The sequence below is a fragment of the Mixophyes fleayi genome, chromosome 11 (assembly GCF_038048845.1).
Source record: "Mixophyes fleayi isolate aMixFle1 chromosome 11, aMixFle1.hap1, whole genome shotgun sequence".
Taxonomy (NCBI): domain Eukaryota; kingdom Metazoa; phylum Chordata; class Amphibia; order Anura; family Limnodynastidae; genus Mixophyes; species Mixophyes fleayi.
The window spans coordinates 64384259-64456347 of NC_134412.1; the positions used below are offsets into that span (position 1 = coordinate 64384259).

Below are 72089 nucleotides of genomic sequence, written 5' to 3' on the forward strand. Positions count from 1 at the left end.
ACACACAAAACAGTGAGTGCAAAACTTGAGTAATGGACACTGTATGTATATGAAATCATTATAGACATTTCACTTGAGGTCAGGTAAGGTAATACAGTTCTACTATTTGCAGTAATTATATATTAACCTGCCACAAAGCATGGCGAAGTGTGAGTTTGGGAATGTTTCATGAGAATATTATCTGATACAAGTTTAAATCGTGCATTTGTCACAAACATAGTTTTGAAATATTGTAAGTCCCATTTAATTATCTTGAGGTATTTTGGATGTTCAAACCAGTACAAAGTATTCAGTAGAAAATCATACAAAGCAAACTTAGTCCATATAGCTTTAATAACTTAAGTGCATATATAACAAACTGTAATAAGAACAATGGATCATATTGAAGGAATTCAGGTCTCAAATGAATAAGGTGTATTAGTAGTGACTTTCATTTAATACGTAACAATTGAGGTTGACCTCCTCCACAGTGTAATCTATACACCTGCTGTTAGAAAAAGGTAGCCACTGGTATGTAAGTAGTATTACCTTTGTTTTAATATAATTTTTGTCATTCTCCCTTTGTTGATTTTGAGAAAATATAAAGTTTTAAAAATTATACAGTGTTTTATTCATCTTCATTGTGCGCATCAGTTTACATGGTTTGTTAGATTGGAATCCATTTGCGCCTAAAATTTTCGCTACAAGCTATATTTTGCAGAATGTGGAAAAGTGAATTATTGTAGAAATAGTGCAAAAATTACAACTGTAAAAGGTGTAATTGCAGTGTAGGTGTATATGCGATACAGTCTGCTTTACGTTGCAATTCTTTCCTTCCCCCCATCCCGTGACGACTCTTCCGGTGATCCTTGAGATTCATGATGGTAAGATTCTTCTAATTATAAAAAATAAGTAGATACAAATGCATATCTTTATTTCAAGAGTGCACATTATAAGTAGAGATGTTCACTGACCCCCGTGTTTTAGTTTTGGTTTTGGAACTGGATTGACTTTGTATTTTGGTTTTGGTTTTGGATCTGTATTTTTTAGAAAAAATAGCTTACATATGCTAAAATCACATAAGTTTGCTCTTTTTTTGTTCCTACATTATTATTAACCTCAAAAACACTAATTTCCAGTCATTTTCAGTCAATTTTGAACACCTCACAGGTCACAATATTATTTTCATCCACTTTCGGCCAAAGACTGCAGCGAGCTGGCTGGATGCTAAGCGAAAGAGCAATGACACAAACACACCGCAATCATAGCACATCTAGGAAACAATAGCACATCTAGGAAACATTTCCACACAGTAGTGGCAGAAAAGAAAAGTGGTGCAAGATGGAATTGTCCTTGGGCCCTTCCACCCACCCTTATGTAAGATATTGAAAAAGACATGTACAGTTTAACAAACCAAGTGCTCCAGTGACAAGAAGTGCAATTTTTATGGCCAAAGGACTTGGTTCATTAGGGACCCACAAAACAAACTAACAATAGGCTTAAGGCACCTACGCAAATAGTGCTGTTAATGAACTCTAATGTGGAAAGTCATGCACCAGTGGAAGCAGTTCTTGCCAGTGATAAGAAGGCCATTGTCATGCCTGGGCATAGATCAAAAAATCCACCTCTTATGTGTGGAATTATTTTTACACAAATCCTAACAATTGTCTAGCCATTTGTAGCATTGTAAAGCTACAGTCAGTAGAGGTAGGGACCTTAACCATCTAGGAATCTCATCCATGTTACAGTATTTGAAGTGAGTTCATGGAAAGCTTTTGTGAAAATCAAAAACTTATGCTAAAAAATAACAACAAGCAGTGCAGCATCAGCTACCTCCCTTCTCTCAGCTAGATCCCAGTACCTGCAATCTACACCCCCAACACCTTCCTCATCAATATCCTCACAAGTGATCAGAGATAGTCCTGCATCCAAGTTGCTAAGGCGAGATGACTCCTCCCTTATCCAGAACTCCTCAGAAGAATCCTTGAGCGTTAGGCCCACTGCTGCTGCTCCTGCTGCTGGGGGTGGATCTTCAATCCAGAAGCAGACCAAGAAGAAGACTACTAGCAGTTTACAACAATTGACTGTTAAATCAGAGGCAGGCTACTCTGTGTATCATCTGCTTCACCAAGAGGCATATTATTATTATTATTATTATTATTATTATTATTATTTTTATCCTAGATTTGTAATTCGCCACAGTGCTCCACAGCGCCATACAGTAGGGAAGACAGGACATACATAAAACAGGGCATATGTAAAACAAGAACAGACAAGGCAGACAAAATGAATGGAGACATGAAAACAAAGGGTATGGAGGACCCTGCTCATTAGAGAGTTAACATTTTAAAGGAAAGAGGGCACAGCTGGAACAAGAGGAGCGAGTGTGGCTCAGAGTGGAGATTGGGATACTTGTGAGGGTGCATTAGTGTGAATAGTGTTAATGAGGATAAGGTCACCTCTAAAAAAGAGATGGGTTTTCAAAAAGCATCTAAAGATTTGAAGGCTGTGGGAAAGTCTAATTGAGCGTAGTAGGGAATTCCATAAGTGGGGAGCAACATGGGAGAGGTAGTTATCAGAGACGAGACAAGGCACAGGTCAGAGGTAATACCGCTGACAATCTGTTTGAAAAACTAAGGGAGGTCATTGCAACACGGCTTATCCTGCTTGGACTATCCTGAGGATATGTGATTTCTGATAACACCACCAATATTGTTAGAGCATTACAGCTAGTGCGGTGGAATTCCATCACATTCCCAGTTATGCTCACACAATCAACTTGGTGGTACAGAACTTTTTAAAAAATGACAATGACATGCAGGAGATGCTGTCTGTGTCCCGAAATATTTAGGGTCATTTTCGGGATTCTGCAACAGCATGTAGGAGAATGCAGCAGCTGCAAGAAGAATAGAATATAGGAGGAATTTACTTTAGTCCAGCGCAGTGGTTTCAGTACCTTGTTGTGCAAGGTACTGAAACCACTCAAAATAGTCACCTGTGAAAAGAGTGCAGACACTGTTAGCTTGACTCAAGTGACTCCCCTAATTAGACTTTTTGAAAAGCAGCTAGAGAAATTGAAGGAGAAAATGAAACAAAGAAATTCCACTAATTATGTTGGACTTGTAGATTAAGTGCTTTAGTCGCTTCACCAGGATACAAGAGTTATCAACATCTTGAAATCGGATCATTACATTTTGGCAACTGTGCTTGATCCTAGGTTTAAGAGCCATGTCTTCTCTTTCTTTCCAACTGACCCAGATTTCAAGAGGTGCAATGAGATCCTGATCAGGAAGCTGACAGCTCAAGTGGTACATGACACAATGACGTATCCTCCTTCAGTTTCTCTGGAAATTGCTGCTAGGAAAAAACTTACCTTTCCCAAGACACCCAGTGGTGATGCAGATGAGTCTGAACAACATTTTGACGTTTGGTCTGGTCTAAAAGAAATGCCCAAAAATCGTGACAGCTCTTCCTTAAAATGAACTACAAATTTCATGAGGAAGATGTCACGAATCACCCTACAAGTGTCACATGCCGGTTCCATAAACAGTTACCAGCACTGTGACTTTCCTCTTGTGAGCGGTGATTGATCTACTACTTGATTCTGAGACATCACTTTTACACATGTGCTCCTTGTTACCTTGTTTTGGACCTCCTCCCTATTTCTTATTGGTTCTGGACTATTATTTAAACCTCCCATGGTCCTCTATTCATTGCCTGTTCTTCGTGTTACTTACTCAGCACTAGGATTTGGCTTCCATAGGTTTGATCTTCCTATATCCATTGCTGTCTGGATTTAGCTGTCTCTTCACTGCTGCTGCTAACCTGCATGCTGAACTATCTTTGTGAACTGCTTGCTGCACCTGTGGCTATTACTACAGCTCAAGTTTCTCATCTCTACCCGGCTGGCTCAACACTGCTGTAGCTTTACTATTGGATCTACTGCTGAGTTACCTGTCACCTGTAGTTCCACGCTTGACTCAGCTGAAACTTCACTCCGCTGCTAAACTGCATGCTGAACTATTATTGTGAACTGCTTGCTGCACCTGTGGCTATTATTACACCTCAAGTTTCTCATCTCTACCCCGCTGGCTCAACACTGCTGTTGCTTTACTAATGAATCTACTGCTGATTTACCTGTCACCTGTAGTTCCACGCACGGCTCAGCTGAAACTTCACTCCGCTGCTAACCTGCATGCTGAACTATTATTGTGAACTGCTTGCTGCACCTGTGGCTATTATTACAGCTCAAGTTTCTCATCTCTACCCGGCTGGCTCAACACTGCTGTTGCTTTACTAATGGATCTACTGCTGAGCTACCTATCACCTGTAGTTCCACGCACGGCTCAGATATACTTTGCGCCTCCGCTACTTCTAGGTAACAAACTGTGTGATGTACTTGTGTTCATCTATGTCACTTGGGATTGTTATCTGTAGAATCAACAAGTTCAACGCCTTTGCTTTTCTACAATGAGAATTACCACTATATCAGTAACTCACCTGCAATGTTGAATCATCTTCGTTTACGGATCAGCTAGTTTTATATTATTATTCTGTTTGGACTGTTGCTGTATCAGTGATTCACATTCCTCTGCCGTGTGTTACTTTATTGGATTTAGCATTCTCCATTCATCATCCTCAGCGTTGAACTATTGCTCTACTCATCCCCTGCAGTTGTCAAGGGTTACCAACTATGAAGTAGCGTGTTGTGTTTCGTCTCGTCATCCTGACCAACCTGCCGTGCGTTCAGTCTCTGCCGTTATATATATATCTTCTCATTCCAATTATACCAACAGACAATATATTACTTTGCAGCACATCCCAGCTTACAGCTACTATCCTCCAGTGTTATTATTATCGGTGAGGCTTGTGAGCCATGAACTTTTAACTTGTGTATTTCATCATTCATTTATCCATTGTGTCCTATCCTCCACTACCCTCTGCCAGTACTTGTCTGGGAGAAAGCGACCTGCGGGACAGGAGAAGCGGAGTCCATATCCCCTTGCAGGGACACCAGGTGAAAACCTCCTACCCGTTAGACTCCGCACTCCTGGGCAAGTTCCATCTCGCCAGAGGCAAGGGATCTACAAAACATTCGTGACAATGAGTTGAGTTATCAGAACCTGTTGTTGACGAGAGCTTCACCTATAGCAACCCCCTTACCCAGAGAACCAGAAATGTTCGCCGGTACTCAGTTGTCCCCAGGACTTATTCTCGAGTAGTGATAACTCAACTCCGGTAGGTACGCACAACAGAGGACTTGACAGTGGGATGCTGAGCAGAGATACTGCTGGACCAGATAAAGCAGGAACACTGAGTAGTAACAGGATGCAGTGCCAACCTCCACCAGTATTTTACAGATTGGCAGTGTGGAGTAGAGGATGGTGTAGTACCAGCTGTGGCCTGTGTGAGGTGGAGCCGGAGAGCAGAACAGTGTCAGGGAAAATGCTGGTGCAAGATTGAGCAGTAAATCTGTAATGCAAAACACTGCAGACACAGGTGAGTCTGATGGAGCTAATAGCTGGCACCACGATCCTGCGGATGGGAGGAGATCTCTCAGATGAAAAGGCACAGTCCAAATCCAAGTAAGGTCAGTATTAAGGCAGAAGTCAGGGTCATGAGCAAACAAGCAAGGTCAGTATCCAGGCAGAGATCACAACAGGTATCATTCAGGAAACTGGCAGACTAATCACAAACCAGGAGCACGGAGAAGCAAGCATGTGAACGCTATAACCGGCAAAGGCAGAATGAAGCTGAAGCTGACAAGTATTTAAACCAGTAGTAGCCAATCAGGGCAGGCAGATAGAGCTGCAGGTGAAAGGAGTTCAGGTGATAACACTCAGGCTGAAAACAACACTGCAGCAGCGAAAAAGAAAACAGCAGTTACCTGCTATTCCTAACAGAAGGCCATTACTGGCAATTACATCAAAGTACACAGACTTCTGTGATGGTGGATTCCAGCGGGGATGAATTAGTATTGTTTGAGGATGATGTACACACTGATAAGGGTGAATATGATGACAGCGTAGATTGCAGGTGCTGAGATTTAGCTGAAAGAAGGTTGCTAGCTGATGCTGGTATGCTTGTTAATATTTTGGGTACAAAACCAGAAAAATGTACTCGCACAAGGAATTGAATTTTCCTCGTTAATTTGAAATATAAATGAAGATAAGAGTAATCAATATTACTTTTAATACATCTCATTATCTAATGAGGGGATGCACCTCCAACAAATCAATTAGAAATATGTCAAAAAGACCAGAGTTGGAATTCAAAACACCCATGGGGCACTCCAGTCCACTAAAATATTGGATCTAAAATCCCCTGTGTGTGAATATATCTGGGCCAAAGTTTTTATTTAGAGAAAATGGGCGAAATAATAAAATAAAGAAAGTGAAAAGAATTGGAAAACTGTGTGATAAAATGAATTGGACCCTTCAGTAACAGTTGCACTGAACACAGGCACTATGAACTATGGATCAAAGTGGACCTCCGGATACCTATTAGAAAGGAACCTGTTATCCTATATACAAACAGGATTCCTAAATAGCTACTCCCTCCATTGAAGTAATGTAAGCCACACTCATTAATTATTATGAAATGGGAGAGTCAATCCTGAACTCTGGTGATTGTAACCACCATGCATTATATTATTATCTTCAGTTAGCATCCACTATTTCTACATTCTCATTGTCATTTTCCTCCATGAATAAGTAAATGTGTGTTACACACAAGGATGACTGTATTTCCATGAATACACCACCACTTGTAATTACAGCCCTTGCATGTCCACATGGTTTGTCCACGTGTAGATTTGCTCCTTTAGTTGTGCTTGTTTCTAACTTTAAATGCGGCCCAAAGTGTCTGAACTCATTAGATTTGCTTGGAGCTGAAAATAGTAAATCCTCCAGATGTGATTAACAAGGTTAGTAAGAATGCGGTTGTTGGACATAATGGATTCCATTTTCAGGCGTGTTTGGTGTATTAAGTCAGTGTGAAAGACACCATAGTGGGTTGCTGCATTCCTGAGGAAAAGGTGACAACCTTGAGAGCTGAACAGGCACATGGTTGAAATATACTGTAGGCAGATTTAATAGGTGGTACTATCCCTTCATTTTGATTGCAGCATTATTCTGACAGGTCGAATTTTTGTCGGATATTGCAGAGGGCAATGGTCGGTGTGAAATGTGCCACTTCTTTCCCTGCACTTAGGCTTATTAGGCATTCAGTTTTGCGCTGCTTCAAACATGACATTGGATTTGGGGGTGACTTGGCTGACACGCTTTCGTTTTGACTGTGTGACATTCGGGGAACTTACTCCTTGTGCTGATCCTAATAGTGCCCCGTGTGGAGTCCGCTGCTCGCTGCGGTGGGGGTGGGGGGGTTGTACCGATTACGAAGCCTTTTCATCGAGAGAAAAGTTTTTTTGCTGGCATGTTGGAGTCCTTAGAGTTGGCAGACTAGTATATGCATCTACACTCTCCCCCGCTTCAGGGTTATTGTCTAAGGATGTTATTTTCAGAGAGGCATCCATGATTTGCAAGTTGCACAAAATTAAAGCAGATCAATTTTGTGCGGAGCGTGGAGTCACTCTGGAGGGACACTCTGTTCCTGCCTTCTGCACAGTAGCACTGGCTATGGCTTATTTGTTGGTTAGGCCTATTGGCAGGCAAGTTTGGCTCCTCTACCTTGACTCTACACCTCTTGCAACTTTCACTTCGGTTTTATCTTTAAGAAATGTTTTAAAATTATATGGCTGGACACAGTTGATTATGACACCTATACATTTAGAATGGATGTGGCAACCTCCACGGTAGTAGCAGGGTCCTCTGTGGAGACCATTAAACAATTGGGTGGTTGGTAATCCTCCACCTTAGATTAATTAGACTTGCTCAATTAATACCGTGCTCCTTGTTGACAACCCAGGATTTGTTATTTTTATCACCTTTGGAGGGCAGAGCATGAAGGTATTTACCTAATTTTTCTGCAGATGGAGGGCCTTATAGCACCTGCTAGGTATTTTTATGGTTTTTACCTATATATGGGTGGCCTTTTCCACACCCGCCTCCCACCCCTTCCAGTGATCACATGCTGATCAATGCTGCTTTGCCTACCCGGATGCATCTTAATTTTTATTCATGTTTTTGTGATTTGCAAATCTTTTTCATGGTTTTTAATTTATTACTTTGGGTGATCTGTGACTATCATGGAGTTGAATTTGCCAGCATGCCAATAACTGACCCTCGGGACTTACTCTGAATTACAGATCATTTCCCGAAGCCCTTCAATTTTAAATGGTTGGCCACTCATTCATCTTCTGGCCTGCTAGTCATTCCTTGACCCAGGATTTGTCCAATTTTCCTAGCCTGGTAAATATACAGTGGTTGGGAAGGGGGGTGGCTGGCCCAGTTTCAAAAAGTTGGTGCTCAATGTGACCACCAGAGATCGAGCTCCAGAACTTTTAGTGATTAACCTAGGGTGCAACAACTTGGGTAAAGGTAAATCTATTGGGCTGGTTTTGCATATCATATCTTATTTCAGCTCATAAAACAATAGCTGGGTTGCACTTAAGATTTTGTAGTCCATTATCATCCCTAGACTAACTTGATGAGGTGCCCGTAGTGGTCTGTTCATGGACAATGTAAGACAACAGGTTAACCAGTCTGTCTCTAATTACATGGGGAATTCAGGGGGAGGGGGTTTATTCAATGCACCTTTATAGAACGATGGGGTGCAGCTCACAGATGAAGGTTAGGTATTTTTATAGCAAAGATTCGTGTCTCTTTGGTGAGGTTTCTTGGTCGAGTGGTGGTGGTGGGCTATGTGTCCTTTAAAGAATTATAGCTTTTGGTGGAAAAGCAGTGCAGTCAGCAGCTAATACATGGAGCAAGAGTTATGTCGGGTCACAGCATTCTTCCTTCTTGAACCCGTGTCTCTGTTAGAGTTATTTCTGCAAATACCCAGGTAGTTGATTCTGTGAGCACACCCTTTGAGGCCAGAACGGGTTTAGTTTCTATGACAACAATAAAGTAGCTCCTAGGATTCAGGGCTGGTTGGCTAACCTTAGGTTTGTTTGTATAGTATTAGCTGGTTAGCTGACATCTCTGACCCTAGTAGAACCAGACGTTATCAAGAAGTCACAACCTATGGAGGGACAGTAGGTCAGAATTTCCACCATAGGGGGCATCTCACGGTACGTTTGGATTGGGGTGTGGGATTTGGTATCGTGGCGCTGGGCATTTAGCATGGATAACCAGCCAAGATGATTTTGGGAAATGACTTGGGCCAGGGACTGGTCACCCAATTTGTGCAAGCCATGATCTGAAGCCAGAATCCAGGGCAACACCATGAGATGCCCCAACACAGAGGGGCCCACAAAGACCCACCCCGACAACAAGAGCCAGGGAGCCAGGGGCAGCACCATTGGTGAGCAAACCGGGGTTATTTGAGATTGTAACAGAAATTAATTTGGGGTAGGTCGACCGAAGGGAATTTAGAAAAGCCAAACAGACTGACCCATCCCTAGCGAGATTGAGAGGTGCAGCGGACGCTGGTGGAGGAGAGATGGCAGGCAGCAAGTTAATGTTGAACAAGGGACTATTATACTGGGTAGTCACTCCCACCACGTGAATGCCCAATGAGATAGGGAAAGGAGGGACTGTTAACTTGTAATGCAGACACTGCTCCACCATATCATTCAAATTAATACAATTGGGTCATTTAAAGAAAATGTTTTGTTTTATTTGTTTTCTGCTGTCAAACATAGTGTCCTGTCTTTTGGCCACTTACTAGTACAGATGTTATACCGCCCCTCACACAATTTCATTCACAGTCAAACACTTGGATTTTAAAATCAAGAGATATTTTTTCTGGGGTGTGCTGCTCAAAGTCAAGCACAGGCAAGCTACTATCTGTTTCGCTGACTTCATAATTCACATTCGAATTATTGACCTAATAATACTGTCTACATTTCAAGTGTTGACCTAATAATACTGTCGATATCATTATTATCGACTTTCCAACTCTCTATATTAAGGTACTGACCATATAAATGTGGATCAAGTACCTGTCGAACATATCACACCCAGCAAGAAGTAGTAACGAGGTGGAATTCCACTTTTTTATGCTTCAGTGATTTTCTTAAACCATTTCAGTTGTAGGAAAGTTGTGTAGAGAGGATTATAAAATAGACTGTAGATGAATGTTAATTCTATAAATTGTAATGTAGAAACAAAAACAGCTCAAAATCACATTATTTTAGCTATTTTCCACCATTTTTAATTAAATCCAGATCCAAAACCAAAACACATGAAGATTTTTGACCAAACCAAAAACCAAAACAGGAAGATGGTTTTTTCCTGGTAACCCATTCATGAGGCAGCCTATGGAATTTCCTCTGAGAATTTTAGACTATACACATTTTCTTGCTTAGGGCTATTACTTCCAAATACAGTTGTCATTTTTCTCACACGTTGTCCATAAAAATCTCTTTCTCCTTTAATAAAATAATTGGTAATTTCAAGAGACTTTACTGGAAAACTCTGGAAAACTCTTCCTTACAGTTATTTGCTGTGTGCAAAACATATAGGACTACAATGCAGTGTCTAAGAATAGGTTGTTTTATTTGATAATAGTATAACATGGACAAATTCATTGCATTACATATAATATAGTGTTAGATATAATAAGGTGTTTTACACTACATATTTAAATATAATATACATCTGTCAAAGGGGATATAACCCACAAAGCAATGAAGAAGCGTTTGCTGTATACGTTTGTTGTACAAATATATATGTGCATTAGCTATCAGCAGTTTGGTAGTTAACTGCATGATTGTTCACATCCTACTAATTGGGCATATTAGGCAAGGGCTAGAAAATTGACAGCTTGGTGGCTCAGTGGTTAGCACTTCTGCTTTACAGCACTGGGGTCATGAGTTTGATTTCTAACCAGGACCTTATCTGTGTGGAGTTTTAACGTTTTTTTCTGTGGATTTCTTCCTACACTCCAAAAACACACTGATAAGTTAATTGACTGCTGACAAAATTAACCCTAGTCTGTGATTGGTAGGGAATTTAGACTGTAAGCTCCAATGGGGCAGCGCTGCGGAATTCATGACACTATATAAGTAAATTATTTTGATGAAAAACAGCTTAAATGTATTTTTAAGAATCATTTGTGAAGCTGCAAATCGTTGAACAGAACCCTATAGTTAAATGAGCTCCAAAGGATAAATATTGGGGTTGTTTCTATATTAGCTGGTGAAAACAGTGTCCTTACCCCTCCCCCCAATCAAAAAATGGATCAGATTTTTTACACATCCTCTTTAGTTGGTAGAGTTCCAGGTTAGATTTTTTCAGGAATGTGCACTTTTATGCGCATTGAAATGAAGCAATGACAAATAAAATCAAGAGCCTCATGACATATGCAAGACCTAAACAAGGTTTCAGCAAGCAGTAATTAAGTTACAAAATTGTAAAGTTATAACTAATGAAGGAGGTGGTCCAAATGAAGACATGATTTGAATTTTAACTTTTTCAGGCATGTGCATTTTCATTTCAGAATCATTTGTAGTATAATATGTACTAATCCACTCTACATTCATGGGCAAAAGTTTTGAGAATGGCACAAGTATTGGTTTTCACAAACTTTGCTGCTTAGGTGTTTTTAGACCTTTTAGTCAGATGTTGATATGGTATACTGAAGTTAAAATACAAGCATTTCAAAGTGTCAAAGGTTTTTATTGACAATTACATTACGTTTATGCAAAGAGTCAATATTTGCAGTGTTGACCCTTCTTTTTGAAGACCTCTGCAATTCGCCCTGGCATGCTGTCAATCAACTTCTGTGCCACATACTCACTGATGGCCGTCCATTCTTGCCTAATCAATGCTTGGAGTTTGTCAGAATTTGTGGGTTTTTGTTTGTCCACCTGCCTCTTGAGGATTGACCACAAGTTCTCAATGGGATTAAGGTCTGGAGAGTTTCCTGTCCATGGACCCAAAGTATTGATGTGTTGATCCCCGAGCCACTTAGTTATCACATTTGCCTTATGGCAAGGTGCTTCATCATTCTGGAAAAGGCATTGTTTATCACCAAACTGTTTTTAGATGGTTGGGAGAAGTTGCTCTTGGCGGATGTTTTGGTCCCATTCTTTATTCATGGCTGAGTTCTCAGGCAAAATTGTGGCCAGGAAACTCCCCAGACCTTAATCCCATTGAGAACTTGTGGTCAATCTTCAAAAGGCAGGTGGACAAACAAAAACCCAAAAATTCTGGCAAAATCCAAGCATTGATTAGGCAAGAATGGGTGGCCATCAGTCAGTATGTGGCCCGGAACTTGATTCACAGCATGCCAGGGAGAATTGCAGAGGTCTTCAAAAAGAAGGGTCAACACTGCAATATTGACACTTTGCATAAATTTTATGTAATTGTCAATAAAAGCCTTTAACACTTATGAAATAATTGTAATTTTACTTCAGTATACCATAGCAACATCTGACGAAAAGGTCTAAAAACACGGAAGCAGCAAACTTTGTGAAAACCAATACTTGTGTCATTCTCAAAACTTTTGGCCATGACTGTAGTATGCATAAAAACTGTTGGACATGGGTGTCTATTATCAGCCAGAGATTGCAGCAATAGAAAACTTCATATTGCTGCTTTTTACCATTGTAATTTCACCTGGGCAGCTGAGGTCTTACTATTTGATGTTGAACTTGCCTTTTAAAGCAGTGTGCATGTAATAATCAGCCCAGTTAAAAAGAATAACAATGTTCATTTAAAAATTCAGATTGAATTCATGATTATATCTACTGTAGGACTGGCCAGAAGGGGAAGACTTTGAAATGAGTTGGTCATGGCATCTTAAAATAAATTTGGATTTCCAATTTGAAGGACCATAATCCAGCACTATGAAAATGGACTGTTTAACTCAAGGATTTGTCAGATAAGAGCTTCTCATGTCTTTTTTAAAGTATGTAGGATTTTATTAAGTTCCTTTATTTAATCCAAACTACTACACAATAGGTGCTTTCTTATTCCTTGTCTCCTATCTTTGAAATAGGTCCATAACTGTTGTTTATGGACCACACAGGAGAAGCAGCAATCACTTGTCTGATTTCTCGATATTTCATTATTTATATTTGTCTTTTATCATGGTGGAAAGGGAGAAAAAGTTAGGACTTTCTGATTTTTACACTCGTATATAAGCAAGGCTATGTAGCGGAAGCTAGATGGCTGAAGTATTTTAGTTCCTTGAAACCGTATTTTACCATGCAGGTTATATTCTTGCAAGTGGCTACTAACCAAATATATGAGTAATTACACTCCTCGAAATGTTGTAGTTCTATCTCTATGAATCCTATTTGAAACATGATATTTTTAATTTAATCAATAACTAAAATTTTGAAACGTGTTTAGTGATTATATTTTGCTATATTGCAAGGTTCCTCCTAGACATCTCGCACTTTGCGTGCAAGCACAAACAAGCTTGAGTCATGGTTACAGAGCTCAAATTGTTCTTTGTCATACTTTCTGGGGATGACCTCCAGATCCAGGATCTCAAATCCTGTCTCTGTAATAGCATTTCTCATGAACTCCTCAGTTAACACAAGACAGGAGAACCTCTTACCACCTGATAAGTAAGAGCTACAGTTTAGTGCCTCAGTTAGGATTAGGTGTCCTCCTATTTGTATTAAAGAAGATACATTTTTAAGGACATTTCGGTAGGTTTCCAGATCACTACAAGCACACTCTAGACAGTCAAGAGACATGACACAGTCAACCTTGGGCAGAACCAATGGTTCTAAAGGGTTGCTTTTCAGAACATCACACTTTAGAGTTTCCTTCACTGTTTCTTTCAGCTTCTTCCTTTTCTCTTGTATGCTTGTTCTGAAAAAAAATAAAATAACCTTATGTAAAGGTAAACTTAAGGTAGACTGTTGTTAATCCTTTTATTAGTAGACTGTTTTATGCATATATTATTGAACAAAACATGTTATATATGTAAAATATATTACAAATGTTGAATGGTGGTGCAATGGTTGTAATTGTTGACTTGTAGCACTGGAGCATTGAGATTGATTCAGACAAGACCACGATCTGTATGGTGTATTTTTGTGGGTTTGCCTCTGTGTGCTTCAGTTTCCTCTTACAATCTAAAGAACAATACTGACTGGTTAATTGTTTGACGATTTCCCTAGTATGAAATACCGGGGTAGCGTCAAATGTGAATTAATAATAGGAATTGCACAATGCTGCGCAATATGTTGGCACTGTCACGAGCCGTGGCGGTACGCCGCATCCTGCCGTGATCTAGCAGCCGGGCGCATGCTCTAGTTTCTATGCTCTGTTATTATTCTTTGGGATTATCCTAGTGGCATAGATGTAGGAGGGTGTAGGGACATCCTCCAACTCCAGGGGAAGCTCTCATATGATTTAAACTGGTTCATTTATATTTTTATACATGCTTCCTGGTTTATGTTATTACCTTTGCCAGTTCTAGCTAGTAATTAATTAGCAGCTTCCTGAGGCTGATTGTCAGCCCTGTTCTTCTCTGTCCTGATTGGCTCTTAGTACTATTTAAGGCAGTGAGGTTTGAGCCTCACTGCCGGTTATAGCGTCCAGTTCCCTGTCTGCTAACCTGCTCCTGTGCTGTTTGGTGTATAGCTTCTGGATTGAACTTCTGTGTATGACTCCTACCTGTACCTTGAACCTTGCCTGCTTTCCTGTGACCCTCATTTGTTTGCCTGTACCTTGCACCCCGTTGTTTTGCCTGTGACCCCGACCTTTGGCATGTTACCTGATTTTTCTGCTTGCTAGTGACCTCTGACGACTGCTTTCGTCTGACCATCCGCTGCCATCTATGCTGCCTCCTGGCCTGCCGCTACAGTTTTGTATTACAAACCTACACTACATCTGGAGTTAAGTCCTGGGGGCATCTGAGTACCGGTGAGCGTATAAAGCTCTATGGGAAAGGTGGATGATAAAGGTGAAGCCCTCCACCAACTTGTTCTGAGAGTTTGTGAACAGACCGTCAGCGTAACAGGCACTATATAAATACAGTGTTTTGCGGTCTCTTTCTCAGGCTTATACATATACATTACATATTTAAACAGTTACCCAACTTTTGCCTTCCTCTCTTTTATCTAAATTATGGAGGTCCCATGCCTGGGTTCCCATTCTCTACACTGTGAATGTTTTTCTATTGTGTTCAAACTACAAACTAATTTGCACATCAGACTCTCTGTTGTAGGGCCCAATAGAAACTTGAACTCCATCAGCACAGGGTATTAATCAGGTACTGTGGGCAATTGAGGAGATAACTTTTCAACATTTTCACTAGTAAGGTAGGTTTGGCCTTTAACCAGAGTGCCTGGGTCACTTCTTAAATTGTTCATAATATGATTTAATTGATTAAGAGAAAAAACATTCTAACATAATACATAAATCAGCTGTGACAAGAAAACCAGTAAAGTAATAGCAACCAGAAATGTCATCTAATATTAGTACCAATTGTGACTTTATAATAAGTGTGCATGGAAGAAACATAATCAGGTGTTGTTCTGCATCTTGTAAGAACTTATAAACATCCCTTATTTAAAAGCTTAAAAACAGAGCTACCTTACATAGCTAGGTTGAGCCTGTAGGCACACATCCTCAAGCACTACCTCATAGACAAGCCCCTTCTTTTACAATAAGCATCCTCTAGTTTCCCAATCCTACTACAAAGTAGGATATATTATTGCTCTACACAATTCAGCCCCATCTCAGACAAATTTTTATGTTGATAATTTCTCATTCATTCATTTTGCTTTGCAGTTAAAGGGAGGAGGGGGTTACATACATACTGGCATGGAAAGAGCTGCTTCTCAGCATCTGCTGCCCTTAGGTGCAGATCAACTGTGCATAAAGTTAAATTATTCCATGTTTAAAAATCAGCGTGAAAGTTAAAGATCAAGCACATTTATTTTAGACAAATAACACGTTATTTTATTTGTCTCAAATAAGCATGCTCCATCTGTAAACAGCAAATAAGGAATAAATTTGAGGAAAGTTGTTTGCATGAGAAGAATCGGTCATACAAGAGAGATGTGCTTAGATTTTACACTTTAGCATCAACAGTACCTGGGTTGCACAAAGGTACATATTACAAAAGTTGCTGCAGTATCATGTTAAATTGTCTACACGAAAAGTGGCACCCAAGGAGGGACTATATATTGAATGTGTTTTTGGCAAAATATGAACATGTCTGGACAGTTAATGGGCTTGGGAAGATTTTGCACTGATCCCCTTCATGAAATGTTGAGAGTTATGACATATGTGTATTTTGTAGGTACACACATATCTGTGCTGCCAGCATACAGTCGGGTGCATACTTGCAACCTGCTTGCCTATTAAAGTTTACCCACAAAGTCACTGGTAATGTGAAATATCTTAATATACCCTTTTCCTTCCAGGTCACAGACTTTTTGTATCGCTTCTGTCCAGTCAAATGTTCCTGTCTCATTTCTCAGGCTTCTTTCGTAGTATTCGCGATTGCGATCAGTGCAGTCAGCTCCAATGATCTCCTCAAAGGATTCACAAGCTGAGAGATCCTGATAAATAGTGGGTCCGTGGCCAATGTCAAGCAAAGACTTTCCCTTTACACCCCCTGTTTAAGAAATAAAAATGACATGTCATATAGTTCAATTATATAAAAAGAAGCAAAAAGCCACAGCTCACCTGAGGAAAGGTGATGTATAAAACATTGCTCACTGTTTGTTTTGGAATGAATCTAGTACTGAAACCACAGGAGGAGGTTCTACGTTTAGGGTTCCTGTTATCATATGGGTGAAACTGACTTAATAGAAGGGCTGCACGTTGGACTCTGCTTGCTGGTTTGTAAAATAGTTAATTTAATCCGGCAGAGCCAGACATAAGTGTTGATTAGATAAACAATTGAAACAGATTTATTGTTTCCTAAGATTTCTGCATCTAAATGAACAGTAGATTACTTAATTACAAAATATGTATCATAATATCTGCATCAATCTGTATGGATTATATTTAGTGTACATGAATTAGTGCAGCAATAAAGAGCTGGAAGAATTTGGAGCAGGAGCAACAGCTTTCATGGTGACTTTGTAATGTATAGTAAACTCCAGATGCCACCTTCATCCCTGGGTAGTATTTATGGTAGTCTATTATAAAGACCCTGAGAAAAAAGACAATCCAAACTTTTGGGAAAATCAATCACCATTGATAAACTGTACATCTTCAGTTCCAAGACAATTCCCTTGGCTCAGATTATACACCTCAAATGTAAATTTATAATCTGAAAATGTTTCCTTTTATTTTACATGTTTCTTATGTTATGTCATCTTTTATTAATTGTTTTTATAACCTGTAAGCATTGTACTTTTTTGAATCTAACATTTAAAAAGTGATGTCCGTATTGCTCTAAACTAATTCACTGCCTGTTTAGAAGATTGATTGCTTGGCTGTGTTATCCCTTTAAATACCAGTGTGGGAAGTGTTAACTCTTTTAACTATCAGAGCACAGAGTGTGCGCAATTGGGTAATTAAGACAGAGGCATACTTCGGGCCTTATAAGCAGATAATGGCAGTTGGGGAGAGGTGTGGAAGTACGTGCCTGTGTTGGGGAAAGTACCAGCTAATTCTGTAGCCTAAGGCATAGGTGAGAAAATCATTGAGACTGGAATCCAGTATGTTCCCTTAAAGTACACTTCCTAGTCACGAGTGTGTAAAGCATAGTTGGTGACAGGTAAAGGTAGTCAGGAGTGGTTTCCTGACAATATAGTGATGAAATATTGTTTGACTATATGATTATTTGATAAGTTAGCAGATAAAGGAGCGGGCAGAGTCTCCCTGACAATGCTCATATATACATGTTGAAGAATATTTAAAGAACATAGAGAAGCCTGCTTGAAAAAAAGGCGCTTCTGGTCTAGAAATGTTACTATCAATTTTGGAATAAATATGCTTTCATCTTTTTTGCAATCCATAATTGCTGTCTGTTTATAGATAGATAGATACAGTATAAATATAAATAAGAAAAAGCAGACGCAGTAGCGGAATGCAAAAGAAAGTGAAAGAATATTTATTACAAAATTGGTAGCCACATAACACACACATATATGTGTATATGTATATATATATATATATATATATATATATATATATATATATATATATATATATATATATATATATATATATATAACCTGTCTGACTGCATTATGCCATCTGTGAAGTCTGGTGGAGGAGTGGAGGAGGGATAATGGTATAGAGCTGTTGTTTTTCTGGGTTTGGGCTAGGCCCCTCATCTCCAGTGAAGAGCAATCGTAATGCTTCACAATACCAAGTTATTTTGGACAATGCTATGCTTCCAACTTTGTGTCAACAGTTTGAGTAAGGCCCGTTTCTTTTCCAACATGACTGTGACCATGTGCATAAAGCAAGGACTACAAAGACATGGTTTGATGACTTTGCTGTGGAAGAACATGACTGGCCCGCACAGAGCTCTGACCTCATTGAAAACCTTTGGAATGAACTGGAACAGAGATTGTGAGCTAGGCCTCCTCATCCTACATCGCCACCTGACCTCATAAATGCTCTTCAGAATGAATGGGCGCAAATTTCCACATAAACATTCCAACATCTTGTGGAAAGCCTTCCCGTCTGCTAAGAAATATGTTAGGACTTTGCCATATATGTTAAGACCTGCAGTTTGTCTGTACCACCATAGGTGCTGCTGTCCCAACTTTGTACAGCCAACCTCACTAGTTGACGTTACCTACTTTGCCAATCTGCATTCACACCTGTTCCCTGCCTTAATAAGAATGCCTCTCCCAGTAATCTGTGGCAGTTCATTGTTGTCTTGACTGCTGCTGCTTCTCCAGAGTATTCTGTGTCCTGTTTCTGTCTGACTTCATGGTATTGACCCCTGCTTGTTCCTCAGTTTCGTTGCTATCTTCTGTCCACTTTTCACTACGCTCCAGCTCATTCCCTGGTACCTTTGTGTCTCTCCTGGCTTTGACTCTTTGGCTTGTTCACCTCTCCTCTATTCTGACATACACTGATTGATCAAGTTCCTCATGACTCCTGGCAAAACCTTGAGTTCTGTCTACCGTGTTTGTTTTCAGGAGATCCTCCCATGTATCATCCTGATAGTAGGACATTCTCAAGGAGAAAGCTAAAAATGACTGATGCTTCATTCAGATCTCTTCAAACAGGTCTGGTCAGATGTTGGCAACCATGAATACATCTGTCCAAAGCTTTGAGAAATGGACAGGCTAATGTTACCTGCCAGAAGAGCTACCCATTTAGAGAGGATGGAATACTTTATCATTCCATCAAACTTTCTGCATATTGTTGTCACAGGGGATCTTGTTCAATTTAAGAAGGTAAGGGAAAGTTTCTAAGATGTTGCTGACTATCTTCTCTTAAACAGATACTGCAGATCTCCATGAAGATGTAGCCCTAGCACTTTCCGAGGTTGAGAGAAAGCTCTGTTGGCACTTCACTCGCATTGAAATCCAGGGAAAACAAGGGAAAAAATTCCCATCCTGCTGACATGCAAGATGCAATGGAACTTCTCGCAGAGAAGCGTGAATGTGTAGTGGATAATCTAAATGTCTACATGTTTGCCAGACCAGCTGCCTTGTCACACTTCAGATGCTTCGATTACATACGACTGTTTGCCCGAGAGTGTGGGGCCAAGCATCCCCACCACGCTGTCTTCCATAAGGCTTCAAAAGCACGTTGCCACTCTCTCAAAGGTCCTCTGCTGAAATGAAACAGAACTGGATTAGTTGGCAGACTTCCTTGGGCACAACATGAGGGTGCACCAGCAGTATTACTGCTTCCCAAAAGGTACTCTTCAACTCGCTGAGATCAGCAAATTCTTAATGGCTCTCAAGAGTTTCAGACTGGCTGAATTCAAAGGCAAGAATTTCCTTTTGACTTTTACCTCGGTCATTTACATATCTCTTTCCTTTCAGAACCGGCCCAGCTAAAGAGCCAGAGGTTTGCCTTCTCTGTATTTCATGTAGTTGTAATGGACCGCTCTACTTCCTTTCATGTTAAAAATAAGTGTGGAAAAAAATCTGGGTCTGAGAGAAGATCCAAGCTGTGGAAAAGCACATGTTCAAGTTTATTCAAACATGCCAGGTGCCCTGCAAGTGTGACTGTGTTGCAAGAACTGGTTGGGGGTGAAACTGTTGAAATGATGCGCAGTGGTTGAATAGGGCTGGAACCTACATGGCTAGATGTCGGTGTATACGGTCAAAATGCATGAAACTTTCCCCACCATGCAGTTCATGTCAGTATTTTAAGTCAAAGTGTAAATCTGAAGTGGTAACTCTGGTGACAAACAGCACCTACACATACCCAAATGATTGTCCTGTTCACTGGGTACTAGGAAAGGGGTGTCCTTATGTGCCATGTTCCAGATATGGGTTCTCACAATGCAATACAAACAAGTCAGTGTGTGTGTGTTTGTGTGTTTAATTTTTGAACAGATGAAAGACGTAGGTGTGATTATTTCAGGCAATTGTAAAGTAAGTAAACAGTATAAGCAAACAAAAAATAAGTATCAGATTTTTAGGCTTTATGAACAGAGGAATTGGCAGTAGAAGTAGATGGGTGGAATAAGAGAGTGCGAATAAGAAATTGCCGACCAGTCTTACAGCGACATGCTAATCGTGAAGGCTCTCTTTGCCGACATACTGCAAATACAGACTCTTTGAAAAACTGACAGGCAACAATTGCGAAAGATGAATATCCCGACACACAGATGCACATCACTTTGAAGGGCGACACTTACATTCCTGCTATTAAGCGGGCAATGCAAGGAGCTGTAGAATGTAAGGAGTTGTAGAATGTATGCCTTCCTAAAAAACATTGATGTGTACAGCTTGGAGGAATGGAAAATGGGATAACTTGTACAGTTTACAGGAAAGAAAAGAAAGGGGGTACTTATATGAAATATTAAAATACATAAATGATTTTTAAAAGGCGCAGGAAATAAATATTTTCCAATTAAGGGAAACAGTCTTAAATTGGTGGTAGTGGGGAACGCAAGAATAATGTTAGAATTTTTATTACCTAAAAGAGTAAAAGATGTTTTCAGCAAACCTCAAAAAAAAAATAGCAATAAGGGTTGTGCCTCTCTAAGCATTTTAAGCAAAAATGTCTAGCCATCTACTATTCCATATAAATAAATGGTTTAATACATCAGACTGTTACACTATCATCATCAGCAGCTATTTATATAGCGCCACTAATTCTGCAGCGCTGGATAGAGAACTCACCCTCATCAGTCCCTACCCCATTGGAGCTTACAGTCTAAATTCCCTAACATACATACACTCTGAGACTAGGGTCAATTTGATAGCAGCTAATTAACCAGCTAGTTTGTTTTTTTGCAGTGTGGGAGGAAAACGGAGCACCTGGAGGAAACCCACACAAATACGGGGAGAACATACAAACTCCATACAGATAAGAGCATGGTCGGAAATCAAGCTCATGACCCCTAAACTGTGAGGCAGAATTGCTAAGCACTAATCCATCGTGCTGCCCACATTAGCAATTGTAACTCATGTTGGTAGAAAGAATGCTGTGAAGAATGCTGCACAGTAAACCACTGAGAGCATCTCACCTTGAGTGATTAAACTGTTAAATTCACTGATTTTATAAATTAACTTCTTTCAAGTTGAGATTTTAAAGGCAATGGAAATATGCTCTAATTTTTCAGTTTCAGAGGTTTTCCAGCTCTTTTCAGCCGCAAACAAGATTGATAAAAAATTTGACAGTGGACACAGCCCTAAAAGAATTTAAACATGATTGACATAAGCACAGATTGGTTCTAAAACGTTAGTCATTAAAACAAATGGAAAGCCAGTGTTGTCTTTAATGTAAACTTTTAAGATTTTGAGAAGTTGAGAAGTCATATGTGACATGGGGTAGGAGGAGGGCGCGGTGACAATGTCGCGTCACCATAGCCCCGCCCCGCTATAAAAAGCCGCCCTTCCATTGAAGGGGTGGAGCTTAATGGAGCAGTTAAGCCCCGCCCCCTCCATTCACTGCTGTGAATTTCGGCAAATGAGGGAGCTATGCCTACTCTTCCATTTGGGAGCCTCCCGGGAATTGCCGAGAGAGTAGGCAAGTATGCTTTAATGGCATCAAAATATTATGTTTCTATGCAATGTTTTAGCAATAAAACTAGATTAAATATTTCCAAGATCAAGTCAAATGATAAAACAATGTACTTACTCAGAGCAAACGCCTCATGAAGCTTCTTCAATGCAAAATCTAGAAATCCATCAATCACCAAAATTCCTGACTTTGGGTTATAATAGGTATGTAAATATCCTTCTGGATCAAATAAATCTTGATATGTATCTTTGTCTGTGAAATCTGTCTCCATTTTCTGCAGAGTTTACAAAAAAGAAAAACAGCCTGTAAATGTAGCTAAGGAGTTGTTCATATAAATGAGTTAACAGGCTATATGTTTCACATTATTAAAATTGGCATCTAGCCACATTTTGAGCAGTCTCCAAGCTTGCATAATAATGCTTGTCCCTGTCACCATAACAGTATATTGAATAAGCCCTCAACTCTTCAGTCCTCTAGGTGCCTTAGGGTCACTGCAAGGATGCAGTCAAACATTGTCAGAGGAGGGGATTCAGAGAAGGTGGTAATTGATTGGATAACCTTTTAACTTGTCCAATCGAGTGCTGCTGAATTGTTTCCCCTTTCTCTGACAAAATTTTAATTTCTCACTGTACTTTCTATTAGGCATTGTTCCTAAAGCTCCTGTATGACCTAGACATTTGGGGGAGAAACCATAATTTTTTGCTACCCAAGAAGGGCAAGCCCAGGCAAAAAAAATAACATTTCGGTGGAGTAATCCCTTAACATTGTGGACATGGAATTGTCAAATCCAACGTATACTATCCGTGGATTGATGCCGAGCTTATACACAAAGGAAATCTTCCTGCATGCATTATGATCGATCAGAAAACCTACTATACACAATATCTCTTCTGTATAAACTCTGCTCTCCTTTATTGCATACAAGGCATATACATTTATAGTATGTTTGAGGAACTTATTTATGTACAAAAACAGCTGATGAATCACAAGATCAGTCTCCTGACAAGCCTGCGGTTGTACTTATTCTAGCCTTATAGTGCAATTTTCCAAAAAGCCTTGAGCTAGTAGATTATTTGTAATTAGCTACTTCTGCAGATTTTTACTTCTGCATCTATTCTCTGCAAACTTCTTACAAATTCTAGAATATATCCCTGGTCATATTAGAATGTGAAGCATTCTTAAAGGTACACTACATTTCATATAAAATCTATTATCATTTCCTTCTTTTGATTCACCTTTTAATCTAGAACCTCTAAACTATACCCTGCTTGTAGTCCTATTTGGCTCCAGTATAAACCTTACTTCACTGTATAATTCCCTAAAGGTTTTATACAATGGAATCTTATAGATTGATTGAAGCCTAGTGGCCATACCAAATAGAATCTCACCCTAACTATGGATTTCATGGGAAAGCAAAAAGGATAGGGAAGGAGAAAATACACTGTGCGCTCGGCAAGTGTTATATGTCACTTATTTCACAATAGGAAGAATTGTCCATTGTGCAGTATATCTTCATTTGAGTAGGTCTATCATCAGTAATATTCATGCGGACTTCATGAAAGAGGTTCTTGGCATCTGCATTGTTCACAAATGGAAGTGGTGCTTAGGGTTACACACAAAGTGCATTTCTTTAGCGGGGTGTACAGTATGGCAGTTAGACTGGTGGCTTTAAGTTTTCTTGAAGAGAAACACTTAGCTTTAATACACATGTTGATAAGCCACATCATCAGTTTTTTTAGTGTATGTATATATATATATATATATATATATATATATACAATAAGGATTAGTAACAGTCCTTGAAATGCAAAATTTATCAGATCTGGGGGTAAATGTATGAACATGCGGGTTCTTCAACACCCGCGTGTTCAGCGATTAAATTTCAAGCGGCGCTGCATTGTAAAGGGATGTTTCCCTTTACAATGCAGCGCCACTTGAAAATTAATCGCCGAACACGCTGAACACGCGGGCGTTGAAAAACCCGCATGTTCATACATTTACCCCCTGATATCTATAATCCTATACACTTGAACCAATTGGTCAGGTTCAGTCAAATAATCCATCCTTTTAGGTAAGCATCTCCAGTGCGCTCCTTTAAAAATGTATATTTCATGTCTCTTATTTCTTGTAAGTCTTCACCAATTATTTACTCTGGGTCATCTGTGTCATTAATGAAAAAGATGCAACACTGGGCTCTTTGTTAGTGGGGCTCTGGTACACCTTGTTTCAGGAGGGTGTCCACAATACTCACAAATACATTTATGCAATGGCGGTAAACACCTACAGTCATGGGTTGCTCTTTCCTTTATATGTTTGGGTTGAACTTTCATATTGGAATTTTTCTCATTATGTATAATAATCTCTACACTACTATTGGCGTGTGTCTGGTTTTTACAGACCTGGCTTTCTTTTGTAGACTGATAAGCACCTACAACCCACAACAAAAGAAAATAACTTGCAATCAATATACCTCCCGCTAATATCATTGAACACCACTCTCTGGAGTTCATTGGACCTTTAAGTAACTTGTACTTATATATTTTACTCAGACTCCCCTTGTCTGAAGATCTTGCAGTGTGAAGCGTGTATCCAGGTGTCTGTTCCTTGCACCTTCACTGCAGTGGGAGTCATCAATAAGATCTGGTATGTTCCTTCAAACCTTGGTTCAAGAGCTTTTCTCACGTTTTCTTTATAAAAACCCAATCTCCAGGTTCCTACAGATGAGTGTTAGGATCCTGGGGCCTGATTCATTAAGGATCTTAACTTGAGAAACTTCTTATTTAAGTCTCCTGGACAAAACCATGTTACAATGCAAGAGGTGCAAATTAGTATTCTGTTTTGCACATAAGTTAAATACTGCCTGTTTTGTCATGTTCCTGCTTAGGGGAGAGTGCAAATGATTTGCTATCATCCAGAAATGCCAGTGCAGGAGCACGGATAATATCTCATAAAGTCTTAAGTGTTTTTTCTAAAACACAATAGTCATACTCAGCGGAATCTATATCACGTAAACCTTTCTAGTGTTTACTTATGTTTCTTGCGGCTGTGGACTCACACAACCCTAGACATATTGCATTCCTCTACTCATTGAGAGTTGGATAAATTCAATCTGGATTCCCTAAAGGGTCTCTCTCTGTAGCTGGGAGGTGTGTTGGTTCTGTGAAAACAGTGCATCCAAGATGTGCCTGCAAACAGGTTAAACAACTAGCAGAAATTTGCAGCTAGTGTAAAGAATCTCGGAGCATATCAATAGGCCATAATTTATTGAGCCATAGCATTCTTTGTGTGTTAAACCATGACTAAGCTGTGCCAAAACAGGTTACAAACTTTTTCTCTGGGGCAACAAGCTTACCATCATTACTGCGCCACAAACCTGTGTACGCAGGTTCACATCCTCCCTGCTTGCCAGCTGGAGAATTTCTGTAAAGAGCAAACTGTTTGCAGAGATTAGGAAAGTGTGTCCCTTAGACATAAACATAGTTAAAATCATGCGGGTGAGTGATTGGAGTATCTACCAGTCATAGGGACTGGCATATAGTTATATCCAATAGGAGTTGGTTTTGGTGTAGTTTAGGGTTGTTATATAGGACAGCGTGTGCAGCACCTTGGATTCCTGCTTCTGGATTCTTCATGAGAGTCAGGCTGAGAAGTGCTCTTCTTGCTTTATATTGACTTATTGTTGCAGAATTTTCTTTCTGTCCTGTTCTTTTGTACTATTGTCTGTGTGTTTTGTTCCCTGTGTTTTTCACCCCCTATTAGGTTTTTTTCCCTCTTTATTCTCCTCAACCTTCCTTTTCCTTTTCCCTCGGTTTCCCTGCATTCCCCCCCCCCTTCTCCCTGCTTTTGCTCCACGCGGGTTCTTCGTGGTCTTTAACCCCCCTTTTCTTTCCACTTACCTGGTAACTTTTTGCTCCAGCCCCGATGTTCCGTCCTAGCAGAGTGTGCAGTGCGCCAGCTAGGTTTCGGGATGTACTGCCGGCCTCGCGGTCTCTCTTGCCCACCCCCTCCGCTCGCGTTTCCTCCGAGCAGGCCCCCAGTACTAGCGGTGTGCACCCTAGGGGGTCTTGCAGCACCTCCCCATCGTTGGAGGCACAGGCGGCCAGGGTAGGCTCCAGAGGGCGGCGGGCTTGGAGCTTCGTCATCGGTCAAGTAGCTGTAGCGCCGACGGGGGTAGTGGCAGTTCAGGCGCAAGTGGGGCTGGCGGGTAGGGAATAGCAGGCGAATGACAGTTGGGGGGATCTCTCTTCTCCCTCTTCGGCTCAGCCCTCTTCTCTGGTCCTGTTGGGTGGGGGTATTTTCAGAGGCTGGGAAACGACAGGTGGTAGCGGCGCAGGTGGGTCCTCCAGCAGCCAGGGGGCAGGATACAGCATCCCCATACAGGGATCTGGGACCAGTCATATGGGATCCCCTGGTTCCGGAAGTGAGTTATGGGTTTCCCCCTGATGGGGTTATCATGACAGGAAGGGGAGCAGGATTTTTAGGGCAAGGTAGTTTTTACCCGGCCCCTTCCAACATCAGCTTAGGGGGTAGGGTTAATGCCGCAGGAATGAAGAGTTCATGGCAGAGCAGCCCTGCTATACCTCCCGCTGTGAGTGGGGCAATTAGTGAGCTCCCAGCATATTTGTCACCATTGCTTTCTTCTCATACCCATTTATGTACCGGCGGGGTCCCGCTATGTGGTACGCAGTCCTCCAGTGCAGGGCATGTGATGGGTTTGAATGATCCCATCAGATTGCAAACTGGGATTACCGCTTTGAATGCCATGGGTTCCTGGAATTTGCCCTATCCCCCTACGGATCTAAGACCAGCAGCAGGTTCCAGTATAGGCATTGCTCCCCCATATCCAACCCCTTCTGGGATATACACCCATTCGTACCCGGTCCCAGATAACGCTGTAACACGGGAAGGGGGTCAGAGTTTGGTGCCAATGAGATCTGGGGTGGGGCTAATCAGACCCCCTTCACCTGGGTTTGTGGGGGCATGGCAAGGGCAAATAGGGGTATCTGATATGGTACTGAACCACCCTCTCGTTAGACAGCAAGTTGCTTCCGATGTTAACGTGTCTCTGTTTTCAGCTGCGGAGGTTCCGATGGAAGGGTCAATGGTACAACCGCTCCACTTGAACGTGAATAGATCGGGAGCGGAGGATCCGGTGGCTGTCGCATCGTGGGGTCGGGAGTTGCCCGCAGCGGTTTCCTCTGTGACTTTGATGAGGCCAGGACTTCAGCAGATGGCTGTCATACAGACACCGTAGGAACCGGGAACATCATGCATGGCATGAGCAGGTTGGCAGGTAGAAGCTGCGGCAGGCGGTGAGTTGGTGGATGTCATTCTGTCTCTTGAACATACACATAGTCCTCCAGTGTCCACTGCTAGCGAGGATTGCTCCTCTTCATCAGGTGAGGGTCCCCGGAAACTGATTAACATACTTAACACACACTTTGGTCGCTCCAAGTCACAGGAAATAGAAGAGATATGGCATCAAAGTCGGCAGCGAATAGAGCCCCCATGGTACAGTGTGAGAACACCGCCCTTTTGTCAGGTCTGTGTCCTAGTGTTAGAGATAAGATTAATATGTTTGTTAATATGTTTGAGTTGACAAAAGCGGCGAAGAAGGAGCTGGATGTGGTGTGCGCAAAAGGGGGCATTGGGGAGGAGGCATATAAATTGGCTAACAGGTTATTGCGCTTTTGCTGAGTGTTACATAGAGACGAGGCCAGAAGCTAGTGATGAAGTCTGGAAGTATTTGCATCTCATAAATGAGATGTACATCAGTGATCGCCCGGGGATCTGGCATAAGTATGATGAGCAGTTCGGCGAAAAAGTGAGTGGTCAGTTAGATATGCCGTTAGGTTGTAGGGACGTTGATATTTGGATGAAGCTAAATCTGGTTAGCTTATCTCCAGGTCCAGGGTTCCAGGGGAATCGGTTTTAGCAAGGGGGGAAAATGAAACTCCCCAGTTTGCTAAGAATAGATATTTCGCGTTCAACAATGAGTCGTGCAGGAGGGGGAGTTGTGTCGGTACAGGCACAGTTGCTCCTGTTGCCGTGGACCGCATTCGGCCAAAGAGTATCCAAGGAGTGTCCCCGGTCTTGGCAGAAACCGCGGCAGCGATGGTCACATTGCTTAAGGCTCATTCCCCCATATGTACAGATGTTTTAGACCGGTGGCTCAGGCTATACCCAGATACGGATCAGGCGTCCTTTCTCCGCAACGGTTTTTGTCACGGTTTCCGGCTTTCTATTGGGTCCGCGGTCAACGCCAGGGCCGCTACGAACCTCTAATCAGCTTATATTTTCCCTGAGATACTTGACAAAAAAATTTTGCGGCAAAATCAGCCTAGGGCGCATGATTGGCCCATTCGACTCCCCTCTTATTGCAGACTTAGTTATCTCCCCAATAGGGGTAGTCCCCAAGAAGGTTCCAGGCAAATTCTATTTAATTCAACATCTATCTCACCCTGTAGGAAATTCGGTTAATGATGCCATAGATCAGGATATAAGTTCTGTAGTTTATTAATCATTTGAGGAGGCCCTAATGCTGGTTAGACATTTTGGTTCAGGCGCCCTTATGGCAAAATTGGATATTGAGTCAGCATTCAGATTACTTCCCCTTCACCCTGACTTGTTTGGGTACATGGGCTTTCAGATTAAAAGTAAATGTTACATAGACAGTTGCCTGCCCATGGGATGTTCTTTTTCTTGTGCCATTTTCGAATCTTTTAGCTTCTTTCTGCACTTGGCAATTCAGGCGGGGATGGATCATGAGGGTATTGTGCATTTATCTCGACGACTTTCTATTTGTAGGGCCAGCTAGCTCCACATTGTGTTTAGAAACACTGTACTCAGCACAAGCACTCTTCTTGGTTATGGGGGTCCCCGTAGCTCGGGATAAGACGGAGGGCCCGTCAACGTGTTTAACTTTCCTAGGGATAGAAATAGATACGGTGGTGGGCTGTTGTCGTTTTCCGGCGGATAAAATTACCAAATTGGAGAGTCTGATATCCAGTACTCTGGCCTCTCCTTCGCTCACGCTGAGACAAGTACAAGCATTGTTAGGATTGTTTAATTTTGTGTGCAGGGTTATTCCGATGGGAAGAATTTTTTGTAGGAAGCTTCAGTTAACAAAATGGTAGGAATAGACCCCATGCTATAATTAAATTAAACGATGAGATCAGGGCGGACTTTGTAGTTTGGACCTCTTTCATTAGGTGGTTTAATGGTTCCAGGATTTGGCCTTCCCCTCCTCTTTCTACCAGGGATTTAGATTTGTTTACAGATGCTGCAGGGTCCAGAGTATTCGGAGCTTATTTTCAGGGCGAGTTGTGTACATACCCGTGGCCACAGTCTTGATAAGGATTTGGTTAAGAATTTACTGGTTTTAGAGTTATTCCCCTTCATTGTGTCCTTGGAGTTGTGGGGTCCTCAGCTCAGCGGACGCAATGTTTCCTTTTGGTGCAATAATTTGGGAGTGGCTCAGGCAATCAATCGTCAGAGTTCATCTTCTAGGTCGGCAGTTAATCTGTTGCGGGTCCTGGTGCTTCGTTGCTTGGATTGCAACGTAAATTTTCGTGCCAAACATGCCTCGGGGATAGATAATTGTATAGCTGACTGCCTTTCCCATTTCGATTGGGGGCATTATAAGTCACTGGCACAACATACTAACCCCATAGGTATAGATTGTCCATCTTATGTTTGGCAGAGGGTCGGGCCAGCATAAGATTCCTGGTCGAAGCTTCTCTAGCCCCATCCACATCGAACGCCTATTGGTTGGCTTGGAAGCGATGGGAAAACTTTCTGTTATCCTGTAACAGCTGTTCCCCGGGTGCTGCTCACGACATTGAGGATTTTATGTGGGGGTGCTATCAGGAAGGTCTTAGTAAAACATCTATGGTAAAATTAATCAAGTAGCCAGTAAAATTTTTCGAGCTTTAGAGGGCTCAGTCATTGCTCACCCATTGCTTAAAGTGGAGTATGTTGGTTTGTTTAGACCTGATGGGGTTCATCTGTCGCACAAAGGTATGAGATTTTACATAGATTAGTTGTGCTGGAGGCTGAGAGCTGTCATTAGGTCTGTTGTTGGCGTGTCGCATATATAGTCATACATGTCGGCGTGGGTAGGAGAGCAGTGCAGTCGGTTAGTTTCCATATGGTGCTCGGTTTATCTCGTCATAGGTCACTACCCCCTCTTTGTTCGTGGTGTCATCATTAGGTTGGTCCACCTGTGAGGAGGACACTTGGCAGGTATGTTAAAGGTTATACTAGCGGTTATAAGGGAGTGATAGTCTTGCCGTTGGACAGATTTATAGCATCGGCCAATAAATAAGGTATGATCTTGGGTTGGTGGTACTATGGTCTGACCTTTCCACCATTATTGGTTTTGTTTTTGCTGACTGCCCTGCTCTCGTCCGCCTTGCAGTCCTCTTTAGTTTATGTTACATTTCTAGTCATTTTAATAAATCCTATTTTATTCCAACTTTAATTTGGTGTCTGTGTATTTATTGGGTATTATTTACATGCTATGTTATATTATGGTGTGAAACGAAGAGAACTTCACTGCTGTGCATTTTAACATTTGTTCATTAGGAATTACAATAACTTTCATTAATTTACATTTTTGTTCTCCAATCCTCTTTCTGCTGCTGACTTTTATTACTTTGCCAGCTTCTGGTATTTCACAATTTACCAATCAGTGTGTGTCCACCCCCTATCACTGTGTTTCCCTCACTCTGCTGTAAACCATCAGGTAACCAGTGAACATTTTGTACAGTAAGTGGCTGCTCATTAAACACTTATTTACGTGTTTCTCTTTATGGCTTAACTGTGATGCTATGTGTTCCATGTCATAAAAAAATGCTTTCCTCTAAGGGGCAGTGGCTAATCTCACAAACAGGGAATGTTAGAGTGATGTGACCTGAGTGCATACTCAAATCCACTCCTATCTCATCCTCACCTAACACAGCACCCTTGAATGACACCGATATCACTTCCTGAATCTCAATCATTCTATAATACACTCACAAAAGGTTCCAGACAGTCAGCAATTTTAAAAGCAAAACTGTCTCTCACAAATCAGAGTACTCTTGTTAGACACCTCGCATTGTGTCTGCAAATCACTCAGCATTTTCTGAACAGAATATCCCCATCACCAAACATTCATACATATTTTCAGAATCTGTGATTTCCCTATTGAAAGTACACATGTATTCACTTGAACAAGTCTCGCTCACAAATGGGATTTTAACTTGTAACATTTCTTTATGGGCATAACAAACCCCTCTAATTTCTGAAAAACTTTCATCAGTGCCATTTTCACATAGATTAAAACAGCTTGTAATATCTGCATGTACAAACTCACTTTCACCTTACTCTATTTCACAAAGATAATTATTTTTCTCTACTTCAAAAACAGGAACTGCTTTCTCCTGACGCTAGTTAAACAATTTTTACAGTCTTCTCCGTCCGTTGATTTGTGCAGTGATCGACCACAGAGTTTAAAACGTTTTGCATCTCTTCAAAAGCTTACAATTAACCAATACAGGCATTACATTTACAAATGTACAACTTTTTCAATCTTAAAACAAAAGAAAAACAAAACAAAACAATACTCACTCACTTCTAGAGGAAGAAAAATTCAATGCTATCTTCTAGCCTACAGTTGTGGAACTACAAGTCCCAGCATTAAACCAAATAATATGCTTCAATGTCTTGTTACAATGGCGGAAACAATCAAATTACTCTTGAATTATTGAAGCATACTCGAAGAACCTTTTATCAATTTTACATACATTGTCACATAACCAAAAGCACAACCCCCCTTCCTTTCGTCACACACTGAAATCTTTTACACAGAATAAGTGGGGGAGATTTCATACTCTCAGCTGTGCAGCATCACACATACACTGTATAATGTTTCTCCTATATACATAAATTTACAGTGCACAAATTATATGACTTTGAATTTCAACATCAAAAGTACCTGTTACAGGGATGGTAATTTTCTTAGAAGTCTGCCTTATGCAAATGCTCAAAACACTTAACAACCATTAAACTATTTTACCTATACATGTGAATAACAACTAACTTCTTCAGTAAAACTTGTTTTTAACTCATTTTATTGACAGATTCACAACACAAATAATGCTAGTCACAATAGTTACACCTTCTGTCTGGGTCCTTAATTTTGCAGCATTCCACATTTTACACATTTCTTTACTCTCCAATAATTCAGTCCTGTCTTACATTTACATTTCCACATATATTTAAATTTTCCAGAGTTCTTAACTTTCCTGTGCCACCTGAAACAATCTCTTGGAGATTGATCTCAATACCCCTTTTAGTATTGTCATATTACCACTTGCAACACTCTAGTGACTCCATCCACACATGTCAATTATTTCTCTTACATCTGCCGTTTCTGCACATTCATGTTCATAAATCAATTCCGCCATGGTTTACAGCTACGTTTCACATTTATCTATTAAGTTATGTTTATTAATATATTTCGACATACTCTTTATCATGTGTTACCATATTTGGTCAAACCAAACTTCTTAAACAATTCACCCATTCCTACACAAAATTCCTTGCCATGAATATATATCATTAAGTCCAAAGGCATTCCTGGAACATCAGATTCTGTACTATTGTTATTACACATGATCAAAATACCTTATGACCTAGTGAAAATACCTTATGACTTGAAACAACAATTAATACAACCTGGACCCGTACCTAGGTCCCAAAGAATCAAATTCCTTATCAAATTGTGTATCTTATGGATTCCAATGCAATGACATTAAACTTTGATCATCAAATTTTCAAAGAACAACAGCTAATATTGAAAACATACCTTAAACAAAACGAATATTACAGTTTTCCTCTGATTGGCTTTTATAGTCAAACAGACTATACACAATATCTCTTCTGTATAAAATCTGCTCTCCTTTATTGCATACAAGGTATATACATTTATAGTACGTTTGAGGAACTTGTTAATGTACAAAAACAGCTGATGAATCACAAGATCAGTCTCCTGACAAGCCTGCGGTTGTACTTATTCTAGCCTTATGGTGCAATTTTCCAAAAAGCCTAGAGCTAGTAGGTTATTTGTAATTAGCTACTTCTGCAGATTTTTACTTCTGTTTTTATTCTCTGCAAACATCTTACAAATTCTAGAATATATTCCTGAGCATATTAATATGTGAAGCATTCTTAAAGGTACACTACATTTCATATAAAATAAATTATCACTATTATTGCATGATCTTGCACACTGTTGATTTTTGAGACTAAATACTAGGCCAACTGCAGGAATGGAGTATCTAATTCTGCTAGAGTAAATGTTAAACATATCAGCTAGTGATAAGCACATCCTGAAATATGTTTGCAAATGTATTTGGCTTATGGTTTTATTATTCCTTCTCATATAAAAACACCTTATTCTTCATTCAGACTAACATATGGGGGCCTGTCATCATCATCTTTTATTTATATAGCGCCAACATATTCCGTAGCGCTTTACAATTGGGGACAAACATAGTAAACTAATAAACAAACTGGTTAAAACAGACAAAGAGGTGAGAAGGCCTATGCAGAGATGTACGCAATTTACCTGAAAACCTCTAAATTACATTTGTGAAAACGGCGCAATCTTTGTAGTATGCAAAGTAGCAGGTATTTTAAGATAGTTACAAGTCTGCATAGTATGCAATTTTCATTCATTAAAGTAAGTCTGATTTGAAGTACTGGGCAGAACACAAAAGTAAATAAAGAGTAAAAAAAGTAGTCTGCCTCCCCTAAAATAGAAAGCCAGCACTATCTCTGCACTATCGCTATGATTTTATTGCCAAAAATGGGTGAATAAAGGTGTGGAGTCCACCGGAAAATGCTTAAATCAGCACTTGGCTATGCCATCCAGCCTGAGGTTCCCCTGCAATAGTACCAACCAGCTCTAGGCTGGTCATTAAGGGGTTAAGTTCACTAAGGAAATAAGGACCACAAATTAATGTTGCTTCCTTTCTTCTCTAGGAAAAACTAGACACATGCTATGAATTAGAGTTATTCTCACACTACTGGGCAGTGGATCTGGGGAAATAAGTAAAATTAAAGTGAAAATTCAATAAATTTCCTAAAGTACACTACTGATCCCAGCATGCCCTAGCCACCTTAAAGTGTATGGTTATTTTGGCACTTGCAGCACTACAAGTGCCATCATACCCATGGTTGTCAGGGCGTGCTCGTACTTGTAGAACTGCAAATGTCATCATGTTATCACATCCAGAGCCCACTGGGACCTATAGTACTACTTAAAAAGATATTAAAAAAACCCTACAGATAACATAGAAATATATCTTATTGTAAATAAATACACCCCACATCCTTTTTTATTGCATGTAATTCATCACCTAGTTCCACACTAGCACCTTGGCATAGGGCATCTGCTGAATCTCTGGCGGCCATTCTAATGTATATGTATAAAAAAAAATAAACCCTCATAGGGTGCTGCTCAACGTGCTCTATTAAGACTCTTGCTGCAAATGACTCATAACTGGAATTTCGATTAAATACTGTATATAAGCTGGAAATTATTACACCCTGACCTCAGGGGGAAAAACTGGAGGAAATACATCTAAAGTATATGTGACCATGCTAGCTAGTTTGTACATGTGCAATGGAACAGAAACCCCAGACTTGGATAAGGATAGTGGTAATAGCTAGTAGGCAACTTAATGACAAACACACCTATATATCATTGAAAAGTAATGATACAGTAATATTAAAAAACTTATTTCATTTAACTGTCAAATATTACCATAATAAAGGAAAAAATTATGAAATTGAAGCTAAATATTTATCCCAAACCCCTCTATACTGGTTTAATATATTTTTGCCAAAGTCCACAAGGATGCTAATAACCTTCCACAGCTATGCTTCCATTGCAGGCAAATTGTTTGATCCTACACAATCAGAATCAGGTCTTAGTAGAAAATAATATGTATATTGAATAAGTTACAATAATGAATGGCAGAATAATTACATTGTTATTACAACTGATGTGAGCTCTATATATAGAACTACTAAACATGAACTGTGTTTATATGCTGTTACTATTTGGAGCAGGGAATTTTTACAGAAAAATGAGAAAACTTCCTAAAAGAAGGGATTCAATTTATGCTGACTAGAATTTATCTTTCTTTTAAGAATTGTCACTCCATTGAAAAGGTCGGAACAGCTATGGGCACTAGGTTCACCCCCAGTTATATGTAATCATTTAAGGGCTAGAAGGGAGACAGCTAAAGTCTAGATTCATTATGTCCTTATTTAAATGACAATTGGATTAATATTCAAACTGACTTATTTACATAAAACATGGTTGAATTTTAACCAAGTATTACATCGAACCCATCAATTCCAATGCATGTATACATGCTACCAGCAACCATCACACAAATTGATTAACTAATAAACCAATTTGTCAGTTAAAAATAAATTGGAAAATTATGATTTTAATATACATGAAGGAGAGATGAAAAGATAATAAGCAGGGTATGATATCCTAGCGAAGTTATTAATAAGGTCAGAAGAATTAGAGAAAATAGGCAGAAAACAAATTTTAGCTCCTAAATAGGACAAAACCAAGAATAAAGAAATGTTAGACTTGTTTCTTAATAATAAAGAAACATTTGAAGATTTTATTAAGAAACATTTGAAGATTTTAAGCAAATATCCGATCCTCTCCCTGGCTATTCCAAATAAACTTAATTCATTTATAGGAAAGCACAGAACTTAAAAATATCAGTTATTAAAAATGTTATACCTAACATAGAAAGGTAAGATATATTAAAACTGTAGGATTCCAAAGAAGTGGTTGTTTTGTAGCATGTAAATTCTGTAAAAGTGGAACAAGCTATTGTTTGGATTCCACATAAAGTGGACTAATATACCTCATCAAATAATTGTTTTACTTATAATATCAAGAACGTAGGGTACTTAAAATGTGAATGTGGCAAGCTTTATGTGGGCAGAACCTCTCGCCCTTTACAGTTTTGTCCTGCTGGCCATATGAGAAATATAAAAAAGGGACTTGAAAATGACTATGTCCCATCATATTTTAAGAAATGCCATAATTGCTCTGAAAATCTTTGAAATAAATCTTTGGGGTATAAATTTGATGAAACTTGTAGGAAAATAAATATGTTCTATATTACCAAAGGCAGAGATGTAGTGGATATACAGCTGACAAATTGCATGCTAAATGTTTACTTCAAATCTTAATGGTTCTAGAAAAAAGGTGATGTGTCTAAGGTTCCGTAATAAGATGTTATATCCCCAGGTTGCTTCACCTTCCTATTTCTAGATTTCTTATGGTTTATTTTGGGGTTATATGTTTCCATTTTGCTTTTTGGTGAGTATGAATAAACTTTTCTAATACGTTATCCAGTTTCATTTTATATATATATATATATATATATATATATATATATATATATATATATATATATATATATATATATATATATGTTGGGTAATACATACAGACAGAAAGGTAAGAGGGCCCTGCTCGCAAGCTTACAATCTATGGGACAATGGGAGTCATATTGCACATTGCACCAGCTAGAATGTAAATGTAAAAAGTATTCAGTGGGCTGTGTGATCAGTCACAGAGCAATGTTTGTCAGAGGGCTGTTGTCTTGTGTTAGCTGTGTAGATGGTGGTAATAGGGTAACCTAGGGAGATTAAGATGATGGTTGAGGAATATTATAAGCTTGTCTGAAGAGGTGGGTTTTCAGAGAACGCTTGAAGGTTTGAAGACTAGAGGAAAGTCTTACTGTGTGAGGGAGGGAATACCACAAAGTGGGTGCAGCCCGAAAAAAGTCCTCTAACTGAGAATGGGAGGATGTGATGAGAGTGGAAGATAGACGCAGATCTTGTGCAGAACGGAGGTGTAGAGTCGGGAGATATTTTGAGACAAGTGAGGAGATGTATGTCGGTGCAATTTTGTTGATGGCCTTGTATGTTATTAGAAGAATTTTATATTGGAGTCGTTGAAATACAGGCAACCAATGTAGAGACTGACAGAGTGGCTGATTCATTGTAAGTTTTTAAATTGACCTGCAGCCAACTGAGTGCAGACACTCTCTGCAAAGAATCATGGTCTGCAGGCTGTATGGTAAATGAACTCTGTCTTTGGTAACTATGTAACTTAAGATCTAAAAATTAAGTAAATCTCTTTTTATTTCTAAATCTACAATTGGACTGGACAATATTGATTTATTCTGGAAATTAATTCAACAAGATGGGGGCTCGAAAGGATTTTTCAATCTTTATGCTATGGCCAACCTGAGCATATTAACAAGAGAGTGGAATAAGGAAAATGGTAAGAATTTTTTTGTTGTTGTTGAAGAGCTAAAGGCTTGTCCATTAGTTGAAAGTTGCTAAAATATATTCTAGAACATTTAAGGTATACTGAAATAGCTATTTCAATTGTAGATTTTACTGTAAAAATGTAAGTTTAAATGTAGCTTTGTATGAATTTTCTCATGCTGTCTCAAATCTAACATTAAGTTGGTTATTTAAGAATGCAAATTGAGAAAACTGTACTATTTGATTTAATGTATATTTTCAGGCCTCTGTATTGTGTAAATTTGAAAGTAATGTGTTAAATGTATATTGTTGCATCATACCAATAGTCTGCAGCTTAAAATAGCACTGTATTTTTAATAAGCAGTTTAAGTTCATTAGTTTAAGTTGGAATTCATGGGAATCTTAAAATGGCTGCTGTGTAAAATACCACATGGATCGGCCATTTTAAAGTCAAGCACGGTGTTGATGCAATAATATATTGTATAGTATATGAAAAACTTTTCCTTTTGTTGGCATGTTTGATAAATATATATATATACATATATATATATATATATATATATATATTGCAAAGTATTTTATAGAAATGAGAAGTAGAGTTGTGACATCATGGAAAAATTCCATATTGTAGTTAATTAGGAGATTTGTAATAGATTAAGAAACTAAGTAATTTAAAAGGGTTCTAAAGTTTCAAAGAAGTCTGATAATTGTTGGGCAATTGCCTATAGATGCATACTAATAGGTTATTTATATAGACTCATAGTTAGCAGGCTTACAAGAGAACTTTGCAGAGAAGACCTGTGTTTAAAATCTAAAAAAAATAGAAAAAGTTGTTTTTTGTGTAACTTTGAGTTTATGTTGTCTGTGCAGGGTCATTACAATGTAAATTGGCAGTTAAAACTTGTATTGTTCATTTAAAATTTTGACCTAGCAGTTGGGATTACCTCGAATCTTAAATGAGTAATCTGCATATCTTTGTTCTTAGTAATCAATAGCAATGTTCTTCATAAAAGGATATGTTTACTGTATAAACAGATACTGCAGACCATTGAATAGGGCTAAACTATTCCAGAGGGGGGTTTCAGAAACTCACAATGGAATGTTTATGAATGAACAGATAGCTTGAATACTGCATGTGTCTAACATTTGATTAGAAATAACTTGTATAACTTAAAACATATTCTCTTGTTGTTACAGAGGCCAAGGATTCTAGCTATGAATTAGTTTATTAAATACACTTTAAGTAATTATAATATCTCTTCATAGATTTGTGTTGTAAGTTATATAACTATGATTTTGCAAGCATACTAGTGACTATAAATATAAATATGTTTAGAAAGATACTAAAATATTAATGAACAATTATATAAAGTTTTTGGTATATTATATCTAAGGAATAAACAAATAGTCACATGTATGCAAGTGTGAAATAATAGATATAGACATACAGTGAGAGAATAATATTATGAAGTCATGTTTAGTCTTAAATTAACAAGCTTTTACTAACATATCTGATAAAAGCATTTTCCAAGATTTTAAATTGTTTTACTTAAAACTTATCTTATTATTAAGATTTTAGTCTACTGTCTATTTCAATGTTAATCAAGTGCATTTTCTCATGGGAAAATTTCCTTCAACACCTAAGTATTTAACATATGTTTGTGTATGCTACAAACGGCTGTGCATATAGATTAAGTTACAATGTATCTTTTGTTTTGTTTGCTAACTTAATTAACATTAACCTATTCATTCTTTGTTCCCAAGGAGAGCCAAACAGGGTGGGATCCAATGCCAAATGATTTTTTTTTTACGGGAGACAATCTGTTAATTTATTCGGTTTTAAATCAAGTAATTTAATCTAGTTTGAAACATATAGTTCAAATTGTTATAATATACTGATTACATTTTATTAATGTTTTTTCTTATTCCAATTAGGATACACCAACAGGATTTAAGAACTATTACTTTAAAAAAAAGCTTTTCTTAAATATTACTAGGAAATTAATTGATAAAAGTATACTGTATGCTGAATTTGGACATCTTTCTGTATCAATTGAATTTATATTTATATTTTAGTCAAATTTCAATAACCACTGATATAAGTACATTTGCTAGAAATAAGTGGATATGTATTAGTGAATATTTATATAATTTTTTTTCAAAAATCATTTTTGTTTATCTAGTTAATTTTAAGGTTTGAGCACAAAGATTTAAGAAATAACAAATTGTGCAGATATACAGTATTTATGATATGCCTGATACATATGAATATATGAGATGTATGAATGCAGTATACTAGTGTCATTTTAGAGATATATTGATAGATCTATTATCTGAACAAAGCATATGGGTAAGTGTGTTAATGAGTAAAAGGAAAATACTAATTGAATATATATATATATTTTGCTATTTTATGAAATTTGGTAAAGTAAGATGGTGCTTATCAGTTAAATATTACAGGAAATGTCCAAATTATGATTTTTATTTTCTTCTGTTCTCTCTCCTTTCCCTTGAGTAAGTTCCGGATATGTTTTAGAATGAACCTGCTTATGAAAATATTAAATAGTTTTAAATGTTTGATAATGACAGAACTTTTTGTTTATAGTTAAATTGGGAATTAAGAATTAAAATTAATCATGTTGTAATAACCTTCTGTGGTCAATAGGGGCACTCTAACAGCTTAACTGGGGTTTGATCTATATGGTTGAGTGAAATTTATTTTAAACCCCCCTACTGTGGGGACCTGGGGAATTCGATTTATCCACAGAGAGTGGATAAGGTAGGAACATATCGTTCTATACTTTTATTAAATATGGTGTTGATAAACCAAATTCCTGCTTTGAGAGTCTATCAGAGGTGCTGGAGTGTTCCTAAAGGGACAGCGGTAATATTGGTAAAAATAGTCCTAATGCGATTGTTATATACAACATTGGTTTGTTTGCTTAGCATACGCATATGTGTTCCTGTGTTGCCACATGTTTAAGGAGTTGCGTTGATAGATAGTCCTGTTGTATTTTATAGTGAAATCACTTGTTAAAGCCTCTGAAACGTTATTACTATTGTTGGGAAGTTGATTTTCTGCACAGAAAAGATGTATATTGTGTGACTTTGTGACATAGATACACTGTTTTATTGTTGAATGGTCTCAGTTGCTGCCTGACGAGGCAGGTTGCCCAACTGAAGGACGGTATACGGGGCAGGAATACCGGGGGCGAAAACAAAGGAGGCTTTCGCACGCGCGCCCAATAGTAATCGCAACGTTTACTGATAACTAGTATCTTTAAGCGGTGTGATCGGACCGCACGGCAAGGCCGTGATTGTGACTTGGGAGAGCAGCGGGGAGGAATTATGTTGGCAAGGCTGGTTGATTGATTTTGCCAGATGCTGCCAGTTTTAATAGACTCAACAGACTTGTTGGAGAGGCAGGGTATCAAGGAGCTGATAGCCCAGTGGTCCGCATTGATATTTCTGTGATATGGGGTCCTCGTTTAGTACAAGAGGAAACGAGTGGACACGGCTTGAGCAAATACGTCCACGGCCATTAAAGATCTCTAGCGGTAGATTGCGGGTTGCAAAGTGTTGAAAATAATTGTTGGAGAGGCAGGGTATCGAGGAGCTGATAGCCCTGTGGTCCGCATAGATAATGATATTGTTCAACATGGGTGCTAAGCATACGCTAGAGATGGTCAATGTACTGCCTGAGGAAGGGCCTATTGGTTTGGCGAGATTTCTTATGTGTAAGAAATATGGTACATACGCAACGGCGTATTGCGACAAGTGGGTCAAAATGACCAAGGATTGTGTTAGTCCTTTTCCAACGATAGGTAGTTTCCATTCAGAGGTATTGAATAATGTTAGAGATAAGGTACGGTTGATTAAATCAACAAAAGTTAGAATTGAAAATGATGACTGTTTAAATCTGTGGCAACTTCAAAGGGGCATGTAGCAGGATAGCGTGCAAAGTGAAAGGTAGCGCAGCGAAATGAAGTGAGCGCAAGCTGGAAAATTTAAACCAAATTAAAAAAAACTTATATAGATCAAATTTGTATTTTAAGTTCACAGAAAAATAAAATTGTGACTTAAACATAATTGCATGTTTAAATTTTTGGCAGTATGCGTCCGCCAATACCCTTGTGCTCCACAGCCAAAGTGGCCGACCAGAGCAGAGGGGAGGAGCAGTGCACGGCTCAGCCCCAAAACTATGGTTGACCATCAGGAAGTTGGGACATCTGGGTTAAGTACACAAAGCATGGCTACAAGTAAAGAGGTGACAACAGTAATTACAATAGTGAATATTACAAAAATTTAAATGCTAATTTGTAGAATCAACTCATGCGAGTTGTAACCTAGAGAAAAATTAAAGTTTAGAAATATGGCAACATGATGAAATTTAAAACAAAATATAGTTGCGCCAGCGTTTAGTGCTTAAGGATTATTTATGAGTTATTGGAAAATGCTTAATGTTAAACTGTTTATAAAACAGATTGTAGGGGAACTGTCATTATCAAATGTTCTAAATGAAAAATCCATATATATAGTATGCATGTCCTTGGAAAATGATATTAGTGTAATGTGTAATGGAATAAAGTGTATTTTGAATTCTCACATTTTCTCTCTATTTTATATAAATTTGTTTTCACAGGTCAGCAGCAGAAATCCTTGTTTGGTTGTTTGTTTTTCTCCTCCCAAATAGAAATTAGGAGAAAAATTGGGGGGGTTTAAAAAGTTGTGATAAGAAGATGCTAAAATCTGCGATTTTTGGACGAATGACAAGACTCCATCTTACCATGCCAAAGATTGACATCATGATCTCACAGCAATGAAAGAAAATATTCTCTTAGAAGTTTTTGACAGGGATAAGACAGCTTAATTAGGAGTTGTTTATATCTGTGTTTCACTATCCAGAGGTTAGCCTGGTGTCAGAAGCAAAATAAGGCAGACATTTTTGTTTTATCTCTGCATAGTGGAATGAGTTTGAAGACATTTTGTCTCTTCTCCTATAGTCAAAGATTACAGTGAATTGTAAAAATGTATCTGTATTACTACAGCTAATTTCAAAATGGAATTATATGTATATCGTTGAGTCAACAGTAGTCAACAAAATGCACACGGACACATTCTGGACGATCTATATTTGTATTACAAATTATTGAGTAGATATCTGATAGCACCTTTGTCACTTGTGGTATTGCACGCACAGATTACTGTCTTTTAAAATTTCTCATCATTTATGTAGGGTGTGGAATTCGTGGAAACGTATGTCTATAGTACAGTAGATTTTTATAGTCTAGTTGTATATATATAAAGTAAAGGATTAATTATGTAGACCTGATTAGGAAAATGTTTTGCTGTATAATAGATTTAGAAAATCTTAAGTAGGTTGTCATATCTTGACGTTCTATGGCAATTTAGTTCAGAAGGTTATCATTATGACTTTACATTATGTGATTACATCCAGATTTATACTGGTCATTATATAACAAAGTACTGGATATATAAATTGTGAACAGTGTAAATTAGGCGAGGGATAGAAGTAAGATTGTTTAGAAGGGTTAAAGTTAGTTTATTGTTTTATTACCTTAAGAAAAATGTATTGATTTCATTGTTTTAAGAAAGATAGCATGCACCTTTGTTTAATGAAGGACAAGGGAATTATGATCAATTATTGACTATATATATTAGGTACTTCTGTTAGAATTTAGTAAAGTAATGACTGAGCCAAGCTGGTTTGGCCAGAGGGTTATCTTTTGGTTTTGCACAGCATCATAATCACTTTCAGACCGCTATCTAACTTTTCATTTTTATTAAACATTTTTTGTTTGGGGAAACAGCCACATGTAATAACATTTTGAACTATAACAATGAAGTGACTGTCAAATATTTGATTACCATAAGTGAAACAACTGGAAACAAAGGGAGTTTGAAGATCCTCTCCCCAGACTTGTGAAACACTGACTGTTACAAGTAGAAATTTACTGTGTTCTAGTTGTGTAATAAAGCGATGGGAAGGATATTACCAGGTGTTGAAGACTGCTGCCACATTACTGAAGGTTGTGAAAAGAGACACTTGGATCCACTCTACCATTTGTAAGAAGAACACCAAGCCATCAAAATTCCAAGCAGAAAAGGGAGAAATACTTCCACAGCTTGAGAATGTGTTCCAGGAAATGAAAGATTGATTGGTGCAAGAAAAAATAAATCAGCGAAGAAGAATGAGCCGTTCATGGTGGCCACCACATGTTTGTTTTTCTCCTCATTGATTTCTATATGTTCCAGCATCATCTATTTTCAACTACAGAATGGGGGTTTTGAGAGTGATTCTGAAAATGCTGTTAAGCTTTTTAAAAAGGTAAAAAAGTGAAGTCCAGTTCATTTCTTTGTTAAATTCACAAATTTAAAAGAAATTCATTAGTTTAGAGATTAGATTTGGGATGATATATTGAGCATATCTCACTGGTTGAATAGATGAACAAAATAAGAAATTGATAAAAGAGAAAATATGTCTACATTGGGGAAACTTTTATTAGTGGTTCTAACTGATCTGTTCGTGAAATATGTAGTAATATATATATAAAAAATAAAATGGAAGTTGATAGAATAATCAATGGTTAAAAATACACACTAGTAGTAACATCTGGTACAGGGGAAGGGTCATACTTAGGTTAGGACAAATTGAGTTAAGCACTACATGGTCAAATCAAGGGAAGACTTTTTGTTATTATTAATACACTTTTTAAAAATTATTGTAGTTTTGGGTACTACAAGAGAGTGGACTGTTAAAGTTGTATATATAATAATAATAACATTTATTGTCAGCAACCTGATTTGCAATATTATTATATTTTATTGTTATAATACATATTGTTATTTCGAAGAATTGCTGGTACAATACTGTGAAAAGGCTAGGACTATATCTTGTGCAAATATCTCATCTAAAAAAGTAGATCAATGAAGTTAATGCTGATTCATTGTAAGCCATCCATGACCTCTGTGATGACATCACTTTGTAAACACACCCACCATTGTAAAAGTTTTTAAATTGACATGCAGCCAACTGAGTGCAGACACTCTCTGCTAAGAATCATGGTCTGCAGGCTTTATGGTAAATGAACTCTGTCTTTGGTAACTATGTAACTTAAGATCTAAAAATGAAGTAAATCTCTTTTTATTGCTAAATCTACAATTGGACTGGACAATATCGATTTATTCTGGAAATTAATTCAACAGGTCATGTTATCAAAAGAAATAGAAATGTCAGGCAGGAAGCTTCTGTTTTTGGGTGGGAATATTATTAATTCAGTTTTTGAAAGATTGAGTTTCAGTCGGCGAGAAGACATCCAAGATGAAATGGCAGAAAGACAGTTAATAACGTGAATCAACACAGATGGTGAAAGATCAGGAGAGGATAGATAGATTTGTGTATCATCCGTATAGTGATTCTGAAATCCAAAGGAGCTCATTAGTTTTCCAAGAGAAGTGGTGTAGATAGAGAATAGCAGAGGACCTAGGATTGATCCTTGTGGTACTCCAACTGTTAAAGAAAGCGGAGCAGAGGTGGATCCAGAGAAATTAACACTGAAAGAGCAATTAGATAGGTAGGATGAGAACCAGGATATGACAATGCCTTCAAGACCTAGGGATTGTAGCATTTGTATGAGGAGAGAGTGGTCAACAGTGTCAAATGCAGCAGAGAGATCCAAGAGAAATAGAAGAGAGTAATGTCCTTCTGGATCAGTAATCCAGAAGGACATTAACCAGTAATCTGGATCAAATAGGGCTGATGTTAGGTAAGATGGGGTGGGCATATTTGACTGTTAGGGCAGTGAAGTGCCAGATGGGGATGTCAGAGGTACAGAACCTGGGTGATTGTGTGGAGGGAGGAAGGGTTAGGTCAGAACCAACTAAGGTAGAGACAATTCGAGCCTTGCCCCAGCCCATGGCCCAGTTACATTTACTAGCATTCTTAACGACTGCAGAGGGCTACAGACATTCTGTCCCAGACTTTAGTACTGTAGCGAAGCCCCTGACAGATCTCACTAAGAAGAAACTCCCCAAAGTAGTTGACTGGACACCCGCTTGTGAGCTGGCATTTCAGTCGTTAAAGAAAGCCCTGGTTCATGCTCCAGTACTATTGGCACCTAATTATGACAAAGACTTTTTTGTGCAAACTGACGCATCACAGTATGGGCAGGAGCACTCTGTGGCTTATTTGAGCAGAAAACTGCTAAACCAAGAGGTGGGGTTTGCCACAATTGAGAAGGAATGTTTGGCCATTGTGTGGGCAGTGGATAAACTTTAACCTTATTTGTATGGACGACATTTTACTGTGGTGACTGATCATAATCCTTTTAAGTGGCAATAACACACCTCAGGGGAAAATGGCCGTTTGTTGCGCTGGAGCCTTGCACTTCAAATTTATGACTTTGACATAATTCACAAGCAAGGAAAGGCTCACAGCAATGCGGATGGACTGTCTCGGCTGGAAGAGCCAGATCCTCTGGGTCACCTCCGGTAACCCTAGTAGACTGCGGACCAGGAGCCAAATCATCGCACATGGCACGCTGGTTGCCGCATGGACAAGGTGGGAAGGAGTGTCACTGGATCAAGTATAAATAACTTATGGTATACATTTATTTAAAGGAAATAGCGCAGGGCGCTTATTTATATAATTGCACATGCACTTATTTTTAATATTGTGTATATTTTGGTAAGGGAAATGTTTATTTCTGAGACCAGGGTACAAAATTTGTTTTTTCTGTTTTAATCTTTCTAAAGCAAATGCCTATTTCTGATGTATATATCTGATACAATGGGCCTTTGTAGATGGAAGCCTTTTGTGTATTGTGATGTGGAAAAATGACTTGTTTTGGTTTGTGCTGTTCTGTGGGAATGTGTATTCTGAAGTAAGACCCCATATGTTAATTGGGTCTTTTGATGTGTGAGGTTTTACTTGGAGACAGGAAGGTTTAATTTAAAACGTGCTGCTACATTTCCTGCGTCTAAACCAAAGATGCAGGACATCACAGCGTTTCTAGAATTTCACAGAGAAGTGTAAATATTGTTAGCTTTGCAATTCATGTAAACCTATGTTTTAGTAAACAGTGTACATCCTGTTTCTGAAAATAGCCTGTGTCCAAATCTGTATAAAAAGCACTGTCCTGTACACTGAAATGTATCATTCTGATGTTCCATCTGACCTGACCACTGATACCTTTAATCAGTGGAACTGTCCTTGTCAGGTCACCTGAGCAATAAACATCACTCTGCTTCAAGACCATGCTTGACAGCTTCTTAAATATTGCTGTAATTCTGTGACCTGCAGATTAGACCCTAAATCTAATCCGTTCACCGACTGATTCTGAGGTTGGACCCAGCTCTCCAGTACCACCGCTCTGCCACTACCCTGCAGCTCTGGTCAGTGTGATAGGCCAGGGGGGATCCATCCACAGCAACCCTGATTCATAGTAAGAGGTCCGGAGTTACCAGCCGTAGTGTACCAGCACGGGAGTACACTAGCGTGACAGTTACCGAGAAGGAACGTGGTTCTGAGCACCATAAAGTAGCTCAGTGGTGGCAGCATTGTAAGCCCCTCCTACTGCGGAAAGAGGGCACATTTGGGATAACGTAAGGGAACGGTGGCAAAGTAAGCCCAGCCGGTTCCCAGCAACAACAGACAGGGTGGCATAAGCAATACCTTCTGTCACACCAGTATTGTTTTATTAATGTTTGCTCCCAATTGTAAAGCGCTACGGAATTTGCTGGCGCTATATAAATAAATGATAATGATGATGATGAATACATTACGCAAGTGCTCCCTGAGCCCAGTTCCAGATTCAGTCTTGTAGTCTGCAGTAAAGGAAGAGATGTAATACTGGCCCAGGGACTTCCTTATATACAGAATGAGTTAACAAAAAAACAGTGATAATGTCACAATGTACACAAAGATAAAATTAGGTTTTTCTACATTGGTCTAGGGGTCAACTCAGTCCAGTACAATGCAGATAATAGGTCAGTTCAAAGAATTCCTCACCAAAGGTGGGGGAAGCTTACTCCAACAGATGAGCACATGTCTTGCCTGAGGGATTTGACCTAATCCAGTTTAAACCAACCTATAAACATGTGCTGGCCACAGTATTCTAGAGTATCAATCTTATTTTATTCATAAATAGTGATCTCTAAATGTGATCGCTACTCTGTTAACACTGTATTTCTACTGGTGAAATGCAGTATGATAATACCAAACACCATACATTTCTTAGGACTTGAACCATAAATACATGTAATGTAAATTTATCTTTGCATAAATAACCTTTAAGTTTTACTAATAAGCTGATGTGAGTTGGAACTTTATTAAATGTGTACTATTTACAAACGTAAGTGTAAATGTAAGTGTTTGTGTGTTGTTTTTCTGTGCGATTGCGTTAGTTTCCCTGATATGACGTAGCGTACTGTTCGCAATCGCATGGAAAACTATTACAATTGATATTTGTTAACTTAGAATTACTTCATCCAATTATTCTACTTCCACAGTGAGAACATTTTAATATGATATAGACTATATAATAAAAAGGTAATATGTTATCTTCTCTATTCTCTTTGTTTCCTTCTGTGAGAAAAATACTTGTTCTGATCCAGGATTCTATTGTGGGGTTGAATGGCTTGAAATCTGGGGCAAGATGTATCAAGCTGCGTTGTATTTAGCAATTAGAAATTGCTCATATCCGCCACACATCTACGGCGCTTTTAAGAGCCAATCCATACATTTTATTACACTTTGTTTTTTGAGGGGCCAATTGAAAATTACCATTGATGTCTGGTGACCTGCAGCGGTTTTCATACAACACCAAAAGCATGAAATTGCCAGCATTTGTTTGTAAAGTGTGAATTTAAAAAAAATAAATCGTTTCTGATTGTTTCCAAGCTTAACATTGAAAACTTGCATGATTTTGACCTCACCAAAAACCTGTCTATTTCCTTATATTAGTGGGTAAGAGTTGCAGGAGCTAGAGTGAGAGTAGTGGAGAAAGCAGGAGATTGGTGAGTGTTGTCAAAAAGATAAGTGAATGTTGTATTTTGTGTACCTGCTGTATAGATTTGATTGTCTACCCCAGCGGTTCCCAAAGTGTGCGCCGCGGCTCCCTGGGGTGCCGCGGCACTGTTGCCCTCCAAAAAAAGGAAGAAGAAAAAAAAGAAAAAAACAACAACTTACCCATCCAGCGCCAGATCCTCCTCACTGTTCTCACTGACTGCCGGGCGTGACGTCATCACGTCCGACAGTGTCAGTGAGGAGCAGCAGAGAGGACATCAGGACAGAAGACGGCGGAACATGAAGAAAGAAGGTAAGTACAGGAACGGAGAGTGAAGGGGGACAGAGAGAGGTGCTGAAGGGGGGAGGGGGGGCAGAGAGAGACACTGAAGGAGGAGGACAGAGAGATGCAGAGAGAGACACTGAAGGAGGGGGACAGAGAGACACTGAAGGAGGAGGGCAGAGAGAGACATGGAAGGAGGAGGGCAGAGAGAGACACTGAAGGAGGAGGACAGAGAGACGCAGAGAGAGACACTGAAGGAGGGGGACAGAGAGACGCTGAAGGAGGGGGACAGAGAGACACTAAAGGGGGGGACAGAGAGACGCTGAAGGAGGGGGACAGAGAGACGCTGAAGGAGAGGGACAGAGAGACGCTGAAGGAATGGGACAGAGAGACGCTGAAGGATGGGGACAGAGAGAGATGCTGAAGGGGGGGACAAAGAGAAATGCTGAAGGGGGGACAGAGTGTGAGCTGATGAAGAGGGACACAGAGTGTGAAGAGGGGGACACAGAGTGTGAGCTGATGAAGAGGGGGACACAGTGTGAGATGGCGAATGTAATACAGAGTGATATGGTGAAGGGGCACAGTGATATGATAAAGGGGCACAATGTGATGGTGAAGGGGTCTAAATACATCTTACGTCATTTTGACCCAAATACTTAAAAAACGGGACTACCCGGTAATTATTTTTGCTTAGGGGTGCCTTGGAAAAATTATGGTGACCCTAAGGGTGCCTCGAGCTGAGAAAGTTTGGGAACCACTGGTCTACCCTTTTGTAGTCTGTCTATTTTGACTCTGTGCAATTAGTGTGTGAGTGTGGTGTGTGGCTTTTTTCAATCTGTGTTTGTCTGTTCTGTGTTAAAAGGAAGGAGGGGAGCAGTCTAGGGCCAGTGGGGAGGAGGAGAAAGATAGAGAGTAGCAAGTAGGTGAGTAGGTCATGATTTTTAGGAAGAGGCAGGGACTTCTGCTGTGAGTGGGAAGACTAAATCTGGGCGCAATGTGTGCTTCAGCTTTGAGGAAAATTGAGTGCTTGTGACAAGCATAGAGCTAGTACATGATAGGCTTTTGGGCATTCAAGCTGTAAAACTAGCATTTTTAAGAAATAAACAAATTTGATGTTCTGTATATTCTGCTATGAATGAGGTTGACCTTGTTAAGCGATCGATTGAGAATTGCCTCAACCACATATGAGATATTAAGAGTCAGTTGAAAAAATGTCAGATGACAGGAGAGCAACAGCAGAGTCTGTTAGTGACCCCAACTTGGTCATTGATTATACTTCCTTTGAGTAAATATCCAACAGCAGATACCACGAGAGATTATAGAAAGAAAACATGTCTGGGGCACGGATCCCTATTTCTCAACCTAAGGTTGGTGAGAAATGTCTACATTTAATGTTTAAAACCCTTTATACAAGCTTTGTAATCAATCATCATGTAAATGTCATACATTCTTGCACATTGAAGTCAGAGGCCTAACATTTAATGTGATAATGCCATGTGGAGTTCAAGTTTTTATTTCAAAATAATATTACAATAAAATATATTAATTAAGTATATTAATATCAATCATCTCCAATTTTTAAATCCATAGGCTCATCACAAACGTAGCCAACAACACCGACCGATGAGAAGTCATTAGATAATGTTCTGATAGGCTCAAAACTCCTTGTGGTCCTCCCCACAAATTGCTGCTTACAGGGACATTGTAAGCGATATATAGTATTTCACACATGATTTTTTTCTCTAATCATAAATCTCCTGCTATTATGAATTGATGCAAACTCTATGATTGCTTTAGTAGTATGGATCTTTGTATTTCTACATGCAAGATATTTATTGCAGAAATAAAGCCCTCCAACGCTGTTGTTGAGACAAGTGTTTAGAGGGGTGCGTGTTTTTTAGATTTTAGACCGTTTATTAGATTTCTGGATCTCTTAAACATGAGTTTGGGTTTAGCAGAAATGAATCCCTTTAATTTTTCATGGCATCCAAATGGCTACAGGTGCTTTGAAAATGTTGTGGGTTTGGATAAAAAAAATATTTACTCATTTTCTGGTATTTTGCCCAGGCATGACAATGCGCTTATCATGGGCATTAGGTAGTACCACTGGTGGTTGCCTTACTTGGACACAATCTTCATCATCATCATGCTCATTATCTTGTTCAAGTGCAAAACATGCATCATTTTCAGATTTACAATTATCACCCTAATTCTGATGTGCAAGTTTCAACGTAGCATTCTCAATTTATATGTATAAATCATCATCATTACTACTCATTCTCACATTTCCAATTGGTTAAGAATTTTTGGAAGGAGGTTTTCCAATAATTACAGTGTCAGAATCTGAAATGTCCCTTAGACTCTGCTTACCCTTAGACTCTGCTTACCCTTAGACTCTGCTTACCCTTAGACTCTGCTTACTCTGAGACTCTGCTTAGGAATCTGTGAACGCCCAATTTGTTCATCAGCCTCAGTGTTCTAGTCATGCACTGATGTGGCTGCTTTGGAGGTGACAGACCTACATTCTGAGCGAAAAGCATGGGAAGTTACAGCAGATGCTTGGCCATGTTGGGCACTCTACTTTTCAATGGGCATTTTAGTGCGTATAACAGAATGACTACTAGCAAAAAGAGGGTAGGGCTTGAACCTTTTCTCACCACTGCATGTGATGTATGAAATGTTAGCTATTTCATTTTTTTCTGACAAGTCTTCACGTTCATCAGTAGCTTTCCCTTATTACTTTGTTAACGTCAAATTATTAAAATTGCATGAAAGATCAATCTGAATCAATGTATATTTAGGATTATATCATATACAATGGAGTCTTATTTAAACGCCCATATTTGTGGTTAGTTGCTATCAGATCATACACTGTTGCGATCAGATCTGGTTTATTAATATTATTGTTTCATTGTGTATAAAATTAGACTTTATATAACATTATACTAAGTACACTTATGAAACTCTTTAATGGCAGGAGCCTGAAGGGAAATACTTGTTTAACCAATATTGGGTGGGAGATTGAGCAATTGATCACAGACATAGTTACCATGGAGAAAGACCTAAACCTCTAGAACAAAGAACTGAAGAGCATGGCCTATAGTGAACTGTGTAATTCAACTGTCCCTGGCTTTTGACCTATAGGAAAATGACCAGTGTAACTGTGACTGAAACTACCGTTATAAAATCGCCCCCCCCACCTCCCCCTACATCCTCTTGTGCAGAAATAACTCAGCTCTGCCCTTTGGACAGCTGAACATTTCATTCATGAAGCAGCCTATGGAATATCCTCTTAGAGTTTTAAACTATACACATTTTATTGCTTAGTCATTTTTCTCACAGGTTGTCCATAAAAATCTATTTTTCTACTTTTAATAAAATCATTGGTAATTTCAAGCGCGAATTTAACGAAAAACTCTTCCTGGCAGTCGTTTGCTTTGTGCAAAACATATGGGACTACAATGCATTTTCTAAGAATATGTAATTTTATTTGAGAAACAATATAGCATGGACAAATTCATTGCATTACACATAATATAGTGTTAGACATAATAAGTGCTTTGCACTTCATATTGCAAAGTGATATACTTAAATATAGCTAGTAGAGTCATAACTTTTTCTCTATTTTGAAATAAGTAGATCAAAGTTACATTTGTTAAAGTGGATACAACTTATAAAACAATAAAGAAGCCTTGGTTATATAAGTTTGTTATACAAATATATATGTAAATTAGGTATCAGTAATTAACTGTGTGATTGTTCATATTCTACTAATTAGGCATATTAGGCAATTGTAGCTAGAAAATAGACAGCATTTTGACTCAGTGGTTATAACTTCTGTCTCACAGCGCTGGGGTCATGAATTTCGTTTCCTGAGCAAGGCCTTATCTTTTTGGCAATTGCATGCTCTTTCTGTGGGTTTCATTTTCCTCCTACACTCCAAAAACATACTGGTAACTTAATTGGCTGCTGAAAAAATTAACCCTATTCTGTGTGTATATAAGTGTTAGGGAATTTAAACTCTAAGCTCCAATGGGGCTGCGCTTTGGAACTGGTGGCGCTATATAAATAAATGATAATGATGAATAGCAGCTTAAATGAATTTTTAAGGATCATTTATAAAGCTGCACATTTGTAGACCCTCACAGCAAGTCCAGTTTTGTGATGTGATGAGCCTACTTATCTGGTTAATAGCATGATTTAGCACATAATGATGGAGGCTGCAGGGATACAAAATCAGACCAGAGCATTCCTTTCTGAATGCAAGCTAGGCACAGAGATTTTATAAAACAGAACCTTATAGTTAAATGAGCTCCAAAGGATAGAGATTGCACATTTAGGGGGTGTTTCCATATTAGCTGATGGCCACAGTGCCTTCTCTCTCCCCCACCAAATGTTTCAGATCTTTCCACATCCTTTGCAGTTGGTAGCATTCCAGGGGAAATTTATTAAGGAATGTGCATTTTTATGTGCACAAACACCAATTAATTTTATACATTAAAATGTAGCAATGACAAAAGAAATCAAAAGCCTCATACACTCATGATATCTTAAGACATAAGCAAGGTTTCACCAAGCAGTATTTCAGCTAAAAAATTGAAAAGTTGTAACTAATGAAGAAGGTGGTCCAAATGAAGACATGATTTGAGTTTTAATTTGTTCAGGCATGTGCATTCTAATTTCAGAATCATTTGCAGTATAATATGCACTAATCCACTGTAGGAAACATACAAACTCTGTTGGACTTAAGTGTCGATTTCTTATTAGTCAGAGATCACAGCAATAGAAAATTTCCTATTGCATTGCAATTTCATCTGGGCAGCTGAGGTCTTACTGTTTGAGGTCGTACTTGCCTTCAAAAGCTGTGTGCAGAAAATCATCATCAGCTATTTATATAGCACCACTAATTCCGCAACGCTGTACAGAGAACTCACTCACATCAGTCCCTACCCCATTGAAGCTTACAGTCTAAGTTTCCTAACATACACATACAGATAGAGAGACTAGGAAATAATCAGCCCAGTTAAAAAGCATAGCAATGATCATGTTAAAATTTAGATTGAATTCATGATTATATTTAGTGTAGGACTGGCCAGAAGGGGAACACTTTGACATGAGTTGGTTATGGCATCTTAAAATAAATTTTGATTTCTAATTTGAAGGGCCATAATCCAGCACTATGAAAATGGATTGTTTCACTCAAGGATTTGTCAGATAAGAACTTCTCCTGTCTTTTTTAAAGTATGCTGGGTTTTATTAAGTTTCTTAATGTAATCCAAACTACTACACAATAAGTGCCTTCCTATCCCTTGTTCTCCTATCTTTGAAATAGGTCTATTACTGGTAGTTATCGGCCACACAGGAGAAGCCGTGACCACTTGTCAGATTTCTTGATATTCATTATTTATATTTGTCTTTTATCATGGTGGAAAGGGAGCAAAATTTAGGACTTTCTGATTTTTATACTCATAGATAGGCAAGGCGATGTAGCATAAGCCAGATGACAGAAGTATTTTAGTTCTCTAAAACCGTTTTTTACCATGCAGTTTATAATCTTGCAAATGGTCCACTAATCATATATATGGATAATATACACTCCTAAAAAGTTAATAGATCTATGTCTATGAATCATTTGTGAAATTTGAGATTCTTTCTTTTAATCAATAACTAAAGTTTAAAAAAGTGTTTAGTGATCATGTTTTGCCATTTTGCAAGGTTCCTCCTAGACATCTCGCACTTTGCGTGCAAGCACAAACAAGCTTGAGTCATGGTTACAGAGCTCAAATTGGTCTTTGTCATACTTTCTGGGGATGACCTCCAGATCCAGGATGTCAAATCCTGTCTCTGTAATAGCATTTCTCATGAACTCCTCAGTTAACACGAGACAGGAGAACCTCTTACCACCTGATAAGTAAGAGCTACAGTTTAGTACCTCAGTTAGGATTAGGTGTCCTCCTATTTTTATCAAAGAAGATACATTTTTAAGGACATTTCGGTAGGTTTCCAGATCACTACAAGCACACTCTAAGCACCCAAGAGACATGACACAGTCAACCTTGGGCAAAACCAATGGTTCTAAAGGGTTGCTTTTCAGAACATCACACTTCAGAGTTTCCTTCACTGTATCTCTCAGCTTCTTCCTCTTCTCTTGTATGCTTGTTCTGAAAAAGAAAATAACCTTATGTGAAGATAAACTTAATATAGACTGTTGTTAGTCCATTAGTTAAGAGACTGTTTTATGCATATATTATTGAACAAAAAGGCAATATATGTGACACATATCATAAATGTTAAATGGTGGCACAGTGGATGGCATTGCTGACTTGTAGCACTGGTGCATTGAGATCGATTCAGTGTGTGTGTGTGTGTGTGTGTGTGTGTGTGTGTGTCTGTGTGTCTGTGTCTGTCTCTTGAATGGAAATTAGATTTCAAGCTCCACTAGGGGAAGCGTCAGTTGTGAATAAATAAAAAAAATGTGCACAGTTCTGTGTAATTTGTTGGCACTATGTAAATGAACAGTATTGCAGTCTTTTTCTCAAGCTTATACCTTTACATTAGATATCTGGACTGTTTCCCAACTTCTGCCTTGCTCACTCTTATCTGAGTTATGGAGGTCCAATGCCTGGCTTCCCCTTCTCTGCAGTGTTAAGGTTCATTTTTCTATTAAATGCAAACTACAGAGGACCCATGTGTAGATAGGCTGCTGTCTGAGCCCAATAATATTAGTGCTTGAATCTATCATGTCATCAATCTAAAAAGGTTTGATGATAAGAGCAGGATGAAAAGCAAATATAGGACTCGGCTTGCAACCAATTTGCACATCAGAATCTCTGTTGTAGGGCCCAATAGAATTATGGACTCCATCAGCACAGAGTATGAACTGATATTAATCAGGTAATGTGGGCAAAGGAGGAGATAATTTTTCAACATTTCCACTAGTAAGGTAGTTTTGGCCTTTAAGCAGAGTGCTTGGGTCACTTCCTCAATTGTTCATAATATTATTTAATTGATTGAGAGCAATACATTTTAGATAATTAAACTTTTCTGTGAAAAGAAAACTAGTAAAACATTAACAACCTAATGTCTTCTAATATTAGTACCACTTGTGGCTTTATAATATATGTGCATGGAAGAAAAATCTACAGGTGTTGCTCAGCATCTCATAAGAACTTATAAACACCCCATATTTAAAAGTTTTAAAACAGGGCAGCCTAATATACCTAGCTTGAGATTGTAGGCACACATCCTTTGGCACCCTAAGCATTACCTCATACACAAGCCCCTTCATTTACAATAAGCATCCTCTAGTTTACCAATCTTGCTACAGAGTAGAATACACTATTATGCTACACAATGCAACCCCATCTCAGACAAATGTCTATGTTGATAATTTCTCATTCATTAATTTTGCTTTGCAGTTACAGGGAGGAGGGGGTTACATACATATTGGGATGGAAAGAGCTGCTTCTCAGCATCTGCTGCCCTTAGGTGCAGACCAACAGTGCATAATGTTAAATTATTCCATGTTTAAAAATCAGTGTGAAAGTTAAACATTTATTTTAGACAAATCACACATATTTTATTTGTGTCAAATAAATATGCTCCGTCTCTAAACAGCAAATAAGGAACAGCATTTGAAACAAGTTGTTTTCATGAGAAGAATGAGTCATACAAAAGAGATGTGCTTAAATTTTACACTTTAGCATCAACAGTACCTGGGTTGCACAAAAGTACATTTTACAAAAGTTGCTGCAGTATCATGTTAAATTGTCTACATGAAAAGTGACACCCAATATAGGAGGGACTAAATGTTTTAGGAATGTGCTTTTGGCAAAACATGAGCACATCTGGACAGTTACTGGGCTTGGAAAAATTTTGCCCTGATCCTTCTCATGAAATGTTGAGAGTTATGACATATGTGTATTTTGTAGGTACACATATATCTGTGCTGCCAGCATATAGTCGGGTGCATACTTGCAACCTGCTCACCCATTAAAGTTTACCCACAAAGTCACTGGTAATGTGAAATATCTTAATATACCCTTTTCCTTCCAGGTCACAGACTTTTTGTATCGCTTCTGTCCAGTCAAATGTTCCAGTCTCATTTCTCAGGCTTCTTTCGTAGTATTCGCGATTGCGATCAGTGTAGTCAGCTCCAATGATCTCCTCAAAGGATTCACAAGCTGAGAGATCCTGATAAATAGTGGGTCCATGGCCAATGTCAAGCAAAGACTTTCCCTTCACACCTCCTGTTTAAGAAATAAAAATGACATGTCATATAGTTAATTTATATAAAAAGAACCCAAAAGCCACAGCTCACCTGAGGAAAGGTGATGTATAAAACATTGCTCACTGTTTGTTTTGGAATGAATCTAGCACTGGAACCATGGGAGAAGGCTCTACAATTAGTGTGCCTATTAACATATGGGTGAAATTTACTTGATAGAAGGGCTGCACCTTGCACTCTGCTTGCTGGTTTGTGAAATAATTAATTTAATCTAGCAGAACCAGATATAAGTGTTGATTAGATAAACATTTGAAACGGATTTACTGTTCGCTAATATTTCTGCATCTGAATGAACAGTAGATTAATTGCAAAACATGTATGATAATGTCTGTATCAATCTGTATAGATTATATTTAGTGCATATGAATTCGTGTAGCACCAAAGAGCTGGAAGAATTTGTAGCAGGAGCAACAGCTTTCATGTTGACTTTGTAATGTATAGTAAACTCGAGATGCCACTATGATCCCTGGGTAGTATTTATGGTAGTCTATTATAAAGGCAGTGAGAAAAAAGACATAACAAACTTTCACCAATGATAAGCTGTCCATCTTCTAAGCCAATTTATCCTTTTATTTTACATGTTTTGCTTATGTTATGTCATATTTTTTAAATTATTTTTATAACCTGTAAACATTGTACTTTTTTAACATTAAATCTAACATTTAACAAGTGTTGTCATTATTGCTCTAAATGAATTAACTGCCAGTTTAGAAGAGGTTGATTGCTTGGCTGTGTTATCCCTTTAAATACCAGTGTGGGAAGTGTTAACTCTTTTAGCTATCAAAGCACAGAGTGTGCGCAATTGGGTAATTAAGTCATAGGCATACTATGGGCTTTATAAGTAGATGGTGGTAGCTGGGGAGAGGTGTGGAAGTGTGTTGGGGAAGGGGCCAGTTAAATCTGTAGCCTAAGGGATAGATGAGACAAGATTGAGACTGGAATCCTGTATGTTCCCTTACAGTAAACTTCCAAGTTACGAGTGCTAAAAGTACAGTTGGTGAAAGGTAAATGTAGTCAGGAGTGGTTTCCACACAAAATAGAGATGATATAATGTTAGACTATTTGGTAAGTTAGTGGATCAGGGGGCGGTCAGAGTCAGACCTCCCTGACAATGCTCATATATACATATTGAAGAATATTTAAAGAATATTAAAGAAGTCTGCTTGTAAAAGAGACGCTGATGGTCTTGAAATGTACACTATATGGAGACAAGTATTTGGCCACACCTGTTAATTTTGAATTGAAGTGTTTCAATCAGACCTGTTGCCAGAGGTGTATAAATTCAAGCACCTAGCCATGCAGTCTCCATTTGTAAACATTTGTTTTAAGAGCTCATTGGCATCAAGCATGGCACTGTGATAGGATCCCACCTTTGTAATAAGATGATTCTGGAATTTTCATCCCTGCTGGATTTTCCAAGGTCAACTGTATATTATTAGAAAGTGGAAGCGTTTAGGAACAACAGCAACTCAGCCACAAAGCAGAAGGCAATGTAAAATTACAGAGCGAGGTCAACAAATGATATGGTGCATGGTGCGGAAAAGTCGCTATTGCTCTGTTGATTCCATAGCTGAAGAATTCCAAACTTCCACTGGCATAAATGTAATCACGAAAACCATGCAGTGGGATCTTAATGGAATTCCAAGGTCGAGCAGCTGCAGGCGTGCCTCACATCAGCAAAACCAATGCCAAGCGACAGATGGAGTGGTATAAAGCTCATTGACATTGGACTGTGAAATGTGTTCTGTGGAGTGATAAATCATGCTTCTCTGTTTGGCAGTCAGATGGGTTAGTCTGGGTTTGGTGGATGCCGATAGAGTGTTACCTGCCTGACTGCGTTATGCAAACTTTGAAGCTTAGTGGAGGAGGGATAATGGTATTGGACTGTTTTTCAGGATTTGGGCTAGGCCCCTTATCTCCAGTGAAGGGTAATTGTAATGCTTCAGCAAAACAAGTCATTTTGGACAATGCTATGCTTCCAACTTTGTGACAACAGTTTGGGAAATGCCCTTTTCTATTCCAACATGATTGTGCCCAAGTGCACAAAGCAAGAACTACAAATACACGGTTTGATGAGTTTGGTGTGGAGGAACTTGACTGGCCGCACAGAGCCCTGACCTCATCCTCACTAAAAGCCTTTCGGATGAACTGAAACAGCAATTGTGGCCAAAATCAGTGCCTGACCTCATAAATGCTCTACAGAATGAATGGGAACAAATTCCCATAGAAACACTCCAACATCTTGTTGAAAGCCTTCCAAGAACAGTGGAAGCTGTTATTCTAGCAAAAGGGGGACCAACTCCATATTAAAGTATTTGTATTTGCATACAATATCATTACTGTCCCTGTTGGTGTAATGCTCAAGGGATACTGCTTGCCTTCTGCAGCTCCCATCTGCTAAGGACTATGTTTGGACTTTGCCATTATGTAAATCTGGCCTGCAGTTCTTCTCTTTCTCCAGAGGTGCTGCTGACCCACCTGTGTACATATCACCTCACTAACAGGTGTTAACTCCTTTGCTAATCTGCTCCCACACCTGTTCCCTGCCTTTAGAAGACTGCCTCTTCCAGTAATCCCACTAATCTGTGGCAGTTCATTGTTGTCTTTCCTGCTGCTGCTGATTCTCCAGAGTATTCTGTGTCTTGCTTCTCTCTGACATCCTGGTATTGATCCCTGCTTGTTTCTCAGTTTTGCTGCTATGTCACACCTTGTCACACTTTAGAATCTCTGATTGCATACAACAACATCCCCACACGCTGTCTTCCACGTAGCTTCGAAAGCACATTGCCACTCTCTCGAATGTCCTCAACCTAAATGACACATAACAGGATCAGTTGGCAGACTTCTCCTTGGGCACGACATGACGGTGCACTGGCAGTATTAACACCTCCAAGAAGGTATCCCCCCAACTCGCTCAGATCAGTAAACTTTTATTGGTTCACGAGAGTGGCAGACTTGCAGAATGCAAAGGCAAGACTTTGAACGAGATGCACATTGATCCAGACGGTGAGTTGGATATCTTGTGTCTGAAGTATGCTTTTGACTTTTACCTAGGTCATTTACACATCTTTTTATTGTTAGAACCAGTCCAGCTACAGAGCGACAGGTCAGATAATGAGCAATCCCAAGTGACATAGAGACAAGTTGTCAAGCGTTCATCCAACACTTCCACGTCAGAAGAGAGGTGGCGTGGTAATCAGGCAACAGGGGACCAGTGCCCAGTCAAGTCTTCCACTGGTAGGTGCAGCACACAGTTTCGTTTGGCAAAATCACTTTGGCTTCTCTGTATTTCAGAGGGTTGCAATAGACCGCTTTACTTCCTTTCAGGTTTTAGAGAAGTGTGGCAAAAAACCTGGGACAGAGAGGAGATCCAAGCTATGGATCTCCTCTCAGCACATGATGAGGTTTATCCAAATTTGCCTGGTGCCCAGCAATCGTGATTGTGTTGCGTTCCTTATGGCGGAACCATCCATACCGAAGGATTAGAACTGATCGGGAGTGAAATTCTACCTAAAAAACCACATAACAGCTTTAAAGTGGAATCAAACTTGTTGAAATGAGCTGTAACCTCTAGGGCTTGGTGTCAGTGTATTCAGGCATGAGGATGTCCATTTATTTATGTATGCGGGAATGTTGATGTCTTCAGACGGTCAAAATAAATAAAACTTTCCCCACCATGCAGTCTATGTCAGTACCTTAAACAAAGTTAAAATGTAAATCTCAAGTGGTGACTCTGGAGACAAACAGCTTATACACATGTCGATTTGATTGTTCTGTTGACTGGGCATTAGGAAAGGGTTGTCCTTATGTGCCATGTTCCAGACATGGGTCCTCATGATGCAATAAAGACAAGTGTGTGGGTCTGTTGGTGTGTGAGATTTATTTTATTTTTTTAAACAGATGAAAGACGTAGGTGTGATTATTTCTGGCAACTGTAAGTGAGTAAACAGTATAAGCAAACAACAAATAAGTATCACATTTCTAGGCTATTTTGGCAGCGGAATTGGTAGTAGAATTAGATGGGTGGGGTAGGAGAGTGCGAATATAAAGTTCTTGACAAGACTTACAGCTACATGCTAATCATGAAGGCTCTCTTTGCCTGTATACAGACTCCTTGAAAAAATGACAGGCAACAATTGCAACAGATGAACATCCTGGCACACAGATGTGCGTCACTTTGAAGGGCAACACTTAAATTCCTGCAGTTAAGGGGACAATGCAAGGAGCCGCCTGCTGTAGAATGTACAAACCTTCCTAAAAAACATTCTACAGCCGTCGTATCTTTGCATTGCCCCCTTAACAGCAGGAATGTAAGTGTCACCCTTCAAAATGACATACATCTGTGTGCTGGGATGGTCATCTCTCGCAATTGTTGCCAGGCAGTTTTTCAACAAGTCTGTATTTGCAGTATATCAGCAATGAGAGCCCACGCAATCAGCATGTCACTATAAGTCTTGTTGGAAATTTCTTAATCGCTGTAATGACTACCACCGATGTAGATATATTGGTTCCAATACACATATTTATCTTGGAGTATTCTATCAGTTTTGAAGATTGCTTTTAATAAGGTCTTAATGAAAGAAAAACATCCAAATAATAATCTAGAAATGGCACAAGGTCTTAAGCTCAAAAACTTACTATGAAAGACCTTAATGTGCACAAGTTGGAGGAATGGAAACTGGGATAGCTTGTACAGTCTACAGGAAATAAAAGAAAGGGTGTACTTGTGTGAAATATTAAAATATATAAAGAATTTAAAGAAAACACAGGAAATAAATATTTTAAAGTTAAGAGACACCATCTTAAATTGGTAGTGGTGGGGAACTCAAGAATAATGTTAGAATTTTTTTTATCTAAAAGTGTAATAGATGTTTTAAGCAAACTTCCAAACACAACTAGCAACAAGGGTTGTGCCTCTTTAAGCATTTTAATCACAAATTTCTAGCCCTTTACTATTCCTTATAAGTGGATGACTTACTACATCAGACTGTTACACTATCATTATCATCTATTTATTTAGCGCCACTAATTCTGCAGCGCTGCACAGAGAACTCACCCCCATCAGTCCCTGCCCCATTAGAGCTTACAGTCTAAATTCCCTAACACACATACACACAGAGACTAGGGTCAATTTGATTGCAGCTAATTAACCTACTAGTATGTTTTTTTTGGAGTGTGGGAGGAAACCAGAGCACATAAAGACAGATCAGTTCTAAAACTAAACAAGCATTAATACAAATAGAAAGCCAATGTTGTCTTTAATGCCATCAAAATATTATGCAACGTTTCAGTAATAAAAGTAGATTAAATATTTCCAAGATCAAGTCAAATGATAAAACAATGTACTTACTCAGAGCAAACGCCTCATGAAGCTTCTTCAATGCAAAATCTAGAAACCCATCAACCACCAGAATTCCTGACTTTGGGTTATAATAGGTATGTAAATATCCTTCTGGATCAAATATATCTTGATATGTATCTTTGTCTGTGAAATCTGTCTCCATTTTCTGTAGAGTTCTCAATAAAGAAAAAATAGGAACGTCTCAGTATGTCAGCCTGTAAATGTAGCTAAGGATATGTTTATATAAATGAGTTAACAGGCTACGAGTTTAATATCAGTAAAATTGGCATCTAGCCACATTTTTGAGTACAAACTGCATACATGCCTGAGAGATTTGCAATGCAATCAGATCTCTGAACTGGACAAGAGCCACTTTTTGTTAACGCTTTCTTAGTAAAAATGGTAGTTATCTATGGTGTAAATGATAGAAAGGCTAATAAAATATGTTAATTAAAAAGAGAACTCCATTCAAAATATATTACCATTCTACCCCCAAGATTGCATAATGGTGGTTGCCCCTGTCACCATAATAGTGCTTGAATAAGCCCTCAACTCTTCAGTCCTCTGGGTGCCTTATGTCCACTGCCTGATAGAAAGAGCTGGGATGCATTCAAACATTGTCAGAGGAGAGGATTCAATGAAACTAGTAACTAATTAGATTACCTTTGAACTTGTCCAATCAAGTGCTGCTACATTGATTCCCCCTTCTCCGACAAAATTTTAATTTCTCACTGTTCTCTCTATTAGGTACTGGTCATCCTAAAGCTCCTGTATGACTTAAACATTTGGGGGACAGAAGCACGTCTATGGAGGTAAGGGTGATGCTCCCAGGTGAGGAACAAACATTTTTTGCTACTCAAGAAGAACAAGCCCAGGGTAAAAAGCAACATTTGGTTATGCTATTATTGCATGATCTTGCAAACTATTAATTATTTAGACTAATTACTTGGCCAATTGCAGGACAGGAGTGTCTAACTCAACTAGAATAAATGTTAAATATATCAACGGGAGATAAACACATTCTAAAATATACTTTGCAAATGTATTTGACTTATGATTTTATCATCCCTTCTCACATAAAAACACCTTATTCATCATTCAGCATAACATATGGGGGCCTATGCAAAGTTGCACGCAATTTACCTGAAAATCTCTAAATTATGTTTATGAAAACTACGCAATTTATATAGTATGCAGAGCAGAAGGTATTTTAAGATAACTACAAGTATACATGATATGCCAAATGCATATATTTATGTAAGATGCCCTACAAGTCTGTATTGTAAAACACAACAATAAATAAAAAGAAAAAAAATGTCTCCCAAAAAAAGCAAAACCAGCACTATCACTATGATCTTATTGCCAAAAATGGGGAAACAAATGAGTGGGGTTCAACTGAAAATGCTTATATCAGCATTTGCCTATGCCATCCAACCTGGGTCATCATGAGGTTGATTTGCATAGGGAAATCAGACCCACAAATAAATGTTGCTGCCTTCCTTCCCTAGGAAAACCTAGACAATTGCTGATCGGTCCCACCCTATTGGAAAGTGGGTCTGGGGTAATAAGTAAAATTAAACTGAAAAATCAATAATTTTCCTACAGTGCACTACTGATCCCAGCATGCCCTGGCCACCTTAAAGTGTGTGTTACTTTGGCAATTGTAGTACTACAAGTTCCAGCATACCCATGGTTGTCAGGATATGCTGATACTTGTAGAACTGCAAAAGTCATCATGTTCTCGCATCCAGGGCCTGCTGGGACCTTTAGAACTACTTTAAAAAAGTATAATAAAAACCAAATACCATAGAAACATTTCTTATTCTAAATAAATACACCCCACATCCTTCTTTATTATATTTAATTCATCCCCTAGTTCCACAGTAGCACTTGGCATCTGCTGAATCTTAGGCAACCGTTCTAATGTATGCAGAAAAAAAATAAAACCTCATAGGGTGCCGCTAAACATGCTCTGTTAAGAGTAGTGCTGCAAATGACGATTATATACCGTATATAAGCTGGAAATTATCACGCCTTGACCTCTAAAAAAATGTGTATGCATCTAAAATATATTAACGGCTTAACTTACCTTTTCCCCAGTTTCTGGGATATATACATGTGTGACCAGTTTGTACTTGTGCAGTAGAACAGGAACCCCAGACTTGGATAAGGGTAGTGGTAACAGCTAGTAGGCAACTTAATGACAAACACACCTATATATAATTCAAAAAAGCAATCCTACAGAAACATTAAAAAAGAGGCTTCATTTGAGTATTAAATATCACCATGAGAACGGAGGAATTAATGAAAATGAAGTTAAATATTTAATTATCCAAAAAACCCTCCATACTGGTTTTAGTACCCAAAGTCCACAAGAATCCTAACAACTTTCCAGAGTTATTCTTATTTCCAAGTTATTCTTACAATGCAGACAAATTACTTGATTCTACATAATCACAGATCTTATTAAAAAATAAAATGTACACTGAATAAGTTACAATAATGAATGGCAGGATAATTACATCGTGATGACAACTGATGTAAGATCTATATATACAACTATTGAAAATGAAATCCCGGTCCTGTCTCCCAATTTCTTAAACTTTGCCACCTGGCTCCCTCACTTTCTCTCCTATGACCTTCCCTCCCTCATCTTGGGGGACTTTAATATCCCTCAGACCCTGCTGCCTCCAAACTTCTCTCCCTCTCCTCCTCCCTTGGTCTCTCTCAATGGACCTGCTCTCCCTCCCACCGCAGTGGCCACTCCCTAGATCTGTTTTTTTCACACCTCGGTACTGTCTCTGACCTCATTAATTCACCTTTTCCTCTCTCGGACCACCATCTCCTCTCTTTTAGCATCTCTCCACCCCTCTCATCGTCCCATCCCCCAAGGTTACTCTCACCAGACGTAATCTTGACATAGTTGATCCTACCAATTTCTTCTCCTCCCCGGGCTCACTCCTCTCCCCCATCACCACTCTTTCTTGCCCCGATAAGGCTGTCTCCTTTTACAATCGCATTCTTACCGTTGCACTTGACTCTGTCACCCAGCTGTCACCGTCAAGCTTCGTCGGCCCCCGCCGCAACCGTGGCACACTAAACTTACCTGCTATCTTCAAAATTGCTCCCGCAGTGCAGAACGGCTCTCGAGAAAGGCACGCACTCATGTTAACTTCCTCCACTTCAAGAGCATACTTGCCTCTTACAGTTCGGCCCTATCACTCTCTAAACAATCTTTCTTTAAAGGTCTCATTTCTTCCCAATCCTCCAACCCCCGTCGACTTTTTTCCACCATCAACTCCCTCCTCTCCCCTTCCCCCATCCCATTCCCCCCCACGCTCTCTGCTGTCGACTTTGCTACCCACTTCACCTCCAAGATTGAGTCTATACGTCATGACATCTCCCAACAGTCCCTTCTTTCCCCACCCTCTCCCCCCCTCCATGTCCACTCTGTCCCCCTTCTCACACTCTGCTGCGGCTGCTGTCTCCTTTCTACCCTCCCCTCCTGCTAGCTCACCCTCCTTCTCTTCCTTCACTCCGGTATCTGCAGATGAAGTCCAAACCCTTCTCTCTCCCTCTCCCCCCTCCACTTGCACACAGGACCCAATCCCCTCCAACCTCCTCTGCTCCCTCTCTCTTGAAGCCTGCTCCCACCTTGCCCAATTCCTCAACCTATCCCTCTCCTCTGGAATCTTCCCCTCCTCAATTAAACATGCTCTTGTTCCCCCCATACTCAAGAAACCGTCCCTTTATCCGGCCTCTCTCTCTAATTAGCACCCTATTTTGCTTCTTCCTTTTGCCTCCAAACTCCTTGAACGGGTTGTCTACAACCGTCTCACCTCCTATCTCTCCTCTCACTCACTCCTTGACCCGCTCCAAACTGGATTTCGCCCCCTCCACTCCACTGAAACTTCCCTCACTAAGGTCACTAATGACCTTCTCCTCGTTAAATCCAATAGACACTACTCCCTTCTTATCCTTCTTGACCTCTCTGCTGCCTACGATACCATTTACCATGCATTACATTTGCAAACTCTCAAATTTACAGGCCTATGTAACACTGTCCTCTCCTGGTTTTCCTCTTACCTCACCAACCGCTCCTTCTCAGTCTCTACTCATGATTCTACATCACCCCCTCTTCCCCTACCTGTTGGCGTTCCTCAAGGCTCCGTTCTTGGCCCCCTGCTTTTCTCCCTCTGCACCTTCTCCCTTGGTGTCCTCATCCGCTCCTTTGGCCTCCAGTACCACCTCTATGCTGATGATACCCAAATTTATCTTTCATCCCCTGACCTCTCCCCTCCCTTCTGTCTCGTGTATCCTCCTGTCTCTCAGCCATCTCATCTTGGATGTCCCAATGCTTCCTTAAACTCAATATTTCCAAGACAGAACTTATAGTCTTCCCCCCTGCCAGGACTCTCCCACTTCCCCCCACTCTATTTCTGTTAATAACACTCTCTTGTTTCTGTCCCCCAAGTCTGATGCCTTGGGGTCATCCTTGATTCCTCCCTCTCATTCAAGCCTCACATTCTGTCGCTCTCAAAATCCTACTACTTCCACTTTCGGAATATATCTAAGATACAGCCCCTTTCTCACCACGGCAGCTACGAAAACCCTTGTTCACTCGCTTGTTATCTCTCGCCTTGACTACTGTAACCTCCTTCTCTCTGGCCTACCTGATTCCTATATTGACCCTCTTAAGTCTATCCTCAATGCTGTTGCCCGCCTCATTTATCTCTCCCGCCGCTCTGTCTCTGCAGTCTCCCTCCAACAGTCACTACATTGGCTCCCCATTCCCTACAGAATTAAACTCCTCACCCTCACCTTTAAAGCTCTTAGTCAATCTTCCCCTCCCTGCATCTCCAATCTCATCTCTACCTACACTCCTACCCGCCCCCTCCGCTCTGCCTGTGACCAACGCCTCACTACTTCACTGATCACCTCCTCTCACTCTCGTCTTCAGGACTTTTATCGGGCTGCTCCCCTGCTGTGGAATGATCTTCCACGTTCCATCAGGTTAGCATCTACTCTCAAAGGCTTCAAGCATGCCCTTAAGACTCATTTCTTTATTCAAGTCTATCAGTCCTCCTCCTAACTTCCTTGTCCTGGCTCTCTCCCCCAGTTAGTACCACCCTATTTGTGTCTCCCCCTTCCCTTTAGGATATAAGCTCTCATGAGCAGGGCTCTCTTTCCTTGTGTGCCTGCTTTGCTAGCCCTGTTTTCCCTGTTTTTTTTAAACTGCGGCTTTCTTCTCGCTGATTTCTACCATCCCTTTCACTATCTGTCCCAGAAATAATCTGATTTGCTTTACCCTGTCACCTGTGTGTGTATATATTTTTGCATCATGTTGTGTATTGGTTCTCTGTTTTCTGTATATGTAATGTACAGCGCTGCAGACCCTTTGTGGTGCCTTATAAGTCAAAGATAATAATAATAATAATAATAATAATAATAATGAACTGTGTTTATTTGCTGTTAGTTACTATTTAGAGCAGGGGACTTAAACAGAAAAATAAAAAAAGCTTCCTAAAAGAAGGGATTCAATTTATGTTGACAAGAAATTAATTTTCTTTTAAGTACTGTCACTCTATTGAAAAGGTCAGAACAGCTATGGGCACCAGGTTCCCCCCAGATATATAAATTATTTAAAGACTAGAAGGGATACAGATAAAATCTAGATTCATTATGTTCCTTTTTTAATGACAATTGGTTTAATATTTAAACTGCCTTATTTACATAAAACATGGTTGAATTTTCACAAAGAATTATATCAAACCCAAGAATTGCAATGCATGTAAACATGCTACCAGCAACCATCACACAAATTAGTTAAATAATATACCAATTAGTCAGTAAAAAGTAAATTGGAAAATTATACTTTTAATATAAAAGAAGAAGAGATGAAGGGAGAATTGTCAGGGTATAAAATCCCAGCGATGTTATTAATAAGGTCAGAAGAAGTAGAGAAAATAGACAGAAAACAAATGTGAGCTCCTAAATAGGGCAAAACCAAAAATAAAGAAATGTTAGACTGGGCCTTTATTATTAAGAAACATTGGAAGATTTTACCCAAATATCCGATCCTTACCCTGGTTGTTCCAGATAAACTTAAATTCCTTTATCGGAAAGCACCAAACTTAAAAATATCAGTTAGCAAAAATGCTATACATAGCATATAAAGGTTAGATGTATTAAACCTGTAAGATTTCAAAGAAGTGGTTGTTTTGTAGCATGTAAATCCTGTAAAAGTGGAACAAGGTAATGTTTGGATTCCACATAAAATGGAGAAATAGACCTAATCAAATATTTTTTTTACTTGTAATATCATAGTAACATAGATACATAGGTTGAAAAAAGACACCAGTCCATCAAGTTAAACCTATTTGGATCTCCTGCGATCCTGCACTTATATTTGAAATTGATCCAGAGTAAGCAACTCTGTTTCAGTTATGAAAAATCCCTCCATACCCAATATTGCAGAACTACTTTTACCCTATATCCACTACTATCCTTCATTTTAATTAATGGTCGTATCCCTAGATACACTTTTCCGCTAAAAAAAATTTCTTAAACATATCTATTGAATCTGCCATCACAACCTTCCCTGGCAATGAATTAAATATCTTGACTGCCCTTACTGTAAAGAACCCCTTTCTTTGCTGGTTGTGAAATTTCCTATCCTCTAACCTTAGGGGGTGACCGCTTGTCCTGTGTATATTTCTTGGGGTAAAAAATTCCCATGAAAGTTCTCTGTATTGACTGTTAATGTATTTGTACATAGTAATCATATTTCCCTTAGACACCTCTTTTCTACAGTAAACATGCTAAAAACTTGCTAACCTTTCCTCATAACTTAATGACTCCATACCCTTTATCAATTTTGTCGCCCTTCTCTGAACCCTTTCTAGTTCCAAATTATCTTTTTATAGAGTGTTGCCCAGAACTGTACTGCATTTTCAAGATGAGGTCTTACCAACAATTTATACAGTGGCAAAATTACACTGTCTTCCCTTGCATCAATGCCCCTTTTTATGCATGCCAATACTTTATTTGCCCTTGCAGCTGCTGCTTGGCATTGAGCACTATTGCTAAGTCTACTGTCTACAAGCACTGCCAAATCTTTTTCCATTATAGATTCTCCTAAATTAATTCCATTTAATTTATAGATTGCATTCTTGTTTTTGATCCCTAAATGCATAACCTTACATTTATCTATGTTCAACCTCATATTCCATTTGGCCGCCCAATCCTGCAGTTTATTCAAGTCCCTCTGTAGAGAAGCTTCATCTTGCTCTGATTCTATTACCTTACAGAGTTTAGTGTCATCTGCAAAAATAGAAACTTTACTCTCTAAACCATCACCAAGGTCATTAATAAATATATTAAAAAGAAGTGGCCCCAGCATGGAACCTTTAGGTACTCCAAATGTGAATGTGGCAAGCTTTATGTGGGCAGAACCTCTCACCCTTTAAAATGTTGTGCTGCTGTCCATATCAGAAAATTAAAAAAGGGACTTGAAAATGACTATGTCCCATCACTTATTTCTACATTTTTCATGGTTCATTTTGGGGTTATAGGTTATCATTGTGCTTGTTGGTAACTTTTCAACTATTCTGCCATATCTATCTATCTATCTATATATATATATATATATATATATATATATATATATATATATATATATATATATATACATGATGCCTTTATATTAATTTATGTGACTATTACAAAATTAGGATAACATAGGTATTTAGAGGCTGTGCAATATGTGTATATTCACCTCATTGACATAATAATTGCATTTGATTAATCAGGACATTTATAGGCTTTAGGTAATCTTTTTATTAAAGACTCTTGAATATTTTTTCTAAAAACTCTTGGCAAGGAAAGAAGGAAGAAAGAGTTCAAAAGCAAACTTTATCGCTGTACAGTACAAATATGAGGTATTAGTTCATATTTTGGTCAAAATATTTAAGCCTGCATCCCAGGGTCAAGGGCATCTCATTATATGCAGGTCCTACCCTGACTTATCTGCTTTAAGCTTATGTTTTTATTTTACTAGATACACACAGATATGCAATGTTCTCTTGGCAGCTGTCCATTAATCCTGCTTAAGGCTCATTTGGGTGAGGCTCACAAGCAAGCTCTTGCTAGATGAGAGCTACAAATACATTGTTTGCAATGATTTAGAATCTGATATAACATTGTCAGCCTACTAGTAATGTGTTTTTCACTGCAGTTTGTCATTATCATACAGACTCAATCATTTTAATGTCTTTTCACAATTAATTCTGTTTTGTTTTAATATTATTATGACTGGACGTCATTCCAGTGCATGGGGGCAGCTCGGGAGAAGTCTTGAATTCTGGAGCGGGATGAGGTGATCAGAGTAGAGGAGAGGCGACTGTGGGAGTGTGAATGGAGAGGAGATTGGAGATACAAGGGGCAGTAGAATGGGACAGAGCATTGTAGGTGTGAGTAAGAAGTTTACAAAAGCATTCTGTTTGGTAAGGGGAGCCAGTGTAAGGCAAGGCAGAGAGGGGAGGCAGAAGAGGAGCGGTGAGAAAGGAAGATAAGCTTTGAAGCCGTATTGAGTATAGAACGAAGTCACACCGTCATACAAACGAATATCACATCAAGTCAAATTAAATCTTATAGCAACCACTTTTACACAGCATGTGACTTTGTTTTCTGCATGATATGATATCTGTTTTCTGCAGTGGATTTTGCCTCAACTCAGCAGTGTAGTTTTTATTGTGCTGTATATTTTTTTATTATGTGAGTACATTTTAACATGATATAAACCATATAATAAAAAAGGTAATATGTTAGCTTCTCCATTCTCTTTGTTTCTTTCTGTGAGAAAAATACTTGTTCTGATCCAGGATTCTATTGTGGGCTTGAAAGGCTTGAGATCTGGGGCAAGATGTATCAAGCTGTGTTGTATTTTGCGATTTGAAATCGCTTACATTCGCCACATATACGGAGCTTTTAAGCACAAAATAGCTAGATGTATTATACTGTGTTTCTCGAGCGGCAAATTGAAAATTACCTTTGTTATCTGGCGATGTGCAGCAGTTTTCATACAACACCAAAAGCATGAAATTGCCAGGGTTATGTTTCTAAAGCGTGAATTTAAAAAAAAATAATGGTTTCTGATTCTTTGCAAGCTTAACATAGAAAACTTGCATGACTTTGACCTCACCAACACTATAAAAACCTGTCTACTTCCTTATACTAGTTGTTAGGGGTTGCAGGAGCTAGGGTGAGAGTAGTGGAGAGAGCAGGATATTTGTGAGTGTTGTTAAAGAGATGAGTGTTGTATTTTGTATAACTGTTGTATAGATTTGATTGTCTGGCCTTATCTCTATTGCAGTCTGTCTGTCACATTTCATCCTGAATAAGGAGAGTCCTTTTGAAGGCCGGAATGTTTATTTCCTGGTATGTGAGCTGTCTGCTCCTGAAAGTTTGTTGGCTTCAGTGAATGGTGATATTGTTCTGGACTCAAACCTTTCATTGCAGAACATGCACCCAAAAGTATAGTACATGTGTGAAAGACACCAACGATCTTCTCTTGGCCAAATCCAGGTGCCATTTCTCCCTGCTCATCCTCCTGAACCTCCCTGAGGCCTTTGACACCGTGGACC

The 72089-nt window shown here is 39.0% G+C and overlaps 2 protein-coding genes across 2 annotated transcripts; both read right to left on the reverse strand.

Moving 5' to 3' along the window:
- Positions 1 to 12401: 12401 nt before the first annotated feature.
- LOC142107173 (indolethylamine N-methyltransferase-like) lies at positions 12402 to 33073 on the reverse strand. The gene is made up of 4 exons (XM_075190380.1): positions 32995 to 33073; positions 22260 to 22416; positions 16428 to 16635; positions 12402 to 13874 (listed from the first exon to the last, which is right to left on the reverse strand). The coding sequence occupies exons 2-4, from the start codon at positions 22411 to 22413 to the stop codon at positions 13436 to 13438; spliced, it is 801 nt and encodes a 266-aa protein (XP_075046481.1). The 5' UTR covers positions 22414 to 22416; positions 32995 to 33073; the 3' UTR covers positions 12402 to 13435.
- Positions 33074 to 52283: 19210 nt separating this feature from the next.
- Positions 52284 to 62698, reverse strand: LOC142107620 (indolethylamine N-methyltransferase-like). Its single transcript, XM_075191150.1, has 3 exons — positions 62455 to 62698; positions 56859 to 57066; positions 52284 to 54978 (listed from the first exon to the last, which is right to left on the reverse strand). The coding sequence occupies exons 1-3, from the start codon at positions 62606 to 62608 to the stop codon at positions 54540 to 54542; spliced, it is 801 nt and encodes a 266-aa protein (XP_075047251.1). The 5' UTR covers positions 62609 to 62698; the 3' UTR covers positions 52284 to 54539.
- Positions 62699 to 72089: the final 9391 nt, after the last annotated feature.

Bases quoted from the DNA above. Each gene is read 5' to 3' on its own strand.
- LOC142107173 (XM_075190380.1), bottom strand. From the start codon at position 22,413: ATGGAGACAGATTTCACAGACAAAGATACATATCAAGATTTATTTGAT. The intron at 16,636-22,259 runs GTAAGTACATTG...TTTCTTAAACAG, and splicing joins TCATGAGGCGTTTGCTCTGA to GGGGTGTAAAGGGAAAGTCT. The intron at 13,875-16,427 runs GTATATTAAGAT...ATTTTTTTTCAG, and splicing joins TGTGACCTGGAAGGAAAAGG to AACAAGCATACAAGAGAAAA.
- LOC142107620 (XM_075191150.1), bottom strand. From the start codon at position 62,608: ATGGAGACAGATTTCACAGACAAAGATACATATCAAGATATATTTGAT. The intron at 57,067-62,454 runs GTAAGTACATTG...TTTCTTAAACAG, and splicing joins TCATGAGGCGTTTGCTCTGA to GAGGTGTGAAGGGAAAGTCT. The intron at 54,979-56,858 runs GTATATTAAGAT...TTTCTTTTTCAG, and splicing joins TGTGACCTGGAAGGAAAAGG to AACAAGCATACAAGAGAAGA.